This window comes from Abrus precatorius, unplaced genomic scaffold (assembly GCF_003935025.1).
Source record: "Abrus precatorius isolate BTA unplaced genomic scaffold, Abrus_2018 Scaffold5, whole genome shotgun sequence".
Lineage (NCBI taxonomy): Eukaryota > Viridiplantae > Streptophyta > Magnoliopsida > Fabales > Fabaceae > Abrus > Abrus precatorius.
Genome location: NW_020874395.1, coordinates 11,296,735 through 11,368,823, shown reverse-complemented (window position 1 = coordinate 11,368,823; position 72,089 = coordinate 11,296,735). Strand labels below are relative to the sequence as shown.

General features: G+C 29.2%; 5 protein-coding genes across 9 annotated transcripts in view; 2 read left to right on the top strand and 3 right to left on the bottom strand.

Moving 5' to 3' along the window:
- Positions 1-2,012: 2,012 nt before the first annotated feature.
- Positions 2,013-11,808, bottom strand: LOC113866669 (cytochrome P450 71A22-like). The gene is made up of 4 exons (XM_027501478.1): positions 10,750-11,808; positions 9,429-10,022; positions 2,654-2,771; positions 2,013-2,053 (listed from the first exon to the last, which is right to left on the bottom strand). Exons 1-4 carry the CDS (start codon positions 11,674-11,676, stop codon positions 2,013-2,015), a joined length of 1,680 nt encoding a protein of 559 aa, XP_027357279.1. The 5' UTR covers positions 11,677-11,808.
- A 20,882-nt stretch (positions 11,809-32,690) lies between these two features.
- Positions 32,691-36,518, bottom strand: LOC113866668 (cytochrome P450 71A26-like). Its single transcript, XM_027501476.1, has 3 exons — positions 36,040-36,518; positions 33,863-34,199; positions 32,691-33,311 (listed from the first exon to the last, which is right to left on the bottom strand). Exons 1-3 carry the CDS (start codon positions 36,516-36,518, stop codon positions 32,691-32,693), a joined length of 1,437 nt encoding a protein of 478 aa, XP_027357277.1.
- Positions 36,519-41,904: 5,386 nt separating this feature from the next.
- On the bottom strand, positions 41,905-48,746 carry LOC113867238 (protein phosphatase inhibitor 2-like). 3 transcript variants are annotated; one of them, XM_027502406.1, is made up of 5 exons: positions 48,691-48,746; positions 47,025-47,096; positions 44,244-44,356; positions 43,513-43,698; positions 41,905-42,340 (listed from the first exon to the last, which is right to left on the bottom strand). In XM_027502406.1, exons 2-5 carry the CDS (start codon positions 47,027-47,029, stop codon positions 42,102-42,104), a joined length of 543 nt encoding a protein of 180 aa, XP_027358207.1. In that variant the 5' UTR covers positions 47,030-47,096; positions 48,691-48,746; the 3' UTR covers positions 41,905-42,101. The 3 variants fall into 3 exon arrangements, with proteins under 3 accessions (XP_027358207.1, XP_027358208.1, XP_027358205.1); XM_027502407.1 differs by lacking the exon at positions 48,691-48,746 and adding an exon at positions 48,513-48,562 and having other exon boundaries at positions 47,025-47,104; XM_027502404.1 differs by having other exon boundaries at positions 44,244-47,096; positions 48,691-48,724.
- Positions 48,747-55,562: 6,816 nt separating this feature from the next.
- Positions 55,563-58,329, top strand: LOC113867356 (putative FBD-associated F-box protein At5g22720). 3 transcript variants are annotated; one of them, XM_027502633.1, is made up of 4 exons: positions 55,563-55,839; positions 56,165-57,136; positions 57,238-57,438; positions 57,578-58,329. In XM_027502633.1, the coding sequence occupies exons 2-3, from the start codon at positions 56,219-56,221 to the stop codon at positions 57,415-57,417; spliced, it is 1,098 nt and encodes a 365-aa protein (XP_027358434.1). In that variant the 5' UTR covers positions 55,563-55,839; positions 56,165-56,218; the 3' UTR covers positions 57,418-57,438; positions 57,578-58,329. The 3 variants fall into 3 exon arrangements, with proteins under 3 accessions (XP_027358434.1, XP_027358433.1, XP_027358435.1); XM_027502632.1 differs by having other exon boundaries at positions 55,597-55,839; positions 56,182-57,136; positions 57,238-58,329; XM_027502634.1 differs by having other exon boundaries at positions 55,612-55,839; positions 56,171-57,136; positions 57,238-58,329.
- A 13,679-nt stretch (positions 58,330-72,008) lies between these two features.
- Positions 72,009-72,089, top strand: part of LOC113866667 (F-box/FBD/LRR-repeat protein At1g78750-like) — a gene marked incomplete at its 5' end in the record, with an annotated part of 9,906 nt that continues 9,825 nt past the window's right edge. The window contains one exon of the mRNA XM_027501475.1: positions 72,009-72,053. Within this exon, the coding sequence (XP_027357276.1) occupies positions 72,009-72,053 (45 nt within the window). The remainder of the gene's footprint in view (positions 72,054-72,089) is intronic.

Here is a 72,089-nt window from a genome sequence, read left to right as displayed (position 1 = left end):
GAGGCGTCTATTTGGTCTACACATGAAAGAAGGTACTCCTCTAAAAGATCATTTTAATGAACTAAATTCAATCTTGATAAAACTTTGTGACATTGATGTGAAAATTAAAGATGAGGATACTGCCATGATTGTTAGCTTCACTTCCTCCATCATATGAAAGTTTTGTCAATTCTCTGAAATCTAGCCTTTATTCAAGAGAACTTCGGTTTAAGGCATCATCCAATGCAGAAGAAAGGAATGGTGTTGGTTTAACAGTTTTCAACACAGCCAAGAATGGCAAGAAGAAGAAAGAAAAGAATAAGAAGAAAGGCCACCAGAATACAAAAGATGTGAATCCAAGGGATATATGTAACTATTGCAAGAAACCTAGTCATTGGAAGAAATACTGTCCAAGGAAGAAGAATCAAAAATCATCTGCAGCCACTGTTCAAGAAGCTTTCTCATCAGAAAGTAATCTAGTTCTATCCATTGATGACAAGTCACAAGATCCTTCTGATCAATGGATATTAGACTCAGGTTATTCTTATCACATGTGCCTCAATAGAAGTTGGTTCTTGACATATGAAAGGAAATCAAGAGGAAGTGTTTTCATGGAAAATGATATGAAATGCAGAATTAGTGGTATCGGGACAGTTTAGATTAGGATGCATGATGGAGTAATCAAAACTCTCATAGAAGTTAGACATGTACCTGATTTGAGGAGAACCTAGTATCAATGAGGGTACTTGATTCAAAGGGTTTCAAAAGCAATACTGAAGGTGGAGTTATGGATGGAGATCAGAAAAGGGTCCAATGTTGTCATGAAAGGTGTCAAACATAGAAATCTCTACATGCTGCAAGGATCAATTGTTCTAGCTTCAAAATCTGTCTCAGTAGCTGACAAATAAGTACCAGATCACACACTACTCTGGCATATGAGACTTGGCCACATGAGTGAGAAAAGGATGATGATTATTAGCAAACAAAGGCTGTTAGAAAGTCATACTCTAACAAAACTCAAGTTCTATGAACACTGTGTTTTTGGAAAGCAGCACAGGATCAAGTTTCCAAAAGCACAACACACCACTAAGTCCATGTTGGATTATATGCATTCAGATTGCTGAGAACCATCCAGGGTTCCCTTACTTGGTGGTGGTAGGTATTTCCTCTCTATCATTGATGACTATTCAAGGATGATTTGGATATATATCATGAAACACAAGAATCAGGCATTCAAGTTCTTCAAGAAATGGAAAGTGTTGATAAAGAATCATACTGGGAACAAGGTGAAAAAGTTAAGGACAGACAGTAGTCTAGAATATGCTCCACTAAGTTCACAAACTACTGTAAAGAGGAAGGTATTTCAAGGCAATATACAGTTAGAAATACACCTCGGCAGAATGGGATAGCTGAGAGAATGAATAGAACCTTACTTGAAAGAGTAAGGTGCATGCTGTCCAATGCAAGTCTCAGCAGAAACTTCTAGGCTAAAGCAGTAAACACAACTTGCTACTTAATCAACAAGTCACTCCTCACTGCCATAGGTTGTAAAACACCTATTGAGGTATGGTCACACAAACCTACAAATTACTCAAATCTTAAAATTTTTTGTTGCAATGCTTATTATCATGTCAATGAGACAAACTAGAACCTAGATCTAAGAAAGGTCAATTTATGGGTTATGGTGATAAGGTAAAAGGTTATAGAATTTGGTTTCCTATTGAGAAAAAGATCATTCTTAATAGAGATGTTTTGAAGGAATCCCACATGTTTCACCTGGGATTGGAGTTGACAATTTTAGGTAAGGATCAGGATACTGCTAAGACAACTGAAATTGAGGACTCCTTAGGGACTGATTAGGACAAGGATAAGACAATTGAATTTGATGAGGAGACTCAGTTGGAATAATTAGAAAAGAAAACAACAAACTCCTAAGAAACAAAATCATATGCTCAATCTGAGTCTAAGAATATTCAGCGGCCTAAAAGGACAATCAAACTCCCTGTGAGATATGGCTTTGAAGACATGGTTGCCTATGCTTTACATATTGCAGAAAAAGTAGATTCATCAGAACCTACCAATTATAAAGAAGTCATTAATCACAAGGATTCAGACAAATGGATTCTAGCCATGAGAGAAGAAATGAAATTCCTTCTAAAAAATCAAACTTGGAAACTAATTAAACTACCTAAAGGAAAACACATAGTTAATTGTAAGGGGATATACAAGATCAAAGCTAGAATTATAGGTGTTGAGCCAATAAGATATAAAGCACGGCTAGTGGCAAAAGGGTTCAGTCACAAGAAAGGTATTGATTACAATAAGATATTCTCACCAGTTGTAAGACACACGTTCATCAGAATTCTATTAGCTCTTATAGCATGTCAAGATATAGAATTAGAGTAGTTAGATGTTAAAATTGCCTTCTTACATGGAAGACTAGAAGAAGACATCCTAATGTCTCAACCTGAAGGTTTCACCATTGAAGGAAAAGAGGATTATGTGTATCAACTTTCAAGGTCTCTCTATGGGTTGAAGTAATCTCCAAGATAATGGTACAAAAGATTTGACAGTTTTATGATTGACTCAGGATTCAAGAGAAGTCCATGTGACTGTTGTGTCTATCATAATAAGGTGGAGAATGAAATTGTCATATATCTACTTCTCTATGTACATGATATGCTTATAGCTTCCAAAGATATGGCAGCCATATAGAATCTGAAAAAGCTTCTCAGTGGAGAATTTGATATGAAGAACCTAGATTCTACCAAGAAAATCCTAGGTATGGAGATCTACAAAGACATAATTCAGAAAAAGCTATTTTTGTCTCAAAAGGATTACATCAATAAGATTCTAAACAGGTTTGGCATGAGCAATGCCAAGGCCCTAAGCACACCCATATCAAGAAAAGAGAAACTATTAGCTATTTTTTAGTTTCTATCTCAAGAAAATGAAAAATACATGTTTAAGGTTTCCTATGCTAGTGCAATAGGTAGCGTAATTTATGCCATGGTGTGTACAAGGTCAGACCTAGCCCATGCAGTCAATATGGTTAGTAGGTTCCTCAAACAACCTCAAAAGGAGCATTGACAAGCAGTAAAGAGGATCTTCAGGTATTTGAGAGAAACTACTGATGTTAGTCTCATCTATGGAGCTAACACAAACTGTAGCATTGTAGGATTTCTGATGCAAACTATGCTATAAATCTTGATAGAAGAAGGTCAACTACATGGTATGCATTCACTCTAGGAAGCTATCTAGCCAATTGGAAAGCAACTTTGCAGCCATCAGTTGTTCTCTCCACCATAGAAGCAGAATACATGGCCTTAGCAGAGGCATCTAAAGAAGGAATCTAGTTAAAGGGACTGGTCTTTGATCTAAGCATCACTCAAGAGTATACTTTTATCTTTTGTGACAGACCAAGTACATCATGAAAAAACTAAACACATAGATATGAGGTACCATTTCATTCAGACAAAGAAAAGGATTACAGTGCAAAAGATTTACACAACTCATAATCTTGCAGATATGTTCACTAAACCAGTTTCTAAGAGCAAGTTCATGCATTGCCTTGACTTGCTCAATATTGATAAGTGGGGATAATCCTCTGTGATGGGTGACAACACAACATAACTTGAAGGTCCTATGGAGTTCTTCAGCTCAGTGCATGATGGTTCAAGCTCAAGGTGGAGGATTGTTAGTTAATATATCTTAGAACCATCAATAATCATCTTTGATCTCTCATTCTAGATCAAGCTTGTGGGCCTAAGTTAGTTAATTAAAGTTAGTTGATATTTTTTTTATTGAAAAATTTGTTATTTTTAGTTGATGGTGCTACACCTATAAATAACAACCTCTCATCTTTTGTAATGTATTTTTTTTCCTATTTTTTAACTAAATAATAGAAGAGATCACTGTCACCTGTGGATGTAGCTCAACTTGAGTGAACCACGTAAATCCTGCTCATGTTCTTCTTCTTATCTTTTTTTTTCTTTTTCAAACTAGAAGTTGTGATTTAAGTTCTCTCTTAGTTACGTTTTTTATTATGATGATAGCTCACTGCTTTGAGACTTCTTGATCGTATTTTTCTTACCCTCTAATCCTAAGAATATATATATAGGCAGAATTTTCTTACACCAGTGTAAGTCTAAAGCCTTTTATACTCAATCTGAACCTTTCATTTAACTTAAACCCTAAATTCTAAATAAATTATAATCTCTTAGATTTAAGTTAAATGAAAAGTTCAGATTAGGCGTAAGAATTTTTAGACTTACACCGGTATAAAAAGATCATATATATATATATATATATATATATATATATATATATATATATATATAGAGAGAGAGAGAGAGAGAGAGAGAGAGAGAGAAAGAGAGAGCAATGAGTTAACACGTTGATAATAGAGAAATTTTACGATGATACAAAACCCGCAAACAATATGTAGCCTCCTAGCTTTTACCTCTACAAAAACTATTAATGGAGCTCACTAATATAAGGGTAATATCTGGCAATGGTAAGTCTAGTTGGTGCAAACCAATTTTATTTTGGAAATGGTTTCTGCTATACTTTCAAGTGAAGACAAGGTTCCGAAGAAAAGCATATGGAGTTGCTTTATATATAAGGAGATTTTACTGCAAGGAATGCAAGGAACGTAAGGAACGTAAACGTGATAAAGGAGAGTTAAAAGGCACTAAGTTATTTTAAGTTTTTCAAATCAGTCATTTGAAAAGCGAAAAATCATAATTTCTTTCTAATCTTTATTTAAAGAGTGATTTTATTTATAATCACTTTTTAAAGTGACTTTATATTAAAGAGCAGTTGCAATATAATATTATATAATATTCATTTATACAACAATTTTTCTTTATAGTCACTTTAAAAATAAATTATATATTAACCACTCACAAAATAAAATTTTAAAATTTATTTTAATAATTACTAACTTAGAAATAACACACATAATAGCAAATTCTCCTTCAACTTGTAATTAGAAGTACAAAGATCATGGTAATATAGTGATTAACATTCGACATAATGAAAAATTAATAATAATTGTGAACAGTGAAGAACTAACAATAATTTCAGACGATGCTAAGTATGTAAAAAGTGATAATAATGATAGTTGTAGTGTTGTCATTGGTGAAGTGAAAATAATATATGTAATGATAAAAAGTATTTTAGTGATTAATTACGTATTTTTGTTTGTAATTTGAATTTTTAGCAATAGTAATTCATGCTTATAACCATTTAGAGAGTGACTTTTAAAATTGCTTTTTTAAGTTTCCTTAATTTTATATAACATACTTATCAAAACAATTTCAACAAGAAACGAACTAGAATTAGAATTGATCTCTAATATATTTTTTTGGTACAGTAAGGATAATAGAAAGCTGATTAATTCACTTAAAAGTATAAAGCTTGGAAAGGAAGATTTCTTAAATTCGAAGACTCGCTCTATTTATGATGATGCGTAGTATTTTGGTTTCGGTCTAAAAAAGAAAGATTCTATCAAATTTTCGAGTTAGGTGAACCATGTACACCCCTAAAGGTAGTGACGATGCTCAATACTTAAAGGGCAACTATTATGAAAACCCATAGTGGTGGAATGCTCAAAACTTTAGGGTAGATATTCTTACCGTAGCTGGAGGTTGCTTGAAACTTCAAGATAACCCATAGCTAGGGAGTACTCAACTTAATTCATGATACAAATTCTTATCATAATCAAGAGTTAATTAAAACTTCAAAAAAATCCATTTGGGTAATGATAAAATTAACTATATGTTTGAGTGAAGCATCAAAGTTCACTTGCAGTCATAAGTGTTGATCTCTAATTTTCACTTAATATCAAGTAATTGTCTACTAATTAATAAGTATGCTTTGAAGGGTAATGTATAAATTCAATTCAATTTCTCACTTTTCTAAATTTAAATAACCAGATCCATGGTCTCAAAGCACTCTCTTGCTAGTCCAAAGCACACAATAATTTGGAGAGGGCATTACTTGACTGGATTGCATTGATTTCTCTGAAGTATTTAATATTAGCGATTATGTTTTTTATTATGGTTATTATAGCTGAGATATTCTTAGACGGTAATAATTAATAAAAATATTATCAGACATAACACAACCAATCAATTTCTCTTATCCAACCGAAGGTATAATCAAGGGACAAGAGATAAAAACCCGTTTTAGCCTGTCTGAATTCATTTTAATGTTTTCATGGGATTTTCTTTTTTCAATCATGAACTGATAAAATAAATTACATTCATATTTAGGTAAAATGTTAATTTATAAATTTTTAAAATAAACATCGTTGAAATATTTGAAAGCATTTATAAAATTATTTATGATTATCATAAATTCTTTTCAATTTATTTTAATAGTTTGTTTATATAAATTATTAAAATAAACTGTTTTAACCTATTCTAATAAAATTTTGATCAAATTTTTATCTAATAAAAAATATTAAACTAATTATTTATTCAAATACGTCTTATATAACATTGAGTCCAGTTGTACTAGCATAAAGCCTATTTAACATGCACAAATATATATTAAACTGGAAGTTTAGAAACTCAGTCTAACTATAGCTTTCGTCTATGAATAATTATTAAGTGAACTAAAGAATTTATAAGAACACTTTTTTATGGATAATCTACAGGTAATTAAGCGTAAGTTTGATTTTCACATCCCAAAGTCTTAGACTAATATGTTTAAACGTCATTGACAGTTGATATTACACATCCGAGAAGTTAAATATACGCTAATTCATAATAAAATTAAAATTCAATTTTATTAATATTAATGTTCATTTTTTAAAGCCCACTTATTTTTAACTCTTTAACTGACGAGTAAAAATTTCATTAAAATGGATTAAAAGTATCCAAGAAAAGAGAGATTAGAAATGTGACTGAAACTTCTCTTATCCAGTCATAATTAGAGCTAATTTAGGAAATTCATATGCAGCTTGCCACCATTTTTTTTAATAATTCGAAAAGAAAACATTTCTAAATGTATAAAAATGAAAACATGTTTTCAAGTATAATAATGTCTGAGTTAGCAGTATTGTCATTGATATTTAAAAAAAAAATAAACTACTAAAAATTGCCATTTATTAATTTCTTATATTCTTATAATTTTTGCCAAAATTTCATATTCTAGTATTAAAAAAAAAAAAAAAAAACCGTGGACCACTGGCCAACTTAATAATGAGCGGATGTTTTCTATTATTTGTTGGAGTTTAAAATCCGAAGTTCAATCATTTTTTTTAAAATTTATCTTTCAATGTCATGGGTAAGAAAATTTAATTATTACATTTACTATGATTACGTTTTTTGGAAGAGTTATTAAAGTGCAAGGTTCACATGGATATAACACAGAATTAAATAATTAATATGATTGAATATTTATACAAAAATAGATTTTGTTTAACCTTTCTAACTAAATCAACGAAGAGATTTTAGAATCAACGATGCCAATATTTTAACAATATAACTCTTATATCAAAATTGACGTTTAGTTTATTTTTGATTAAATGATTTAATAAATAGCTTGTTAATTTGTCTGAAGGAAGAGAATAATTAAACCATTTTAAATTTTAACGAATAAAATATTTAAATAAATTCTAATAAAAAGATAAAGTCAAACCTTTTGGTTTTTTATACAGTCAGAGAGGCCAGAGGCACTTAAATCCTAATAATGTTTAGCCTCAAGTTGGTCATATGTTGTTGATGACAAAAATGTGATGAACTGAAACAGACTAATCCAATTTTAAACGACTAATCCGTCTTTGAGTTTACTTATAACTAATAAGCATTTTATCAAATGCATGAATTGTTCTAATTTAAATAAAAATATAAATTCAAAGTAATTTAATTTATAAAAAAAAACTATAACCACTTATAATAAATAAATATAGATAAAATTTATGATATCTTTTATAATTAAAAAAGTTTAGTAACTCTCTTATCTTATCATCGTTAATTCTATATCAACAAATTATAACATTTGATCCACAAAGAACATAGACTACCTTCTCAAGTTTATAAATACCATAACAAGTATCATAAATATATATGTAATTTATATTTAGTAAAAAAAGAAAATTTTAAACAAAATTAACAATAAAAAATTATATAAGAAAACATTTGAGAAAAATTGTTTAATATATTTTTAATTTTTATAAAATTTTAAATGCTCTCTATTATTAATTTGCATTGATATAACGTACATTTAAACGTGTAAAAACAGTAATCATTCTTAAATGACGTACAGTATATATGTGAAACGGAGATTTTTTTAATTTTTTTAAAAATTATGATGACTAAAATTAATAAAAAATAAAAATAAATTCAACTATATCTATAAAGATTAAAAAATATTTTTCTATCAAATAAATCTAAAATTTATCTTACTAAAAACCACTTGCTCTTCAAAGAAAGACTAAAAAGTAACAAAAGCAAATTCTTATGAGCGAGATCGTATAAAATTAAAAAGAACACTACTTCCATTCACACACCACATAGCAATAGCAACATTATCCAGCTAGTAGTCTTAACTCTTTCGACGATAAATTCTGTTCCTTGATTTGTTTGCTTATTTAGATAAGAGATAAAGAGTAACATATTTTTTATTATTAATTAAAATTTATTAAAAATAAAAAAAAATATAAACTTCATTCTTAATTTATTAAGTTACTTGAATTTATTTCTAATGAATTTGAACAAATTTTTTAAATGTATTAAAAAAATTTCACCAAATATGTAGTTCAACTTATATAAGTTGTTTTAGTTTAATTTTTAGTCTCAAATTTAAGTCGCACTAAATATAACTATATTAAATATTTAAAATGAAAATTTTTTTACCTTCGCAATTCTAATAAATATAAATTTATTAAATATTCATAACAAAATTTATATATATATATATATATATATATATATATTGTATATTAATTTCTTATTTTATAATTTTTTTATAAATTTTTACTTTTGAATATAATAATATAATATTTATTTAAATAATTTTTATTTATTATAAATAAAAAGAATTATAACATAATATATTAATATAATATTATTATTTTATTTTTAAATTTTAATTCGTTAAATTTTAATTACACTTTATTTTTGTTAAAAAAATTAATCACTTTTAAACTTATTTAAATGCAATAAATATAATAATTTATTAGTAAATAAATTTATTATTTAAAGACGTATATAAATAATATTAATTGAAATTTTTCATATACAGCACTCTAAATTTTTTTAAAGATACTACATAATTTACCTTTTATTAATCTTAACGGCGTACTCAACTTTCTAAAATAAAGAGTGTATTAAAAAAAATTATGAAGAGTGTGTTAACTCTGGTCTTCTGAAATTACAGTAGTATTTAAAAATACATACACTCCCTTATTTCATTTTTATGTTTTTATCTTTATTTGCAAGTGCCACAAGAGGAAATTTTCTGTGAATGGTCAACCCAGTAGTTTCAGACATGTTCAATGCTTGATCTCCCATTGCTCCACTAGGCAATGCCCAATTAAATTGGTGGACAACATTTGCTAGGACCAACTCATTCACAGCCATAGCAAATGTTATGCCAGGACAACCCCTCCTTCCAGCACCAAATGGGATCAATTGAAAATCATGCCCTTTGATATCTATTGAACTATTCAAGAATCTCTCAGGTTGAAACTCTAGAGGTTGGTTCCAATTAGAAGGGTCAATTGAAATTGCCCAAGCATTAACCATAACTTGTGTGCCAGATGCAATGTCATACCCCATTACTTTGGTTTCTTGCATTGATTCCCTTGGAATCAATATGGGTGATGGGGGGTGTAATCTTAGAGTTTCTTTAATCACTGCTTTCAAGTAAGCCATGCCACTCAAATCCTCTTCAGTTATGTGGGTCTTGTTCCCTGCCATGTTTCTCACCTCATCTTGAAGTTTTTGCATCACAGTTGGGTGTCTCAAGAGTTCTGTCATTGCCCACTCTAGAACTGCAAGGGTAGTGTCAGTACCTGCACCAAACATATCCTGAAATAAACAATATATGTCATTGTCACTAGAAATTCTTATCACTAAAACATGTGCACATGGCATGAAAATGTGTCTTATCATATTGATGATATTATTAACCACATATATTTCCCAGATAATGACAATTTAATGGAGCAAGGGTATAGAGGTTCGGGAGAATAGTAAATAATTGTAAAAAAAATATAAATTTGTTAAGAACATCATCCTGAAAACATATATATCAATAAATCAAAATAATTGCAAATATAAGAAAAAACACCTACCATTAAAGCAAGAGTAAAAGTAAATAAATTTAATTAGCAAGGAGGCGATCAAGTTGGTTTTGTTAAGTAGAGCATTTCCTTTCAAGACTACCAATAAACGCAAATTCGTTAGTTACTAGCGAGATGTTATAAAATTAGCAGTTTTCTTAACTCCCTCTCAATTTACTGCTAATTTTGAGTATATTATTTTCAATAACACACACATATATATAAAATTACTAATAATTCATTGGTCTGAAATCTTGTTCACTTCATAATTCATATGGATATGCAATTGCCACGAGAGGAAATCTTCTGCAACAAAAGTTTTCTAGTCATTTGGTTACTCTTTTTTTGGAGTCTGAGAGATTGATTACCTTAATTTTGTCTACGAAAATTTGCTGCAGAAATATTATTGTAATACGGAAAACTAATCATGCATCAATCATAGGCACAAACAATGAAAAGACAAATCTTCTTACCATGATCAAGGCCTTCATGATTGTTCTATCAATCTGAAAATCTGCGGTGTTTCTCTTCTGAATCCGCAGTAAAATATCCACAAAATCATTCTGACCTTCTCCACCAACATCATTGCCTCTCTTCCTAACATGCTCATCAATAACATCATCCAAGAACTCATCAAACATTTTCGCAACTCTCTCTGCTCTTCCATATATTCCATTAACTCTTCCCAACCAATCAAGCCAAGGTATATAATCCCCCAAAACTGAAGCCCCCAACAACTCTTCCAAATGAATCATTGGTTCCCTAAGCGTACTCGCACAATATCTCCTTCCAATAACACTTCTACACACTATATCACTGGTCACATTGGAGAACAACTCAGTTAAGTTCACTGGCATGAAATGGGAACAACTTTGCCTAACTTTTTCTATCATTATAACAACTTCCTCTTCTCTCACTACACCAAAAGATTGAACCTTTTTGGAACTCAACAAATGCAAGACACATAAAGTCTTTACTTGTCTCCAATAGAGGCCATATGGAGCAGATGCTACATCTCTTGAACCATACCAAAAGATATCAAACATCTTACGATGTGGTCTGTTGGAGAAAACATGGTCTTGGGTTTTGAGAATCTCACGTGCTGATTCAGCACTTGAGATCACAAGGACTGGTACCTTACCAAAATGAAGTAGCATTAAGGGGCCATAGGTTTGAGCTAAGGAGTGGAGTGTGCGGTGATGGGACATGCCAAGTTGGTGGAGGTTTCCTAGTATTGGGAGTGTTGGAGGGGATGGGGGTGAGATTTTGTGGGTTGTTGATGATTTTGAACTCCATTTGGATACAAGATTAAGGATTGTGGGTAAGACTAGTATGATGATCAAGGCTGGCATGGATAGGTAGAACCAGAATGAGAGGTCTCCATTCAGAAAATTTGACATTTGGTTTGGTTTGGTTTGAAGACAATGATGATTTGTGATTCTTTGATACTATATAATAAGAAGTATTTTGCTTATATTTCTAACTATAAGTGAAACATCTTAATAATATACATAGAGCTCGTATATATAATATGTTTATGATGCTTAATTGACTCGTTTAGAACCATGTTAGGAACTTGTACAGTAAAACTCATGAAGGGACGTGTAGCTCAGTAGCTGCGTGATAAAATTGGGGACTACATCATTAGAAAAGTGAAAAGTGTATCCAGTGTACGTGGACAACATGTACAGGCATATTGACAGGGATGTCGCATAATTTTAGCTATAATGTGAATCACACATTCCATTTTTTTAAAAAAATGAGGTAGATAATAGAAAAAGAATGAAAATAAAAATGTAATTGATATAAGATTTTATTAACAGGGTTGAGTTTAAACACCAATAAATAAAATTTTGTAATGAAAAAGTATATATTTATTATTATAATTATTTGCTGATCCTGAACCTTAAGAATTGTGGTTGACATTTTCTTATAATAAAATGACTTGAACATGTATTTTTTTTTTTTCTTATTTCAAATTTCAAATATAAATAAATATAAACTAAGGCACAGCAGACAAAGTTATAAGCAATTATTAATTGATTTTGCATTAATTAATGAAATTATTTTTAAAGTATCTTTATTTAATTTAAATTATATTTTTAGTGACTTTTTTTATTTTCAATATATAATTAATAATTTCATGTAACCTTCAAAATGAAAAGAGAAAAAATTAGTTATCAAAATTTAATTCTCTTTCAATAAATTGTTAAATGATTTTTTAATTTTTGCAATTTGTATTTGATATTTAACACAAAAAATTAACCATCAACTAATGATATTTAATGTGAATAAAAATATTAAATCATCTTTAAATAATCTTGAAAGATATATCAGAAAATATAGTATTTAATTAAATTAAGAGTCTATTAAATGAGATTAATTAAATTTTTAATTAATATATTTTAATTATTTTTGTTTATATTTAAGATCGGAAAGATTAGATGCACATAAACCCATTATCGTTGTTTGGAATGGATGCTTATCTATGTTTTCATTAGTCTTTTTCAACGAATATGACAGCAGGTTAATTTACAGATTACATGCATATATATATATATATATATGCTAGCACCTTGTGTGGATCTAACATGAAGCGAAGACTTTTCTTTCTAAAATAATATAAAATTTAAAACGTGGGGATCTACTTCAACAATGCCGATCGTGTAGTGACAAACTATGTGTTGTGTCTCTCATTTTTGTGCCCTACGTGATACGTGGTGTATTTGTTTTAATGCGATACGTATGTCACGTGTCTATATTAATATTAAATTAGTAAAGTATTTCAAATCAATATTACTCGTATAAATTATTTTAAAATTTAAGTTATTCTGATAAAGAAACTTACATTGTGCACTGATATGTTTTAGATGCACATGTCTATGCAAAATATCTCTAATTTTATGTGAAGATAGTTTTGGTACGATAAAAAATAATAGAATTTAAAAATTAAATAAAAATAAGATGTGATATGAGAATAATATATCTGTATTCTTTCCCAAATACCTAGAATGCGTCTCTATATACAGTCTTAATTTGCATCCAAATTCTGCTAATGTTATACATGGACTTCCGTTTAGAAGGATAGAGAAAGATATGTTGTGACACATTTAGATGAGGAAATTTAGACGTTTTGGAAAAATTATGCATAGCAAAGTGCCCAATAAGAAGTTTCATTCAATTATGTCATACACTTTAGGTAAATTAAATTTGGATATTTTTCAACGTGTTTTTTCTTTTTCATGAAGTGGATGACCATGTTGACAATTTTTTTCAATTATAAGATATGGCAGTAAACACAACTTCAATTTAGGTAAATTTGGATATTTTACAAAATAAGTATATTTCATTGCTACAAGTAGATATGAAGATGAATGAATTCTCATTAAGTTTGTTCACATCTTTTGTTACTATTAGTTGTTATAGATTTTATTTAATTATAATTTGCTGATTAAGATTCCTATTATTATACTCAATCTCGATATCGTTACATATTTGGTAATTAATTATGGTTTTGAAAACTATTAGGAGTCAATGAAACTATTAGTAATGTGGTTTTTGTTTGCAGTCAATGATCCAACAAACTGTTTACATTAATTCTTCTCCTTCTCATGGGTCCCATGGGTGTAATTTGTTTCTTGATAATATTTAACAAAATTTGATTAACATTCCTATTATTATACTCAATCTCATTATTAACACATTTGGTAGTCAAATATATTTGTTTTTGTTTTTTGTTTTCCTTAACAGTTGGGTGAAATTGTTAATTGATAATACTAACAAAGTTAAATTAAAGTAATTATACGTAATTTTTTATTTTCTTTTGTAATTTTTCATCTATAAAAAGATAAACATTTCAAATTGATCGAATTATTATTGATCAGTCATTACCTTTAGTAGTCTATGTAATACACGTGTATTTTATTTTAAAATAAATATGAAATATCAAAATAATTATAAAAATTGAAAAATTCGCACGATTATAACATTAGTAAAATATAATACACTACTAGAAATTAAATCAATTATGATATATATATATATATATATATATATATATATATATATATATACACATGAAATAACAAAAATGTAATTTACATATTATATTAAAAATATATAAAAAAAATACATGCATCATATATATTGTAATAAATAAATAAAAATAAAAGACATCTTAATATTAAAAATTAATTTATTATAATTAACTAAAGAAAAGCCTGAAAGATTATTTTAAAAAAGTATGAATTTTTTTTTAAAAATTGAATAGAAACAATGGAATCTGCAATTTCTAATAGCAAAAACATGTTTTTTTTCCATAAAATTAAAGATATATAATTACCGAAAATTTTGATTAAGAGTACCTCAAATAATAAATTAAACATTATGAATTTTATAAATGTAAACTTATATAAGGTAATAAGAATAATTTTATCAATGTAAATATAAATATTAATAAAAAAATTTGAAAATTTATATAAAATAATAAAAAATTGTATGAATATAAAAATAAATATTCATAAAAAATTTTAAATTTATATAAAGTAATAAAAAAAGTTAAATAATATAAAAAAACTAAAACTTTATATAAAGTAATAAAGAAAAAATTAAAAACAACATGAATCTTCAAATTTTAGAATAAAATTTAAAAGAATAAAAAGCAAAATCAGCAAAAGAAAGTGTACTACACACATTATTTTCAAACTATTTTAATTATAAAATATGCACATGATAAATTATAAATAATAACTCTAAATGTTTTACTTCTCTAATAATAAACTCTCATTTATATTTCTCCAGTCTTTTTTATAAGAAACAAAATGGAGCATTTTCTTGGTCCTTATTATAAGAAACAAATGATATATTCAAGATACATTAATTCTTAAAAAAAATTTATACTCTTCTTTTATTAGTATCATTAAATATACAAATTACTAATTATATCATTTAATATCATAAATATTTTTAGAATAAAATTTATATTTATAAAAAACATAACAAAATTAATTATTTTCCTTGATCTTAGTGATTTAGTCTTTTGTTTCTTATAAAAAAGACCACAGAAAATATAAAAGTTGATAAATTATTAAAAGTTAATCAATAGAATAACAGACATTATTATACATGAGTAGGTTTAGCAAGTCTTTTAATTAGTAGCATTTAAAGTTATTTATTAGCTTATTTGACTTGTTTAAATGCTTGCTTAAAAAAATTATTTAATAAAATTAGCTTATTTTAGAAGCTTGTTGCATTAAATAACACATAATTTATTATTATTTTTAAATGTTCCTTGTGTAGTGTTTGATCTTACAGCTGTTGTCATATTATTTTTATTTCTATTTTATCTTTGTTATTTTATCATAATTCTTTTTTTATCCCTTACTTTAAAAAAAAGTCCTTGATTCATGATTTATAAGTATGAAATACTATTTTTTATTTTTTAATATTTTCCTATTTATTTTAATTACTCTACAATTTATTTTTTAATAAATATTTGATTTTATTGATAAAATTAAATTTATAAAGAAAATATAATAAATTTTAAGTAATATTATTTAAAATTTAAGAAATGAATATTTTTAATTCTCAGGAAGTATAAGTTTATTTATTTAAATTAGTGTGTTTTTTAAAATGGTGAAGAAATATATCACAAAATAATAAATTATTATTATAACATCCATTACTATATATAAAAAAAAAAAGTACATGTTAGTGTTTACAAGGAAGATTTAACAAAGTCATCAAATGTCATTTTCTTATGAAAAAATCATTAAAAATATAAAATAAATATATTTATATTATCTCATTTCATATAAAATTGTGAATAAATTAAAAAATGTTATTATAATTTTTAAGAAGATATTTTACTTGAAAAAAACAAGACAAAAGACTCAAGAGGTCATTCCCAACGATCCTACTCCTATCAGAGTTCTTACCTCGGACGACTGGGTCAATCGGTTGAAAGAGCAGGAAAGAGACGAATATTTGCCATAGGAAACTGGCTAAATAAGATGCGACACTCGAACGTAAACAGATAAGTTAAACAATTATCATATATTTATATTAATAAATAAATAAATTCAAGAGTAATTTGAGATTGAATTTTATGTTCTCTTTAGATTTTTTTTTTTAAGTGTGTTTTTATGTAATAATAAAATCAACGTCATTAAGCAAAGCACTAAACAAAAATAGTGGAAGAACAATGAAGCAATATTGAATTGAATGTAAAAATTACATAAATAAATTGAAACGTGAACTAAATTGTAGGAAATAAAATACAAAAATGTAAATTTACAGAAAGATAACGTACAACTCGTAGCAACAATAAATATCAACGACTGTGAATCTCTTGATAGCTGGTGTCTGGTTTAGTACAAAATTTCAGTATACAGGAAATTTTGGGTGCTAGTGTCTCGTGCAAAAGTCATATTTTTTCGTAATGTAAGTTTGGTACTATTTATAGGTAGATGCATCTCAACTGCTCTCCTCCTTTTGTGGATCTCTTGATAACTGCCTTCTACATGTACTTGTTTTCAACTGTTGTTGTCCATTATCCATAACCGCTTGTAATTGTGACTTTTTCATAACTATTTTTTCCCACAATCGGTTATTCATATCTCAAACCTTCAACTGGTAGTAACTATTAGTAACTGTTGCTTTGATAATCACTTTAAACCTTGTAGTTTTTTTTTATATGATTCTTCACTTTTTGAGCTTCATCCTGTCTCTTGGACTTAGAATAATTTTTCCTGTCAATTTCTATCTCGACAAGTTTTTAGGAAAAATCTGTGAGCTCCATCTTATCTCGTGAATTTAGAATAATCTTCCTTCTCAAATTTTGAAAGAATCATATTCCACACTAGCCTACTAAGGCACCTTAGCTACAATAAAGAGAAAGGTTCTTGTATTTGAGGAAGATGGGTCATGAGACACCTTTGGAAATGCCCTTCTTTCTGACCTTCATAGTTCTTCCTTGATTTTAAGACCTGAGGTGCATGTAGGAGAATCTCTTTTTGCTTCATTTTTCTTTCGATCTTCGCTAGAAGGTAGGGACCTACTTCAAATCTTGCAGCTAGCTTTTTATAACTTTATAATAATACCATTGGAAAAATTCAATTCTTGCTTGCTAGACTATTGTGGTCTCACTAAATACTATACTATTTTCTTTAAAAATCCTCATAGACAGGTGATAAGTTTGTAATTAGGCCATCTTTTATAGCTCATATATTCATATTTGACCTTTATTTTATTTGAGTTTTACACTAATTTATATATTAATTGTGCAGTTTGGTATAAAGAGGCCGCAAGTAGATTTTGAGAACATTCTGGGCCCAAATTGATGGAAGATTAGAGCTTCACAGCATTCAGCACGCTCAGACCCATTCAATAAGCACAGGGATGCTTCGAGCCTATGCACGGTTGTACTTAAGGCCTTGCACGACTGTACTCATCTCCGGGAAGCCCAATTATGAAGAGTTTTTAGGGTTTTCAAATCCTATAAAAGGGAAGATCTCAGGCATCGTAAAGGATGGTTTTTACATCTTGGCTTTGGCTCTAGAATACATCTAATCTCGTCTCTGTTGCACGGGATCGTTAGCACATGCTTGGCGAGACTTGGAGCTTCAAGCGATCGTACTTGAAGACCGGAAACACATCTCATACTCTAGTTTGATATTTCTTTCGATTATGGCCTTGTTTATGATTGTTTTAGTTCTTTTCTTTAGCATGAGTAACTAAGACCATAGCTATGGCTTAGTTAATAGATCTATAGGATAAAACGAGACAAAGGATTAGGTGGACCAAACTAATCTTTCTCTTCTAATCGTTATTAAATTAACAAGTTCATAGGTTCCTTAAGCTTTCTTTAAATTGTTGTCTTGCATGACCATTAGGGATGTTAATTTAGAGAAAAGAATATTAATATTGCATGACCATTAGGTTTTAATAGTAGTCGTATGAATGATTGGTAATCACAAAGAAATTGAATTTAGAGTTAAACAGAAAAATAACATAAAGGATTGAATGAGAAAACCCATATGCCCTAAGTTCCTCTTCGATAAGTTTAACCAAGACGTGCATTGTATTCCTTGCTCTTAGTTTTATAATTGATTTTATAAATTCTTGTTTTTAATTAATCTCGTATCTTTGAAGCTTAAACAATTGAATTAGAAAATTCTTAGTAATTAGAAATCAATCCTTGTGGGACAATATTTTGGGAACTTAATTTAAGAACCTTTTATTACTTCTCGATGGGTACATTTGCCCTCCAAACAACAGGGACTCCCGCCGTGACCTGGATAATAAAGTTAGCTAGTGTAAATTTGCTTAAATCTACCAAACAACCTATTGAAATGATCCTATTCATTTAATTCTTGCTATTTTCGCAAAGAAAGTTGAGACATTCAGAACAGAAAGAGAGTTATGGCATTTCTAGGATTAGAATACGATCCTATTGATTCAATATTTATGCTTGGCATGGAACTCTTATTTTGAGTGAAAGGGAGAGCAGTGTCCTGCATCGTATTCACAGGTGGATTTCCCTATACGGGGCGGGGTGTAGAAAGCACTATAAGTTTGTTGACTTCTTACCTTATTCTTTCTCTTACTAGCCTAGCTTGAATATTTCTTGGCTTCATTTTTCCTTTTCTTTTTTATACAAACCAGTGGGCTGTGCATTGACGTTTTGTAAGTAACCAGGTCACATCGGGACTTGCTACAACTACAAACTTAATAGGAAAAACAAACAACTAAAGTATAAGATTGTTATGATAATATTGGTGAAAACCATCAAGCTTTTAGTGCCAAGCTTCCCAACTAAAGGCACTAAGCTGGTGGGGTGCTTGTTGATCATGGATCCGCTCGCATTGCCGACTTTCGTCAAAGTCGTTCAAAACTATACTTTTTATAATTCATTTCACACTTCTGTATTAGTTCCTACTTGTTTAGTTAAATCAGTTCATACGACCTCTGTTGTGAATTCCGCAGTGTTCCCCTTATTGGTTAATGATGATATGTATCGCCTATATGTATTTAAAGACTGTCAATTGTGCCCACTCACCCCACACCATTGCGGTAGGAGGAGGCTTGCCCATCAGCCTACTTTGCCAAGATGTGGCAGGAGTGCAACGACCTAGCCCAAACCTACTTAAACTAAAGGCTTAGCTCGATCTGAAGGAAGAAGAAAGTAGACCTTGTAGAGAAGTGGATAGGCTACCTTTCTTCTTTTGGGCTTGTATATTATAAGTAATAATATATACTTTCCTTGGAGAAATATTAGAATAGGGAATTCACATAATCTATATATCATATAAAATAAAGAAAACTTTTCTCAATACTTTCTTTGTATGTAGGATAGGTTTTGGGTATAGAACCATTTCCAGTGAGGATGGTTCTTTGTCACAGAACCAACATGAGTGCCATCATTGATCAGGTTGTAAGCACTTTTGACAAAAAACTTACCATTACTTTCTAATCCCCATAAAGGTTAATTTGCCATATGATTATGTTTGGGGATATGGGCTTTGTAGATATCATTAGTTTGCTAAGAGGTTATGCTCCCAAGAATGAGAGTGAAGTTCCAGTTCTTTTCATCATCAATAATGTTAGAAACCATAAGGTTGTTGTTGTTGTTAGTGGTACTGGATTTACCACCAATCATTCCAAAGTGAAACCTTGTGGCCACTACCCACATTCCACTTGACTCCTTTAGTGAGGATAGGGCCTGTATCCCTTATATCCTTAAAAATGTGAGATCTAGGCTCTTTCAAATTTCATTCAAAAGGTTACCTTCTTTTGGACTGTCTAATCAAGGAGATCTAGTTATGTCTCATCATCCAAATAGTTGTTTCTATTTTTTACTTTTGGTCTGTTGGAGTTGGTGACTTTAAGCTTCAATGCCCATATGAGAAAGCAGGTTGGTTCCTCGTTTGAGCCCCTTCACTCCTCTAAGACCATTTATTTCCAGACTCGTCCGATCACCTCTTTTAACTCTTCATTTCAAAAGACAAGGGAGACTGTTCTAACGATGTGTCTTCCAATGGTTATAGCTTCTCTTCTTTCTTTCTTGATCTGCTCATCCCTCGATAGCTAAAGTATTGACCTATATAAGCATTTTAACAGGCCTGTACAGATAAATGCATCATTAACTACTTTATAGCCTTAGCATATTTACTTTTGACTAGGTTCAAAAAGACGATGGAAGCAAAAAGGTGCAATCACACTAATCAAGCTAGAATCAGTGTTTTTTCTAGGAATGATAGCCTGGGAATCAGTGTTTTACAGAAATTGCTGCTCAACCAGTCCCTTCCTTCTTAAAGTCATGTATTGTAATTCAAACCTACTCAGAATAAGTCTCCCATAAAGGCAAGTGAAGTTAGCGAGTTGTATGATGGGTAACTATCTCCTACGGTTCAAAGAGGACTTAGTTGTTAGTTAGTACCCCATTTGGGATGGACCTTTCACTCTATTTTATTATATATGCTTAGTGAAAAGAATGTTTTTTCATACACCTAGGACATAGATTTTATATGAACCAATGGATCGTGATAAGTCCTTACTACTAGCAATGACTTCGTCTTTTCCTTCATCTCGACTAGTCTTTCCTTGTTATTGCCATAGCAGTCCTGCTAATGGTAGTCCCTGCCCCTAAAGAGTCAATTTCAATTGTAGTTGTTTTTGTCCTTACTTGAACTAGCTAACTAAACAATACGAAATAGAGGCAAAAGCCGAAGCAGGAAAGAAAGATACATATTATCGATCAGTCAAGCAGGAAAAATAAAAGGTACATAGTTACTATTACTCGACCTCTCGTCTCATAAGAGCTATAAAATTTTACTCCAATGGATTTCTAAAACTATGAAACTCCACGAATTCCTTGGTGGAGTGGATAAGTAAGTATGATGACTCAACCTCAGCAGCAATGCACAAATTTTACTTTCTCATCCTAGCAGTTAAAACATCAATAGATTGGGTAAGTTAAATCAGAATAAGAATCTTAATCTATTGCAAAATCTAAATCTGTGTCGGAATCCGTAAAATAAACATTAGCACGCTTAGAATCTAAAGTTAGCTAGAAAAGAGTACTCCCAGGACTAAGAAAGGAAGACATGTGAGACGAGATGGAAAAAGCACAACTTTAGACAAAGGAGTCAAGGAATCCATAGGGAAAAAGTCTCACGGATAGGGAGTTTCTGTGGTGAAACGGGACTTGGACGAAATTACTTTCTTGAAGAAATTATTTCTAGATCTACAAAGAAATAGACTTGATAAAGTCAGAGCTATTTATCAATCCTTGAGACAGCAATGAATGAAGGTGAAGCTACTCAATGTGCTTGGCTAGCTTGATTGCCATTGGTGGTTATGGCAGGAATGAATGAAGGGTAAGGTTTAAAATGAAATTAGTAGTAGATATACACATCAATTAAATTGAATATCGGATCAATGGTACTGCTTTCTATGCTATGATGTAAAGGATACGTGAGTTTTAGATTCTGGCTCTTAGTCTTCTGAGGGTTGTAGTTTTTATTTGAGCAGGGGTATCCTCAAATAAGAACAAGGTCTGTCCCAGAAATAAGGAAAGGAAGGAGAAGTGAGCATGTGGGTCTCCTTCGCATTTCTATCAATATTGGAATGAGGTTTGAAAGGCTATCATTAATAGGCAAATAAGAAAGCATTCCAATGTGATTAGGGTATTCTACAATTTAAGGTCCAATTTTTTCTTGTCCTTTATAACTGAGAATGGGCATCCATTATTAGATGTTTAGGCACATAGAGATATGCTAGAAAGACAGGATATAGATACTCTATAGGAGAAGGGATTGGATTTGGCACGCCGAAACCCTAAGTCCCTTATTCCCTTTCTTATGATAAAAGAGATTGTTGAGTCCAATTGTGGGTGAAGAAGACGTTTATACTTAAAACTGATCCTTAAGATTGGAATCATTTATCGTTTATCACTTATCTATTCTATGTATTCTTGTGAGGAGAAGCCTCTTTTTCCTACTTTCTAGATCTTTATGACAAATAGATTTGATGATTCCGTTGTCTCTCTTTCCTAGGATTGTTTCATGTGTGTACCCGAATCTAACCTTCAAAACCTGCTTTTCTTAAGCTCAACGCATTACTTGAATTGAAAGCACTTTCAATAGTAAGCTTATTCTATGTCCTCCTTTACTTGACTTATTTGAATTGAACTAGAGCTTTCTTTCTTTATTGACAAACAAACTGAATTTTTAACTAAATTTCTATTGAGACCTTAACAACCTACTAGATGATCATCCTAGAGTTTTCTCTTGTGGGAATGTGACTCAAAATTAGTTAAAGATTATTTTAACCAATAGATAATCACCTACTCTGTTTTTACCACTTTACTCTTGGCATTGTATTTTATTTATTTTTTGTCTTTTACACATGACTATAGTTAGACTTGTATATATGACAACTAGTTAGATATTTTGAAGTGTGATTAATAGGTATGTGTGGTTGAGAGCAAAAGAGAAATAAAAAAGAAAGTGAGATCAGCGTACATCATAAAAAGAGAGTAAAAAGTAAATAAGCTTGGGTTTCTCTTGCAGAAGAGAGATTGGTAAGGTTTTAAGCAAAAAAACTTAGAGAGATCATCAAATCTGTAGCAACCTTGATGCACTTGTATTCATCAGATAGAATAAAAAATAAATTTGCTGCTCTTTCTTGTAGACGTAGGCCAAATTAGGCTGAACCACGTAAATCTTATTTTTTCTTCTCTCTCTCTTTATTTTGTTCTTGATATATTTGTTGATATACAAATAGATTTTTACGGTTAGTGATTTACTAGTTTATAAATTGTTATAACAAGTGGTTGTTTTTTTTTTCTCTGTTATTATCACTTGGATAGGTTGCATGTTGGGTTAGTTTCTTGTTTTGTTTTTCTCTATTTCAGGTTTATAGAGATAAATTATTTCAAAGATCCAAACTAACAAATGGTTCCGTCTGTAGGAACAGAGAAAAAACTTGAAAGATTCAGAATAAAGAGGATGAAAATCACGAAGTATGATATTGAGAAGTTCTCAGGGGAGAATGACTTTGGGTTGTGAAGGATCAAGATGGAAGCAATCTTGATCAAACAAGGTTGTGCTAAAACCATTAAGGGAGAGGAAAAAATGTCAAGTTCTTTAAGCCAGCAAGAAAAATCAGAGATGATAAATAAAGCTAGTAGTGCCATAATCTTATGCCTTTGAGATAAAGCTTAGAGGTTGCAAAGGAAAAGACAACAGTTTCAATGTGGTTGAAGTTGAAATCCTTGTACTTGACTAAGTCTCTAGCCAATCAGCTATGCCTAAAGCAGCAACTCTACACCTTCAAGATGACAGAATCAAGAATGATCACAGAGTAGTTGGCTGAGTTCAACAAGATCCTTGATAATTTGGAGAACATTAAACCGAAACTTGAGGATGAGGATAAAGCTCTTCTGCTCTTAAACTCGCTGCCAAAGTCCTTTGAGTATTTCAAGGATACTATCTTGTATGAAAAAGATCAAGATATTATCTTGGAGGAAATTCAAACTACCATAAGGACTAAGGAACTGCAAAAACTACAGGACTCAAAGTCTGAAAATAACAGAGAAACCTTGAACATCTCAAGAGGAAGAAGTGAAAAGAAGGGCCGAAAGGGAAAGAAGTCCAGATCAAAGTCTAAGGATGGTCAAAAAAAGAAGTTCAAGTGTTTTCACTGCCACAAAACTGAGCATTTTAAGAAGAACTATCCAGAATAGGCAAAGAAGAAACCAAAGGGATCTATAGATTCTACAGACATAGCTGCTGCCTCAGATGGCTATGAAAGTGCAGGAGTTTAAGTGGTCTCTACCTCTAAAATTCAGGAGGGTTAGGCCATGGATTCTGGCTGCTCCTATCCCATGTATCCGAGGAAGGAATATTTTGAAGGAGTGGAGTTGAAGTAAGCCAGAAAAGTGCTTTAGGAGACAATCATCCATGTAAGGTGCAAGACATTGGAACTGTGAGGTTAAAGATGTTTGATGATAGAGAGTACCTTCTAAAAGGTGTAAGGTATATCTCTGAACTTAAAAAAAATCTGATTTCTATTAACATATTTGATGATTTAGGATATTCAACTAAAATTTAACATGGTGTTCTTAAGATTTTTAAAGTATCTTTAGTCATTGCTAAGGTTAACAAACAAAGAAACAATGACCTATTTATCTTAAATGGTTTCACTATAACTGCACATGTCTCCATTGCTAGTAACACACTATCTGATAAAACTAAATTATGGCACTTAAGATTAGGTCATGTCAATGAGAAAGGCTTAATTGAACTTGAGAAACAAAATATGCTAAATGGTGATAAACTTGATAAGCTTGATTTCTGTGATTATTGTGTGATTGGAAAATCCTACAAGGTGAGATTTGGGACTAGTACACGTCTCAACTAGACCATTTGAGTGTGTTCACTAAGATTTATGGGGGCCTTCTAAAGTGAAAACTCATGGTCGAAGTTCATACTTGCTCACCATAATAAATGATTTTTTAATAAGAGTGTGGTTGTATGTTTTAAAAGATAAAACTGAAGCATTTTCAAAATTTAAAGAATGGCACACTCTTGTCAAAAATTAATAGGATGTAAACTGAAAACCTTAAAAACTGACAATGGCTTGGAATTTGTTTCAAAGCAATTTAATGAGTTTTGTAGGAAAGTAGGTATCAAAAGGCACAAAACAGTCCCTCACACTTCACAGCAAAATGGTCTAACAAAAAGAATCAATAGAACGATTCTAGAAAGGGTTAAATGCATGCTTCTAGGTGCAGGTATACCAAAGCCTTTCTGGAGTGAAGCTGCAAACATTGCAGCCTATTTGATTAATAAGTGTCCCTCATTAGCCCTAAGCTATAAAATACCTATGGAGGCTTGGAGTACTAAACCAGCAGACTATTCAAATCTAAAAGTGTTTGGATCATTGGCATTTGCACATATTAAGCAAGAAAAATTTGAAACAAGAGCTATAAGGAGTATTTTTCTTGGATACCCTGAAGGGGTGAAAGGGTGTAAGCTATGGAAGCTGGAACCTAGAGAATCAAGGTGCTTCATAAGCAGGGATGTCACCTTTGATGAAACTAGGATGACAATGCTATCTAAGGACCAGAAAGGAATAAAACCTAGTAATGAAATACTCGATTTGAAGTGGAGTCTTCAGAAGGGTCAGATCAAGCTAGAAGAGAAAATCTTGCAGAATTGACAAAACAAATAGAAACGGGAAATTTAGAGCAAGCTTCAGAATCTGATAACCTCTCTAATTATCAATTAGTTAGAGATAGAGCAAAGAGACAATTTAAATGAACTAGTAGATATGGATTTGCTGACCTAATATGTTACACTTTGAATGCAGCTCAGGATATTCAAGGTTCAGAACCAATAACCTTGAAGAAAGTAAGGGAAAGTGAAGATAGTCAACTATGGTTTCAAGCAATGAATGAAGAAATGGAGTCACTGAAGAAAAATCAGACCTGGATACTAGTGAAGCAACCTAAGAAACAAAAGGTTGTTGAATGTAAGTGGCTATTCAAGAAGAAAAAAGAAAATCCAGGTGTAGAAAAGCCTAAGTATAAAGCTAGATTAGTTGCTAGAGGTTTTACACAGGTTATAGGGATTGACTATAATAAAAAAATTTCACCTGTGATAAAACACTACTCAATAAGGATCCTTCTTAGATTGGTAAATCAGTCTAACTTGAAGCTTGAACAACTTGATGTAAAAACAACATTTCTTCATGACAACTTAGAGGAAACTATCTATATGAAGCAACTTGAAGATTTTGAAGAAGGAAAAGACCAGGTGTGCTTGCTGAAGAGATCTCTCTATGGTTTGAAGCAAAGTCCAAGGATGTGGTATAAAAGATTTGATGAGTTTTTGACAAGTTATGGATTCAGCAAAAGCAACTATGATAGTTGTGTCTACATTTTGAAGAAAACAGGAAATTGCACTCTGTATCTTCTTCTCTATTCCTAATTCAGAATAAGCTTCATTTTGACATTCTCATTGCTAGTGCAAATAAGGGAGAAATAGAAGAGCTGAAGTGCACTCTAAAGATAGAATTTAAAATGAAAGAATTAGGACTTGCTAAGAGGATCCTATGAATAGATATTCAAAGAAATAGGAAAAGAGGAGAGCTTATCTTATCTCAAGGAAATTATCTAAGAAGGGTGATAGAAAGGTTTAGAATACATCAATCTAAATCGGTTTCAACATCACTTGGTCATTACACAAAATTGTCTATTAATCAAGCCCCAAGGTCAATTGAAGAAAGATCTAAAATGAATCAGACTCCTTATGCAAGTGGAGTTGGAAGCATAATGTATGGAATGATTTGTAGTAGACCTGATTTGGCACATGTTGTGAGCATGGTGAATCAGTTCATGAGAGATCTGGGTAGCTGTCATTGGGATGCTTTAAAATGAATTTTAAGATATCTTAATGGGTTACAAAATGCAGGATTAATGTATAAGAAAACAACTAAGGAGGAGGCTATCACTGGCTATGTAAATGCTAATTATGTAGTAAATGTTGATACCAGAAAATCATTAACATGGTATTTGTTCACTCTGTTTGGAATGAAAATTAGCTGAAAGACAACTCACCAATCAGTGGTGGCACTTTCAACTACAGAAGCTGAGTACATTGCTATGACAGAAGGTGTAAAAGAAGCAATCTAGCTTAGAGGGATGATAGGTGAATTAGGAACAGAATAAGCTCAAGTTATGCTCTATTGCGACAATCAAAGTGCAATTCATCTAGCAAACCATCAAGTCTATCATGAAAGGACAAAGCATATAGATGTGAAGCTTCATTTCATTTGGGATGTCATTGAATTTGGGAAAGTGAAGATAGCAAAGGTAGCAACTTAAGACAATCTCGTTGACATGTTCACAAAGTCATTGCCAAGAGTCAAGTTCAAGTATTGATTGGATTTGATAAGCTTTGTTGGTGATTAGAACATATAAGTGGAAGAGGAGCCAAGTGCGGTACAAAAATACTTGAAGATTTAGAGTCAAGGTGGAGAATTGTGATAATGTGACTCAAAATTGGTTAGAGGTTATTTTTAATCAATGGATAATCACCTACTCTGTTTTTACTACTTTACCTTTTCACATTGTATTTTATTTCTTTTCTGTCTTTTACACCTGACTATAGCTGGACTTGTATATATGATAGTTAGTTATACATTTTGAAGTGTGATTAATAGGTGTGTGTGCCTAAGAGCAAAAGAAAAATAAAAAAGAAAGTGAGATCAGCGTTCATCATAAAGAAAAAGTAAAAAGTGAGTAAACTTGGGTTTCTCTTGCAGAAAAGAGGTTGGTAAGGTTTTAAGCAAAAAAAAAAACTAAAGAGATCATCAAATCTGTAGTGTATTCACCAGAAAGAATGAGAAATAAATTTGTTGCTCTTTCTCATGGACATAGGCCAAATTATGCTAAACTACATAAATCTTATGTTTTTCCTCTCTCTCTCTCTCTCTCTTTTTATTCTATTCTTGATATATTTGTTGATATACAAATAGATTTCTGTGGTTAGTGATTTACTGGTTTATAGATTGCTATAGCTAGTGACTATTTTTTTTTCTCTATTATTATTACTTGGATAGGTTGCATGTTGAGTTGGTTTCTTGTTCTGTTTCTCTATTTCAGGTCCATAGAGATAACTATTTCAAAGATATGAATTGACACCTCTAATTAAGTTTTATCAAAAGTCATAGACCATGGCGTGGCGTTAGTTCTAGCTTTCAATTGATTAAGTCTCAATTGATTCTCACTATCGAATCGATTTCTCCCAAGGCTAAAGAAAGCACTGAGCCTGCTCCAAAAATGTTGTGAGAAAAAGGATCTATTGATTTAGGAAAACTATCACTTTTGGTTCATGAAGAAGCGGCCCCTTCGCATCAAGATAGTCAATTGATAGAGGTATTGGGGTCTTCTTCCTCAAATAAGTTATCGGTAAAATGACTCTCATTGGTTGGAAGTACCAAAGACTCCCTAGCTTCCTGAAAACAAAAGTCAGAGCATCTTCTCCTTCAATTGCGCTAACAGCTCAAATAGCAACGATGGTAATGACGATAGCTTTACAACAATTTCTTTAGGGATTCTATTTGAAAATAGTATAATGCCACATCTGACTTAACAACTTCTTCTTCCTTTTCTTCTTCATGTGCAAAAGCCCTTCAACTATATGCAAACATTTTTCTTGCTGTAGAAAGTATAAAGTATCACAAGTAAGGTAGCAAGAAGAAGAGGAGGCTCAACCATTAACAGTTGCATTATAATTGCCTCTGCATCCATCGCTGAAGAAAGAATCTCACTGTTCCATTGTCCCTACTATTTGACATTTCTCGGAGGAATCAATCAGTAAAGGAGGAAAAATTCTATTCGATAGAGGAATCTATTGGTTGTCGATTCTTGTCTCTACAAGTTTTAAAAAAAAATTGTGAGCTACATCTTGTCTCGTAGACTTAGAATAATTTCTCTTATCGATTCCTATTTTGACAAGTTTTGGATGTTTTCAATTTATGACTCAAAAATTTTGAAACTCCTCGAAATGTAACCCTCTTTTTAACAAAAAATGAGGCTCTTCATAGAAATTGTTGAAAAATAGTTCCTTTAACAAGACTTTAGAATTTAGATATTTTCACAGGTTCATGACTCATCAAGGTGTAGGAACCTCATTTAGAAAAAAAGTGAAGAAAAAGTGACGCTATACTTAGAAAAATATGAATTGTACAATAAATTTACATAACCCTTTTATAAATTAGAAAAAAGAGAAGAAAAAGGAAAAAAAAAAAGTGATAAGATAAAAAAGAGATAAAAATATATCATAAAAATAGTATAACTCTTATAATTAGATATACTAATTGAGACGGTTAAAACTAATTAGTTGATTAAGGTGTTAATTATTATAGTTAGATTTCATATATATATATATATATATGAAATTATTCAATTCAATGTTGTTGTTGAGGCGGTAATGCAAGAAAGAATTAATGTTAGAAGTGTACTTCGTAAAGTGAGAAGAAAGGAGTATGACTTCAACTCCAAGTTACGAGTTTGATATAAATTTATGAAAGATAATTCTACGAAGGGATCAAAATTTAAACTACATGTTTAGGATATGTATCTTGAAAGTAGCTTATAATAGGACTTTCAAGAAGATCGATTGTATATGCGAATTGGATTAATGATCACTTCACATGTATTGTTAATTCTCTTTAGAATTGTAACGGATTAGAGTACTATTTGTACCATAAATTTATTCTTAATAAAATGTTGATGTATAGAAAAAAATATATAAACTAAATAATAACTCATTTCATATAAACTCTTATAATTCATCATTAATAATACAAATTTATAAAATTTATCAACTTATTTAATTTAATTTAATATTATACAATATTTATTAGAAAAGACTTATAATATTTAATTTTTTCAAATTTATTAAAATTAAAATTAATTATATAATTTATTTTTAGTTAACTTTTTAAAATTTTATTTTAATTTAATAATTACTATACAATGCCAAAAAATTATTAAATTAAATTTTAAAATGTATATAGAATAAAAAGTAAGAATTAAAGACTATAAACAAGTTTTTAGCGAAAAAAAAAAGACTGTAAACAAGTTTTAATTATAAGTTAGTAACGTTATGAAGACAATTGTGATATTCTATTATAATTTTATATTAGATTCAGTCATTATTTGATAGATAGTTTATTCATAAAAATATTATATCCATCCAAAATAATAAAATAAATTTAATTTATTAAAAAATTTCAATTATATTAGTAATTTATTGTAATAATTTTGGGTTTAACGGTTAAATTTGCCCACGCACATCAAATATTTTATTAATATCAATGCATTGTAAAATTATTTAGATTTACTCGATGCACCGAACTCACTTTATTATTTATAATTGAAAATAAATTAATAATATTTTTAATATTAATAACTAAAATTTTAATATATTAATTTAATATGTTCAATTTACATTAAAATATTTTGTTCAATTAGTATATATTTTATCTATAATTCAAATATACTACTGATAATGAATATATTTTTACTAAGAAATAAAAATAGAAATTCAAAAATAGAAAATCCTTCCAACTATAAATTAATTATATCAATTTATAATAAAAAAATTGAAAATTTACATCATCAATTAAAAATATTATAAATAATTTTTAAACAATTTATCACACTTATAAGTAATTTTTTAATTTTAATAATTTTAAAATTACTAATAAAATAGAGAAAAGTAAATTATCTAGGATGAATTTTGTTTGTCTCTAGTTCTTGTCTCTAAACTCTTTTTCTTTTTTAGGTTAACGGATGAAATATTTTGAGACAAATTAATTGAGTCTACAGTACATTCTTTTTTGTATATTTTTAAATAAGGATATAATTAAATACAAATTGTACTGATACAAAAAATATTTCTCTCTAATATATTAAATATTTTATTTTATTTTATATTTTATCTCTAAATTATTAAATTTGTCTCTGCTCCTTGTGAAACAAAAATACAAATATTTTCATTTCTAATCTTTGTAAATCAACATTTTTCAGTAATAACGTTTGGCTTTTTTTCATTCGGTGTAATCATATTCTTACTGTCCTCTTGAATTAGTTTCAATTTGTTGCAACGAAGTTAACAGGATATTTAGATAAATTTTTCGATAAGTTTTTATAGAAAAAAATTAATATAAAAATAATAATTTTTTTTTATACTTAAAAACAATTTATACTTTTTTTATTATTTTAGAAGTTCCAAAAAGTTTTAAAAAATAAATTATTTTTAACTTACGAAATAAGTTTTATTCATTTTTATAATTTTCTTTTTCTGTAAAATTTTACAAGTTCACCGAACCAAGACATGTATCTCTTGTTTCTTAAGGCAAAGCATCACTATGCTTTGGTTCAGGTGACAGTGAATAAAGCTAAATATAGCTGTTTTTGTGATGACATAATGCTGCCCAAGAGACAAATGCTTTAGCCTGATATTGGAAGGGTGCATGCATGTCTATTTCGTGGACCATTACTTTTAGGTTTAAAATTGCTTAGAGATTCTCAGATGAAAGTCACATGCACACTGGCATAGTGGAATGGTGTGTACACTGTATACTCTTTGGTTCATTTGTCCTTTGGAATCGACGATGGATTGTTTTTGAAGCTTTGTTTAGCTTATACTTGATAAGTGTATTTGGTAAGATTTCTTGCCTTCGCCCTTAATGATTAAGAATTGATTACACGAGCTTTTTGCCTTGAGTGCTTAAACTCTGATATTAATTTTGCAAGGAGTTAATGTATTTATGGGATGGTTAAGCAATGAGTGGATGCTTCTGTATTTTCACCGATTTATTTCTAGCATTATCTATTGTACTTTTTTTTACTGATCTATGTTTTTGTTATTCATCTCAAGCTAGATGCGTTGATATGTATCTTGTAGAGATAATTGAAATGTTTAAAGTTAAGCATTTTATTAACATAAGCTCTAAGAGCTAAAAATAAATATTATTATTAACTATTTATCTTCAGCTTAAGGGCAAACTGAGATTAACAAAATTCAATTAATTAAGATTTTAGTTAATAGTAAATTAAAATAGATAGACCTTTTATGTATTCAAATTCTTTTATAATTTTTTTTTGTTAAGAATACAAATTTAATTTTTATCAATTTTTTTATCATCTCTTTGATCTCTACCATATTTTTCAACAATTATATTTGACGGTGTATATGATTATTTTTTTTAGTTTATATTGTTTTATAGTATATATACATATTTAAAATACTCTTATATATGTCGACACTTTTATTGTATGAAAAATGATTTTTAAACCTTTTATATGTTTGACGTGTGCAAACCATCAGGAATGTATTTTTAAACGAATAAAAATGAAAATTTACGATAAATCTTAATTAAATAAAACGTTATTTTTATAAAATATGAATCTCTAATATGAACTTAAAAATTATTGATGTAGACTTCAACAATTTACCTTTTTCAATTTAATTTTAATTGAGTATATTAATGCGTAATCAATGTAGCAAAAGATCGAGAGCCAAATTTATGATGCAACTGGTTAAATAATTTAACTATCAAATGAAGCAGCAAATTTAGTTTCACTGTTTTAGATAGAATACCACAAATCAAACAGAATATTGTAATTAATGACCCCAACAATAATATAGAATACAACATGATCGTGATGACCAGCTTGATACATCAATATATAGATTATGCTAGGATCAACTTCCCTCTTGGCCATAGATCATTATTCTGATAATACATTTGACCCAAAAGAAAAAACATTACTAAGGATACAGTCCCTTATGTTCCTTCATGTTATTCATTATTGTTAATTATTTGAAGTAACTCACTTCTTATATATACGTGGGGATGCAATTGCCACTAGAGGAAATTTTTTGTGAACGGCCATCCCAGTAGATTCAGAAATGTCCAATGTTTGATCCCCCACTACTCCATGAGGCACAGTCCAATCAAATTGGTGAACAAGGTTTGCCATGACAAGTTCATTCAGAACCGTGGAAAAGGTTATGCCTGGGCAACCCCTTCTTCCTGCCCCAAATGGGATCAATTGGAAATCATGTCCTTTCACATCTATTGAACTGTTCAAGAATCTCTCTGGTTGAAATTCTAGTGGTTGGTCCCAACATGAAGGGTCTCTTGCAATTGCCCAAGCATTAACAAATTTGTGTGTGCCAGATGCAATCTCATAACCCATCACGTTGATATCTTGCACGGATTCCCTTGGAAGTAACAAGGGAACTGGAGGGTGTAAGCGAAAAGCTTCTTTAATCACTGCCTTCAAGTAATGCATGTTACTCAAATCCTCCTCAGTTACTTGTGCTTTATCACCCACCATATTCCTCACCTCATCTTGCAATTTGTGCATCACATTTGGGTGTCTTAACAGTTCTGTCATTGCCCACTCTAGGAATGAGAAGGTAGTTTCAGTACCTGCAGTAAACATATCCTGAAACACAACATGTATGAGGATTTTGCATAGCACATGAACTAATTTTTGCATAAGAAAGTGACGTGTAAAAACATATTATAAAAGAAAATATTAATAATATAATTTTAGCTCCTTTTAGCAATTTTTTCTTTATGAGATAAATTTATGTGACACATTCTAAATAGAAAGTAGGACCCAATAAAATTCGCATCATTTAGTATATCTTAAACAAATTTCATCTAATAATATAGTAAAAAATTGATAAAAAAAAAATATAGTAAAAAGTGTATATTTTATTTATATTGAAGATACAAAATTAATGAATTAAGACTGATTTTTTAGTTTAGTTTCTATGATTATAAGTGTCTGTTTACTTTAATTTTTATATTTTCAAAATATTATTTGTTTTATTTTATTTTTTTTGTTATGTGTTTTATTGATATTAAAGACTATAATAAATAATATTTTGTAAAGTGAAAATTTCACAAGAAAAATTTATTAGCATAAAATCAAGAATCAAAGTAATGGACTTTACCCAAAATTAATATCACATCTCTACTAAATCTTACCATCGTCAAAGCCTTTATGGTTGTTCTATCAATCTGGAAGCCTATGGGGTTTGTCTTTTGGATCCCCAGCAAAATGTCCATAAAATCATTCTGGCCTTCACCATCAACATCATTGTCTCTCTTACTAACATGCTCATCAATAACTTCTTCAAAAAATTCATCAAATTGTTTAGCAACTCTCTCTGCTCTTCCATATACCCCATTAACTCTTCCCAACCAATCAAGCCAAGGTATATAATCCCCCAAAACTGAAACACCCAATAACTCCACCATCTCATTCATAGGCTCCCTCAGCTTACTCCCACCCTCTCCACTATATCTCCTTCCAAGAGCCACTCTACATAGGGATGGCAATGGGTAAAGTATTCGATGGGCACCCGCAAAATTTATCCACAATGGGTAGGGTATTTACCTGCTATACGGGTACGGATATGGGTGTGGGTAAAAACTCGCAAATTTTAATGGGGATAGGTGCGGGTATGGGTATCTAAGTACCCACCCTGCCCCATACCCGCATATATATATATATATATATATATATATATATATATATATATATATATATATATATGCTTGAACTTTATTCTACAATTATGAATTGAATTTTTGTATTATTATATTACTTATGTGAAGTTATATAAGATTAATATAAAAATATATTTAATAATAAAGTAAACCAAAAAATTTATTTTAGTTTATATTTTTAATAGAAAAATTTATTTACTATTTTATATCATCTAATTAGGCTAACACAATTTAATTATTACATTGTTAATATGAGATTGACTTTTTTTAAAAATATTATTTATATATGACACACATAAAATATTTTTTACACAAATATTTTTGTTAATAAAATCATATTGATGTTTAAATCATAAAGTGAATGATAAATAATAAATATATTATAAATATTTTATAAATTTTACAATCACCTACTATTACCGTAAACTTATTATTTATTAATAATATTTAAATTTTATTTTTATATTTTTAATTAAAAATAATATTTTTCTATGCAACATATGTATTACAAGCACAACTATAATCTATTGAATCTAAATAATATTATTCTTACTATTTATTCACATTCAAAGAAGTTTTTGAAAAGATATAAATATAAAAAATTATTGTTAATTTTTATTTGTTAATTTTTTTAAGATAAAAAAGTATAATTTTTTTAATATACACGTATATTTCTTTATTATAAAATTTTGTTGTAACTATTTATCTTTTATTCAAATTCTTTTTTTTAAATTTATATACATTATAAATATTTAATTCATTAAAATAATTTTTTAAAAATTTATATTTTTGATAAAATACTTTCGTATAGTATGAGTTAAAAAATACTAGTATTAATATATATATATATATATATATATATTAATTATATTATATTATTTTAATTAAATCTATTATTTTTCTTACAATTTCAAATTCAAAAGTTAAAAAAAATATTTTATGTATCAACTTTCTATTGTTAGTATTGAACTTCTCTACTCTAACTCTATTCTAATTCTCAATGTTTGTCTCACTAAAATTTAATAACTATGAAATGTTATTCATTAGAGTTAGTTGTTAATGCCGTCCCAAGAGGTTACTAAGTGATCCCACACGAAGGGACAATCATTGTACAGATCTATTTCGTTGTCGTTCTGATATTACCAATCAATCAAATCTCACACAAGATAGGATTATCACTGACAAATAACTTGTGTGTTTAGTTTTGCTTATTGTTTATAAGAATTTTAGTTTAGAAAATTATTATATTAAGATACATTTAACATTTATGATCTTTAAATATTTGTTTTTTTATCTATATTTGTACCTTGTTCGACAACTACATATTGAATTTTGTATTATTATGCTATTTATGTGAAATTATATAAACATATTTTTCTTTATAAATATTTTTTTCTCAAACAAGCGCGGGTAATGGGTACAAGACGGGTATGCGGGTACCCAGAGGGTACAGGTACAGGGATTAATGTTCATACCCACACGGGTATGGGGCCGGGTATGAGTATTTTTTTAAAACGCGGGGGTATGGAGATGGGTACTGTGGTACCCTACCCATACTCTACCCATTGTCATCCCTGACTCTACACGGTATGTCATTGGTGAGTATAGATAACAAATCACTTAAGTTCACTGGTACCAAAGAACAACAACACTGCCTAATTTTTCCCGTCATTGTGGCAATTTCCTCCTCTCGCACTGCACTAAAAGATTGAACTTTTTTCATACTCAAAATATGCTTGACGCAAATACTCCTCTTTTGCCTCCAATATTCGCCATAAGGAGTACATCCCACATCGGAAGAACCATAAAAGAAAATATCAAACATTTTACGATGTGGCCTACTGCAGAAAGCAAGGTCATGGGTTTTCATAACCTCACATGCCGCCTCAGAATTTGAAACCACAAACACTGGCACCTTACCAAAATGCAGCAACATCATGGGACCATAGGTTTGAGCAAAGGATTGGAGAGTGCGGTGTTTGAGTGGGCCAAGTTGATGGAGGTTTCCTAATATTGGAAGCTTTGGAGGAGATGGTGGTGAGTTTTTTATGGATTTTGAAGAATTGGGTTTGCTCCATTTCGTTAAAAGATTGAAGAAAATACTTAGAAGTATCAGAATGAAAATAACCATTGGGTAGAAGAACCAGCATGAAGAGTTTTCATGCACAAAAGTTGACATTGAATTTCGGTTGTGGATGATGAATTAATAAGGCTACAATGTAATTTTTTTCTTGATTTAATATCGAATCTAATTCGGGTATTTATAAGCGTTAATGTCATCATTAGCTATGTGTTTGTAAAGAACAGGTTCAGGTTCCATGATTTTACGCATATGCAAAACAGTTTCCACTAATCACTAAAATTGAGTGTTATTTGTAACATTGTATATAATAATTATTTTTATCTCTCACGGCTCACGTGATTCTTATTTTCTGTTTACGTGTGTCCTAAAAATTTGCTTTAAAACATAAAAAGACAGTTAGAGGACTATTGCTTAAAAATACTTTTCGAGCTGAGTAAAATATGTATGTAGCTTTTTTTTTATTAATATATATATAGTAAGATATTTTCACGTCTAAAAATTTTTATATTTAATTTAAATTCTTTATTTAATTTATATTTAATAATAAATAAAGTAATAAACTATAATCTATTAGATATAAATTAAATAAAAGACTCAAATTAAGTATAAAATTTTTAAAATTTACTAATGTAAGAATATATATATATATATATATATATATATATATATATATAAAACTAGCTTGTAATGGTACTAATTAATATACACAATTAGTCTGAATGCATGGGATCAAATATGTTGTCAAGTTACAAAAGAGAGGCAAAAAAAATTAGGAGTTATGGATTATTTTATAATAATATTTCTTATTTCTTTTCAACGTATTATCTATTTTACTCTACAGTTTTTCTCCTTTTTTATTTTCACAGTTATAAAAATTATAAGAATTTATCGTACAAAAAATAATTTATCAAAATTAATTAATTTGTAGGGTCTACATAAATAGTGACGAATCCTATTATAATTATTCATGTTCTTCCCTGACACGTGAAGGGACATCTAATTGCTTTTTCCAAATATAGTAATTATTCATCATCTTAATATTTCATCATTTCATGTCAAATTTTGAGGAAAGAGAATAAAATTTAACACTTGCATAAAAAAAATTAACACAAAAGAAAAATAGAAAGAGAGAAAGTAATAAAGTAACTAGTGATATAAAAAGTAAAAACTAGAAATAAACGGGTATAAAGTGAGTATAAAACTAACAATCAATATGCAAATATTTACAGTAGGGAAATATGAAATTAAAGTTCATATTTTATAAGGGTTGAGAAGGTAAAGCTAAAGTCCTCCTTTTATACTCTTAAAAAATTTATTTATTTTTGGTAATATTTTTTATATAAAAAAAGTTAATTGTTATTTTGTTAAATAATGTTGGATTGTTACAAGAAATTAAGATTTAGGAATTTTTAGTTTCCTATAAAAAATAAAGATCTTATCCCTATGTTTTATCATTCTCTTCGTATCTTGAAATTAAAATATAATTAGTTTATTATGAGTGTGTATATATATATATATATATATATATATATACAACATCCTTTCTGAACTTTCCCAGAAAAAAGGGTCTCATCCACGTTTGTCTCATGAGTTAACATCGTTCACCTCTCTTCTCTTCGATTCATTTCATTTATGCTCGTTTAAATGTATATAATAATTATTGAATAATTAATTCTAATAACTCTAATTACTATCAGCTTTTATCGATTGATGTTTCTTAAAATTTAAATTAATAAAAAAAGTATTTCTTCAAGTTCAAATTATGTCACTTTTACAGTTATGATTTAAAACTATCTAAGACTTTGAGGGTTTCAGAACAGTTTCGATATTGAAGAATCAAGAACATATATATTATTTAAAATTGTTTTATTTTTTACTTTTATTTTATAAAATCACGGAATAATTAATAATTTGTTTTCATAATTAATACTTGCTTGAAAGAGGATAACAAAAGTGAGATATTAATTAATATAACAAAAGTACAATACGAAGTTGTTTTAATAAATTTTAGAATATCAATTATTTTTTAAATTATTGTGCTAAATCTTAAGTGTCAAAAAATATATACATTACTTTAAGTGATAGATAACTTAAATATATAGAGTTCTTAAGCTCAACAATGTCTAAAAAAAATCAATAAATTGACTTTATTTTATTAAAAATGAAATATCAAACAAATTTAGTTATGATAATTTGAAAGATAATTTGGTACTTCAGAAAGTTAAAAAGATAAATTTAATTTAAATAAAACCATAGTTACTTCAATAAATTTCTTTTTTGTTTAAAAGATTATATCATACAATTAACATAAGAACAAATAATTTTGATAGAGTGAAACAAAGTTGACTCCACTGAAAATTAGTAAAGTATAAAAGTTTAATTATAGTAATAATCTAATGTTTAAAAATGATTATAATATATTAAAGGATAAAAAAATAAATATTGAGTAAAATTCTCTCTATAACACTTTTATAAAAACACTTTTGCAATATATATCCATAGAAAATACTATAACTTCCTTCGTCCTGTAGTAGAATAGAATAGAGAGAAAGAAAGAAAGACATGCATCCAAGTTTTCAAAACTCACTGCTTCCTCTTTGCTAAATAGGATAAGAGTATGTTAATTACTTTACATGTAATAATATTAAGTTAAAATATTTATAATCAACATTTAACTAAGTAAGGTTAGAAAAATATTAGTAACTCACTCTATATCCTATTCTTTATAACATATTTTTAATTATTAGTTAAAATTTATTAAAAATAACAAAAATTATGTGATTCTTTTTTACTTCTAATTTATTTTTATTATTTTGTATATTTGTACTTTTTAATAAATTTTAGTCAATAACTAAATTTTTTTTTAAAATAGTATGTTAAATAGTATTTTTTTAGTACTCCTCACAAAAGCTATAATTAAAGACTAATTTTTTACTTACTTAATTTATTAAGATCTAAATTTTAAAAAATATTTAAAAAATAATTCAAAATGCAATAACATTTCTAAGAATTAAAATTTTAAGTTTTTATTTTAAAGTATTAAATATTATATGCTAAATAAGATAAAAGTCTATTACATATATAACATGTTACCATATTGAGCCAAATTTCGTAAGTTAACTTGGCACTTAACAAATAAAAACTGATAAGAGTAACTAATTTTTTGTATGCTTAATTTATTAGGAACTAAAATTTTATAAAAATTATTTTAGGGACAATTTTAAACTTTGTAACTTTTATAAGGATCAAAAGGTTTATTAAACCTTAAAAAAAATATGCGAATCTCACATCTAATTTAATAGTTTTTATTTATATTTTTTTAATAAATTTTAATTAATAAAAAATAATATATTTGAGTGTGTAATTTTGAATTAGATATGTTAATAAACTAATTGTATCTAAATAAATTATTGCAAAATCTGAATAAAAATAAATAAATTTAAAAATGGATAAATTAAAAATTAAAATAACTAAAAATTTTATTACGTACGTTGAGTTAAATTTGGATATGATTTCAAACATCACTCCAATCCAATTCAAATTGAACATATATTTACATGTAATGTTTTTATGAAAGTAATATACTATTCACATTAATCAAGTATTTATAAATTTAATATACCATTTATTTTTTAATAATCCAACTCTCTGAATTACATATTTTTATAGGTTTATTAATTTAATTAGATTTTTTTTGTTATTTATTATTATATAACCTTAATGTGAAATAATAAGTATTATAAGATAAGAAATAACAAGTCTGCAGAACAGTAGTAATTTGTTGAACTTATATATAAATATGAAATTTTATTTTAAAAAATTTGAGATTACTTAACTAGTGTAAATAGCTTAGATGATGTTGGGACTAGGAGTAAGATATTTAATATTTTGGATAAGTTTTTTATTATTATATTTATTGTGTATTTGATGTTTTTATTTAACGTTTATATATTGTTCCTTTTAAAAATTAAAGAAAATTAATAGTTAATCCAATATAAATTATAATATATAGAATTACATTAGATTGGATTTGAGATTATATCTAAATTGAACTACAATTCATATTTATGATTACATTGAACAATTTTTTGATTAAAAACTCATCCAAACTGACTACAAAATTTTCGAGGCCTGTGTTTGTACTGTGGGCTAAGATAGGAACGCAAGCAACCCACATATTACAACTTGAAAAAAACACTTTGATGACCCCAAAAAAAAAATTGAGCCTTATTAATTGGTCAATAATTTTAAATAAAAATATTAATCTTAACTCTTGAATTTAAGTTGAAGATAATAATAATAATAATAATAATAATATTATTATTATTATTATTATTATTTTATTGAATAAAAAAATCTTTATTACACTTTGCATCTTTAATGTTATACTTTCTTAAATCCATACATATATGAACAAATATATTGATGAGAGAGTGAAGTATTGATGAGAGTAAGGAAAAATATCATAGGTACAGAAAATGTTTAGGTAAAGAAAAAATTAAACAAATTAAAAAATTTAACCATTTTATTAGATCCAATTGTTAAACTTCCTAATTACTCCTTATTAGTGACTTTTTTACTGTTAAATTACTTAAATAGTATAAATACTTTATATGGATAAAAAATTGGAGCAGAGATAATATTTTCAGACCATAACCAAAGGCTTTATAATTGTTCTATCAATCTGAAAACCTGTGGTGCTTGTCTTCTGACTCCACAGCAAAATATCCATAAAATCATTGTCCTTCACCAACATCATGCCCTTTCTTATACGCGTACTATTTTAATATATTCTCATTTGTTAGATAAAATTTATTAAAATTATAAAAATACAAGCAAAAATAATTAAATTAAAACATTTTTTATAATTTTTAATAAATTATAACTAATAATAAAGACCGCATTTAATAATAAATTTTAACTAAAAAGTAAGTTTGTTAATCATGCAGTTGACTCACCACTGTGCTGCAGTAATCCAGATCAGACCATCGAGTGAATAAAGAAAAGATAATTGGTTATTTGTTTTAATCCCTAGAAATGTTAAGAATAGACTTAAATAAAAAGAAAGAGTAGAGTTAAAATAATTTACCTACAACTCCTTCTAAAGGATTACAGGATATGATTGCATCAAATAAGCCTTTATGAAATAAATATTCTGCTACTTGTAAACCTTCAAGCACTGCCTTATTTAATGTTTGTTCAATTACTCTGCTACCTACGAAAGCAATGTAATCATTAAGCTTCGCATTAGGTCCCCCCATATGCCAAAACTTGCCAAAACTAGCTCTTACCCCACTAACGTTAAGTTTCATTAGGTCCCAACATGCCAAAACTAGCTCTTACCCCACTGATGCAATATAGTTCCAGTTGGGATATATCCACCCTATAAGCATCCAACATTAATTACTTATAAAAGCCACGAGCAGATTCCCCAAAAATGCACAACAGAAACCAATTTGCCATGGGACAAGAGTGTAAATGGATCATGCCAGTTTACGTTAATAGACATGGTGAAGAAATAAAAACTATTTACACACTAATGATACAATAATACAGTGAATCATTTAGTTTTTTCCAACCCAGAAAATAAAACTAATGAAAAGACAAGGGGTTTTTCTTGTAGATCACGATCTAAGAACCATTAGATGGAGGCATGCGGGACTTTTTTCCCTCAATGTCCATCTGTCTTACACTATCACTCAGTGAAGATTCACATTTCTCCTCTCCCTTGACAGCTTCAGAATTGTTATCGTCGTCGCTTTCATCCTCGAGAAGAGAACCCTTCTGTCGCAGCTCTTTGACTTTGAGATATTCATCATAGTGGGCCTTTCTGTGCTCTTTGAAACTTAAGTTCCTATCTGTTTCAGAATCTAATAGTGTTTCCAACCCAGGAAAAGTCAGGTTAGGCTGCTAAAAGAATAGGTAATCTATCAAAACAGCAACAAGCTTAAATCACTTAATTACTCATGATGTGAAATGGCAAAAACAGTTTGATGTTCCTCGAAATAGAATAACTTCCCTTAACCAGAGACAGAAATTGCAGGATTCCAATACCTTTTCTTTTTCCCAATCAAAATTATCAAAACTCATTATCATACAGTTTACTGAATTTGAGAACAGTAAAACGATTGGTTACTGCAGCAACAGTCTCCAAGCCTGACATTTTGCTCGGGCCCACACAAAACAAATACTTATCAAGACTGTTAAACATTATAGGCTGTATAAATCAATTTACGTATTGGTCACCACTGTTGTTAATTAAAGAAAGGACAGAACTGACTCGTTCATATGCAAGCATTTCTCAAGGCTGTCTTCCGCAACAACATACGGTTAATCCATTTTCAGTTAATATATAATTTGATCCTTGATAGTGACAACTTGTGCAGCTTTAATTCCTGAAAGCTGTCATCTATACAAAATAGTCCTGTGAGGGATGAAATTGTTTACAGGTTCACAACTTGAAGGGGTAAACTTGTTTGCAAGCCGACATTGGAGACCAATTTACACAGACGTACACTTCCAAGATCTACAGCAATACAAGTTACCACTTCCAAGGAACAGGTATATTATAAATCATTCGTATTTTTATAACTATTATGTACATATTGATATAACTTCTGGTTTAGAAAGTGGGAAATTTCACAGCATTAAGTAGTAACTTTCTATTCTTGTTTATGATACTAAAACAACACAAATTGAAAACTAGTGCAATGTCAACCAAATCCCTTTATGGCTATTTTCACTATGCCTGTCAGAAGTTGAAACCCTTAATTCCATTATTATCTACAGAGGCATTCCATAATACGTGTCAGAGCAAAAGTAAACACCTCTCCACCTTATAATCCTTACATGTTAAAATCAATTTATGCCAATTAAGGTAATATTATATAATTGTTCAAATATTACAATTATTTGGATCAGAAATCAATCATTAAAACTAAAATTCTCATATAAAGGAGAAGCACAAGATCATAATAAAAGCAATAAATGATAATGGTCTATGTGAAAAAGAGCAAATGAATGTCAAATAAGAGTGTAATACCATCATCATCTTGCTCCATTGCTTCTGGCTCATCCTCAGATGATGTCCAACCACCAGATTGTCCAGTGCCTCTTTTGCTACTCGATGTTGCATCATTCAGAGCAGTCCAAATTGCTTCAGCATGCACTGTGTGATTTTCATCATCAATACATGCATCAAAACTTCCTCGTACAGGGGACAGAGAACCTAAAAAATTAGGTTATTTCAGAAGAGTTGCTGGACACGCAATGTCTTTAAAATTATAGCAAAAGAGCAGGCCTGAGAATAAAACTTCAAATCAACATCTCCATGCACTCTATCAACAAATTTAGATTAGCATATCTATTTACATTTACAACTGAAACTATGAAATGAATTTTTTACAAAACACTACTTACCCAGTACAAAAAGAATAAGGGAGGTCAGAGGGGGTTAGAAGAGTTTATAGAAAAACTTCCATAAGCTCTTTTCAGATTATTACAATAAGCTTCTCAGTATAGCTTATTAGAATAAGCTCTTTCTAACTTATTTCAAGAAATTTTATGGTCAAATTTATAGCATAAGGCCTCATATAAAAAGTTAATAGAATAAATACTAAATTAAGTTGTGATCCCAAAGGCACCCAAGAGCAATATTATAGTATAAACTTAATAGAAAATACTCTTAAAAATAAAATCAGGAGATTATTGGAATAAATAACCATATCCATAGATGCAGACTTAATTAACAGAAGTTTAAGTGATTTTACATACTGTCATCATCAACCATGGGATGATATGGAGTCTTAGGCTCAGTAATTTTCTGCCGCACAGGTTTGTTTGCCTCAATTTCTCCAATATTAGCCTCATCCCACCTTACACGTCCCCTACAATGTGATACCATATGCAAGATTCATAATCTTAAGAATGGGTAATATTACCTTAAAAGTAGGATAGTATACAAATCAAAAAGATCATGGGAAGCAATTCCATTTTCAACCAGTAAGCACACATTTATTGAACAGGTGAAGCAATGTTCATTTAAAATTTCTACCACATTAGAAAATTTGAAAACACAAGTTCCAGCTCCTTTTCTAATTTAATTCAATGTCTATTGGACACAAATAAGTTTATCTACCACCCCCTTTACTTTTTTGCCTTTGTCTAGCCTTCCTGTTTGAGCAAGTAAACTGACCACAGCTATTGGGAAATTTCCTTTGGGTAGAAAGGGAGTCATTTAGGCGATGGAGATATGAATAATGGTTGTACTGATTCATCTGCAGGACATACTTTCCCCTATCTCATTTGATCATATATAACATTGGTAATGTCGATCATATGTTCAATTGCATTCCCTTCCTTCAAAGGCTCTCAATTTTGCATCATATTTTTCAGGTACAAGTTTTTTTGTCAGTGATATTATCACAACCCTACAACTAATAGCTTTAGCCTTTAAAGGGTGTTATCTGAGTCCTCTATAATCAAGTGGTCAACAGTTTGTTCCCCACTGCTCCATTCCTTTTAATGAAGTTGAATTTGAAGACAAGGTGAAATGGACCAGTTGTTTGACCAAGCTTCAAGCCAAAGGGCCACTGAGAACCAATTGCCCTATTATAATTCCAACACGAGACTCCAGAACTCACAGTATTCATGCACAAACAGTTAAACTCAAGAAGATTAAATGAAACATAAAGGATATGTAGCTAGTACAAAATGGCACTTGGCATCAACTTTTGTGTTTGCAAATGTTTATGAGTGAATCATAGAAGCTCTAGAACTAATACCATTAGTTTCTGTAGTTGGCTATTTTGCACTGTATAAAAATATCATTGGGCCATGGGAAACAACCCCAAATTAACAGAATGCTCCACAGATTCAAATCAGAAAAGCTTGAAGAACTGAAAATCTAGTAAGGTTTGCAATGTTTCAAATAGTACGGTATACAAGGTTGGTTACAAATCTAAGAATACATAAGTTTATAAATTATTTTTTCTCATCTAAGTCCCACAAATGTGCTTTCTGTGTAAATTCCTCTGAGGGACATTCAATATTCAATAAGATATGGGAATTTGGAAAGAAATAGTGTCTTGATGTGTTACTGTTCACATTCCATTCTTTCTCTATATGGATGTTATCAATTGGTAATTTCTCTTGGCCTTCCATACTCTTTCCCTCACCATCAGATTATCCTTAAAAAAAAAACCAAGGAAGCCTCTCAGCATACCAATGCTTTCCCATTTGAGTAGTTGCAACTACCATAACTATGTAATTCAACAATATGGGTGTGATCCTCCTGCAGCCATTTTAGTAGTTACTTTATACCAACAATCTGAGACACTGGCTCAGAAATACATTAGAAACATCTTATTGCAGATATTGCTTTTAAACAGTATCACTGTGATGATGAACAGACACCCAATACGATACAATTCTCAAAATAGTAACCTTACAGTTACTTGAGGACCAGGAGGCTGGAGGTCTCCCCTCTAATGAATTTCCAAAATGCAAGCCCCTCTCCTGATTCCCCCCCAGTTTTTAAAAAACAAGTTCCCTTCGAGTTAGTATCCTAACTAAGCCCATGTTCAGTAATTCCTTTTTTCAGGAAAATAATTGCTTTTTCTTTTAGAAGCTCTCAGAGAGCTGCCAAAAAGAAAGCAATTATTTCTCCAATATAGGCTGGACCAAACATACATTAAGTGTAGTTAATATTCTGTTATGTTGGATAATGCCCATTTGATTCCCCGCTGTCCAACCTGTTCCTCCTGTAGACCTTATTTATTGGAGGTACCACCAAAATCATGCAAAGCATCAAAACAGCATGGTTATTAATCATCAAATATGTGAGATACTGTTCACAAAGAAACACCTTTTCCCTTCTATTCAAAAATAATTTGCACTAAAACCCCAACAGACTATGGACACCGCATGACCTCCCTAGCAGCATATCAGTCTGAGCTTTACAATCAAAAAATGATTATTTCTATCCTTACCTTTCACTTTCTATTTGTGCTAAATTGACCAGGAAAGATTTTTCAACCATTATACAACCTCTATCTAACTTTGCATAGTCTTCATGACAATGAACCAAAAGAGTTGCAGTCTCTTCCAATTTCATAAATAATGCCCCTGGGGAATCAAGGCATCCTAAAGATCATCATCTCCCTCATATAGGCATAGGACAAGGATAAGACCCAAAAGAAGCTATAACCTACCCTTCTTGCTTTTCATTTATGATTTATTGCCTCAAATATATCCAGGCTTCATTTTGTATCACAAAAATGAATTGAGACGTACCAAAATACAAGAATGAGCCTGTGACTTTGTTTTAGTGAAATTTGTATTTTTTCTACATGTCAGACAGTACAATTATCTTTTTAAAACTTTCATGTTGACATCTAGGGCAAACATTATTCCCAAGGAAGAGATTCCCCAGTTTATCTCATTATAACAAACAAATATATAATAAGCATGACCATTCAACCTTCAATCATATTAAAAACAATTCCTAAATTATATAAGCAAACTATTAAAAAGAAGATTTTTTGCTTGCATTACTTCATTCTGGCAGACGGATTAGCTCTTCAAACACCAAAAGTATGCAAGGAAATCCTCAAGTCGCTGGATCAACTGGGAAAAAGCATAAGAGGTTTATGCAGTAAGTTACTAAGCTTCCATAGACAAATATTTAAAGAAAAATTTAAAAGGAGAAATAGAGAAAAGTGTGAAAACTCTAAGTGGAAACAAATCCTATTAAGTTGAAAGAATGCCAAACAAACCAGAAAACAGTAATAAAATGAAAAAATGTGAACACTGAACAATGAATTTGACGAAGAAGCAAAGGGAAACACACCACAAAAAAGAATCTAAACAAAAATGCTTGTCTTCTCAACTAATATTCATCCTTAATCAAATAGGATTATTTTATGCGTATGTCATGACATACAAAGTTGATTGACTACAACATAAATAAGAATGAGATTACATTTGATTGCATAGGCTGTTAAGATTTAAACAAATAATAATACAAGCAAATTAGAATCTCAAACTGCTTGATATAAATGCTGAAACTAAACTCTGAAGATGAAAGGTGCCATGAAACATCCATTCAAAACTCCTTCTATAGGAAAGTAACACTGTATCCTTGTTTCTAACTCCCAATAATTAGTATGGTCTTACTATAGCATATATAATAACTAAATGAATATGCTCCTTTGGACAATTCAACAGCTTATATGAGCATAAAACTCTACTGAATCCATCTGAAGCACAAAAAAATATCAGAGTCCTTTCCCCAAACATGACTTTTTAATTTTTAACACACAGTCTGAAAGTCATACTTCACAGTCACAACTTTGAAGTTGTAATTCACAATTATGACTTCTTTTTTTCTTGGTTAAATCTAGAACAAGTCCTTAACAACCGTAACCAATAAAGCGTAAAAATAAATAATTATTAAAATTGTAAACACATTATTTTATATTTTTACATACTAAAATAATGTCATCTTTGAGAGTACGACTTTCAAAGCGAAGTCGCAATTCACATTCTCGACTAAGCCTAAATCGGAATGTTGTTCAAATCTACGCTATAATGATAATTTGAAAATCAGATTGCACAAGAATGGTAAAACAACCAAACTACAGATTTTACTACCATAGACTTAGCGAACAGTCAAACCCTAAGCCTTGGGGAAAATACGCAAGTGATCAGTCCATTGAAAGCTCTACTAATCACAAAATTTAACATGGAAATACAAATACAACCATAAATAAACAATTATCATTATACAGTAAAAAGAAAATACGAAACATGAGAATTGTAAATCGATAAAGGCGAACAACAAAATAACTAGAACCGTTCAAGCATATAAAACAACGCCAATTCCATTTACAAAGGCAAATCCAAAACCATGATTCTGATGAACTTCAAACAAAATAGAAATTCACAAATTAAAACCGTAACACTTCACCGTCGAAATGGAGAACGATTCATCACTAATAAACATTATTAATTGTTGATCGACAGAAAACGAATCCCTGAAAACAAAACCTTAAACTCTCGTTCGAAATTAATCAAGTTGAGAGCATCGGAGTCTATACAAGCCAACATCAGAAAAAGAAAACGAGAAGAGAAAAAGAAAATCCATTTCCTCGGGAAACAAACAGCCAAAGGAAGAAAATGAAAAAAACAAAAAAAAAGGAAGTGAGAAACAGAGTTGTACCTTTGTGAAAAGGAATCGCTGTGTTAAACTGCGAGCAATGCAATTGCTTCAACAGAACCGTGTTTTTGTAGCACTGAATGCTTTACTCCGTTCATATCATTGTACTTCCAATATTGTCCCTCAATTATTTTGTTTTTCCCAAATTACAGCAGCACACGTTATTTATTTATTTATTTTGTCAAACATAAAGGTTAAGGAAACATTCTCATTCGTTGAAGTTGTCTTTAGATTTAAGCACAAGTTAAATAATTGGTTCTTTGACAGTCTTATAAAATAAAATATATATAATAAATAATGTCGTAAAAAAATACTATGAGGATTTATTGCTATACCTTTGTGCTGGGTTGGTTTAAACATGAAGGGTCTAATATTTATAGTTAAATAATTCTAAAAGTAATATTAATTATTTACATTTATTATTTAACAATAAATATTATTAATTAACATATAAATATGTTAAGAGTAAATATTTTTTATTTTAAGAAAATAATTTTATCATCTTATTATAATATATTTTTTAATTAGTAAATATTTTATTGTGTGACTTCTGTAATGCTTCAAATTTTTGTAATATTGATTACTATATATATATATATATATATATATATATGTGTGTGTGTGTGTGTGTGTGTGAATAGATGTTGGAATGTGTACTTGAGTGCATGATGAGTTTGATATGATAATGATGAATATTGAATGGTAATGAGAATATATGTATATATTTGTAAAATATGATGTGGATGTTGATTGTGCATCGAGATTGATTTTTCTAAACTGTTTGAAATTGGCTAAATGTATGTTGTAGGGTATTCTCGCTGTAGGAGAAGGCCCTGAGTGAAAGGCATGAAACTGTGTCATCCTCGTTGTAGCAAGAAATGTCTTGCTATAGCAAGAGGGTCCTGGAAGAAAGGCGTAAAATTGTCGTCTTCTCGCTGTAGTGAGAGGTCCCTTGATGCAGTGAGAGAGCGCAGTGAGGGGTGCATTTCTAGATGCAGTCTCGTTGTAGTGAGAAGGTCTCGCTGTAGTGAAAGGGTTTTGCTGTAGCGAGATTCTGCAGAAATTAGGATGCAGTTTCCTTTGAAATTTTTGTTGTAGCGACAAAGGGCGTCGCTGCAGCGAAAGATACCTCGCTCCAGCAAAAGTGTCTCGCTGTAGCGAGAGTGTTACGACTAGAGGGATATTTGAAGGGGGTTAGGATTTGGAAAATTCATTTTACATTCCTCTCTTCAAAATCTCTTCGATTCTCTCGATTCAAAACCTTATTTTACCGATCAAATTGCTTCTAAAGTCATGCAGGAGCTAGATCAAAGGTTGAAATTGTGTTGGGAACGCTTGGAAGTAAGTTTAATAGTTAAGGTTTCGGTTCCTCATCCCTATTCTCTATTTTCTCAGTTTCCCTTGGTTCTCATGGGATTCTTTCATGTAATTAGGACGAAATTCGTGTGGAGGGCACTTTCTTAGTTGATTTCGTGTGTGAGTCTTCAATCTAAGGTAAGGAGAAACTCTACCCTATCTCATTGTGTTTGAATGTCATGTAATTTGTTATGCATTGTTATGTGGATGGTTTGGAAATGTGTGTGTTCGGTAGAATTGATTGATTATAGTGAAATTATGGTAGAAAGATCGTGTTGAACTTAGTACTATCGATATTGAGAAATATTGGGTATGATAAAATGAATGGTTGCAGGGATATATGATAAAAACTGTATGATAGAACCTTATGTGGTGGAATATAGGCATATGTGTTGTGTGCTGTGAAATAATGTGGGCCTGTGTGCCGTGTGCGAATATGAAGACTATATGTGGCTGAAATGTGTATGAAAAGGTATCATAAATGCGGTTGTGAATATGCTATGAATAATTCAGTGATACACTAGAAGAGTGGAAGATGGGGATGGTAAAAATACCTTGGGGAAGAGAGAGTGGTGGTGACACCAACAGTGAGCGTGGGTGCACCACCGAATGCACATTCTCCTCCTAACTAGACTTCTGACTAACACCTTTGCCAAGGAGCTCGTGACCGCACACGTTGTATCCGTGAGACGGGAGCTATCTGGCAACCATCCATGGCGTGAAACTGTGATCACAGTGCTACAGTGAGCGTAGCTACATGCAGTGAGTGCACGTGTGTGTAAAATATTGTTGGTGTAATGAGTGCATCAATTGTGAACTGAAATGGAATGAGTGAAAAGTGTTGTTTGTGATTGATTATACTTGTGTAAAATGTGTTAGAAATTATGTAAAGTGTGTGATGTAAGTCTTTATGTTTACTTGTGTCAAATAATATAGAGTACTCACTTTTACATTTGTTTTCTAGGTGACCAAGACGATCAGTACTAAACTCAGTGAAGGAATATATAATACTGCTATAAAATTTAGATTTTATTTTAAAAATATGATGTATTTAAATTAGTCATGTAGCAGTTACTTGATCAAAACTTATAAACCTTTATTATATTTAAATACTTTATCGAAATTATGAGTTGGGAAAGTTTGTTTAAAATGAAAATTTTATTATTTTTATTTTATGAAATTTGTTATTTTGAAATTAAATTTAAAGTGTTAAAACTTTTATTTGTTATTATTCTTAATTAAAATATATGTTTTTAACTATTTAATATTGGAAATATTATAATAAAGCAAATATATATATATAAATTGTTATAAACGTTATTTATTTATTACAAGCATATATTTATGGAACAATATCAATAATTTATGTTATTTCAACATGAATTATTTTTTAAATTTAAAATTAATAAAAAACTGTTTAACACTAATAATATCTTAATAATTAATATTAACAGAGTAATTTTAATATCAATTGAAAAAATACTCAATAAAATTAATTATAATAGTTAGTAAGAAATTTTGTATCTTATAAATATTTTAAAAAATTTAAAATAATTATAATTTTTCATATCATTTTAATTAATATAAAAAATATTTTAAAATTTGCGTTGAGCTTTGGTAGGATATGATGGGTATTAGAATAAAATGTGTAACTTGTATAAAAAAAAAAAGATTCCATTTAAAAATAAAAGTTAAAATAGGTCAACTTGATGATTACCCGATCAGGACTTACGGGGCGAACTTAAGATTCATAACCTATCGTGAAAATTAAGAAAGCTTCAACGTGAATAAAATTTAGAAAGCAACTTTAATTGAAAAGTGTTAGGTGTTATGATTTAAAAGAATCTAATTTCTAACACGTTTTCAAGACACTTTTAATTAAATTAAATTTCTTTAAAACTATCATATTATGAAAAAATTTAATTTAAAAATAAAAAAATAAAACCAAAATAATTTTATAATTTTTAATAAATTTTAGTTAATAATTAAAAATATATTATTAATATTATTATATAATTTAAATTTCATATTTTAAATACAAAGTAGAAAGTCAAATATTAATTATACTCTTAAATTTTAAATATTAAATTTTAAAAATTATATTTTAAAAAAAATTTAAAATTTTTTTAAAAATAAAATAAAAATAAAACTTATGTTAATAAAAAAAATTATTTTAAAAGAACTATTTTTAAAAATAAAAAACGAGCACGCTATTAGTTTCTTGTATTTTAAAAATATCCACATTTGTTTTTTTTTTTTTTGTCAATTATTTTAGTCATTCAAGTTATACATTGTCAATATACAGTAATAAAATGTTAACATATATAATTAATTATGTGATAAAAAACGATCGTATATGATGAGGTATATGTTTTATCTTATTTTAATGCTTAAGCTTAAAATCTTTTATCTACAAATATTTATTTTTCTTCATTCTTCCTTAGCATTACTATCATAAAAAAATTATCATCGCTATCACTATCAGCTAATATGAAAAACTATCATTGTTTATTGGCAAATATACTAGTTAAAAAGTAATAAATGGTTTTAATTAAGTTTTTGAATTATCGTCTATAAGGATTATTTCTAATTACTAAAAATTTCTTAATTCAATTGTTTAAGCTTAAAGGATACAAAATTAAATAAGGATTCAACTAACAAATCAATTATAAATAAAATTTAAAGCAAGTAACATAACACATTTTTTAGTTGAACTTATAGGAGAAAAACTTAAAATATATGGGTTTACTTATTTAATTATTTATGTTATTCTTCTATTTAACTCTAAATATGATATTTTTGTGATTATCAATCATCCATACAAATATTATTAATACCCAGTAGTTATGTAATATTAATATTTTTATTTAAATTAATATTCACAGTGATCATGCAAAATATTAAGTAAAGAAAATATAAAATATTTATAAACTTGTTAATTTAATAACAATTGAAAAATAAATATTTATTTAGTTCTTTGTCTCGTTTTATTCTAGAGATCTATTAACTAATCTTGGTACGATCACTTACAATATAATTAATTAAGATTATGTTACAAATGACAAATTTATAATATACAATTATACATAATAAGACAAACACTAATCACAGATGGAAATCAAGTTAGGCTTCTCACCAGTGAGCTGATTGTTAGGGTTTAGGTATGCTAACTGTTGCAAAGCCATATTTTCTAATTAATTTAGGTCCAAAATCTACCTAAAACCCAAATTTTGTCGTTCATATTAATCTGTATAATAATCATAGAAATTAGTGCAAAACTCAAGTAAAATAATGACCATTCATTAATATATAAGTTATAAAAACATGTCAAAATACAAATTTATCAACCATTATTATCAAAAACTACTATTATCATCTACCAACCTTTACCCAGGGCTTTTATGCTTGCATCAATTATTCACAATAGGAGGTAACAGAAAGTGACACCAATTTATGCAAACCATTAGCAACTCCCATGACCTAAAACCCTCTTTCACTCACATTTTGGAGATCCATTTGTACATAGACCATTAACAACTTCTATTTACTTGTTAATTTGCTCAAGTGAATCAAAACTAGATGGTTAATGATATACCTTTGAAACTTATTTGTGTGCAAATTTGCTTTGCAAATTTTTATTCGTTTAAGTGAATTAAATTGGATAATCTTGTTCCTGCATAAAGTGGAGAGGATCTATATTCCAAATTTAATGCCTACTACCCATAAGATTTGACTCCTTTCCAATTTATGCAAGAACAAAACTATCCAATTTCAATTCATTTAAGTAAATGTTCACACAAATGAGTTTCGAAGGTATATCATTGATATTCTAGTTTTGATTTGCTTAAGCAAATTGACATGTAGATAGAGGTTGTTAATGGTTTGCATAGATGTTCACACAAATGAGTCTCCAAAATGTGAGTGAAAAAGGGTTTTGGGTCATAGGAGTTGCTAATGGTCTAAAAAATTAGTGCCACTTTATGTTACCTTGTGTAGGGGGTAAATGATGCAAGCATAGAAACCATGAGTAAAGGTTGCACAAACCTAAGGTAGATGTGCCTTCACAAGTGTTGTTTTGTCTCTAATGGTGAATTAGTAACATTTGGCAAAGTGGAAGATCTCTTGAGAGCTTACAGATAAAGAAGTGCAAGAACATCACTTAGTGTGGAATTATTGGTGCCCTTTCAAACATCAAAACATAGTTGAAATCTCTCACTCTTATGAAGAGAAGTGCATGAGAGTTAAAGATAGTAATATGGAAGCCATTATACCTTTTTTTTATGAGTCTCGTTAATCCTTAACCATTCAAAATTGTATGAATTTAGTAATACTTGTCTTGTGATGATTGAAAAATTATGTTAATTTGTTTAAGCCAAATCTATTTGTATAGATATTTATTTAAATTTATTTCAATTCACTTAAGTAAATCAAAACTAAATAGTTATGTTACTACATAATTTAGAAAGGATCCATTGATCCATAAAACTACTAAAACTTATGTTTAAAGTGTCTCTCAATAATGTGATTAATTATAATATAGTAAAAGATTTTATATTTCAAAAAATTTTAAAATTAATTAGTAACTAGTGTAATGCATAATTATTTTATTTTAAAATTTATATATACATTATATAATTAAATTAAAATAATAATTTAATATTAATAATTATAGTACTTAGTAAGAGATTTTGTATCTTAAAAAAATTTAAAGATTAGTTAATAGCTCATGTAATGCATAATTATTTAGTTTTAAAATTTATATATACAATATATAATAAAATTAAAATATTAATTTTATTTAAAAATTATTTTAATTTAATTCTACAATTACAAATAATATATATTAAAATAATAAAGATTTAATGACGACAATAATAATAATAATTTAATAAAATTATAATAATTTTAAAAGTATTATGAATTTTATAGAACAAAGATATTTATAAAATTTTTGAAAATTTATATAAGATATTGTAAATATAAATTCAGTGATTGATAGAAAATATTAAATTTTACATAAAATAATAAAAAATTAAATAAAATTATTTATTTCTAAAATTTAGAATAAAATTAAAATTATTGTAAAGAAGGAGAGTATAAGGTGTTAGAAAAAAACTTCAATTGATATGAGGAAGGTGTTATATTTAAATGGTAAACTTTTATTAGATATATTGTTTAATAATAAATTATGAGTTTGTTCGCAAAAAAATTCTCTACCACAATTTTTTCTTTTATTTTTTAGATTATTTATTTCATAAGGAATCATATTTTCTTCAATGAGATTAAAAAAATCAATTATCATTCTCAACCATATTCTTATCAGTAGATTACCTTATCGCTTGTTTTAAGTATATATTTAAAATTTAAAAAGTAAGTATATAATTAAAAAATGTTAAAATATTCGTAAATATAAATTTAACTCAAAAAATATAATTAATAATATTAAAATAAACATAAATTTTATATCTATTCAAACGTGGATCTACATAGGCTAACTAGAAGATTCGTTTGAAAAGAACATATCTAAATCGACGTGCACCCTCTCCTAAAGGCACACTGTATCTTTCATAAAGGTCGAAGCGAAAACGGGTGTCCGCACAATCACGTTAAGCATATGTCTAGAAGAATAAAGTCAGATCAAACAGTGTTGCACTAAGATACTGTTCTAACGATTCAAAGCTTCAGAAAAACGCTTCTAGGACTTAAGCGGAAGCTTCTAGTGCCCCCGAGTTAGAGGTGGAGTTTGTTTGATTTGCAAATCTGTTGAATGAATTGGATCCACAACCACCCCACAAGGTATTTTTCATATCATTCACAATGAAAATTCATCAATGACTTAGGAAAATATGGCTTTGTACCATTCTTGTGTTATGTTGTTTAGTAACTTTAGTTTTTCTCTGAGTGCTATTTAACATCATGACCAATTTGGGCAGAAGGTCAAACCCAAAATTTTATATATTATTGGGTATGATGAAAATGGAAACTTGTTTTGGGTTTCACTTCTAAAAGGATTTTCTTCTATTAAATCTTCCTACTAGAAGATGTTATCTTTTCTATTAAAAGAATGATTTTTTGTGACTGTGAACAGTGAATTTATGATGTGTTTGTTTGAATCTCTTAGATCAAGTGTGACTGTAGGAAAAGGGACATTGGGAAAGTTGAATTGAAGAGAAGGATGCAGAATGGAGAAGATAGAAAAGAGGATATGGACAGGCTCAGTGAATTGCCTGACTTAGTTTTGCTTCATTTAATGAAGTTTATGAACATGAAACATGCTGTTCAAACTTGTGTCTTGTCTACAAGATGGAGGGAACTTTGGAAATGTCTCACTAATTTGGCATTTAATTCCTCAGACTTTACCAATCTTGCCCATTTCAGCAAATTTGTATCTTGGGTTCTGTCTAATCGGGACGCCTCAATTTCCTTGCATAGTGTAGATTTGAGGCGTAAAGGATGCATCGAACACGATCTTCTGGATAGGATTATGGAATATGCTGTGTCACATGATGTTCAGCAGCTGACAATTGAAGTTAATTTAAATGTTAAACTTGGTTTCAAGTTGTACCCTTGCATTTTTTCGTGCGAGTCTTTGAAATTTCTTAAGCTTTCAATTTGGGCTGTTCCTTGGATGACTGAACTTCCAAATTCCCTGCAATTGCCAGCATTGACAAGCTTGCATCTTGAGCATGTCACATTTACTGCAAATGACAGTGATTGTGCTGAGCCCTTTTCATCTTGTCACATGTTGAATACTTTGGTCCTTGACCGTTGTAATTTACACCACAATACAAAATTCCTCTGCATTTCTAATTCCAACCTTTCTAGTTTGACTATAGGCAACACCATTCAAGAAGCGACTTTCAAAATTGTGCTTTCTACTCCAAATCTAAGATCTCTTTCGGTGATGCGTGATCCTATCCACCAACTCTCTACATGCAATCTTTCTGTTCTTGAACAAGTAAATATTGATGTTGAAGCCTATTTTCATACTCATTTTGAGAAGACACATTTAGCCCTAATTACTTTGCTGCAACTGCTTGCTGATTATGTAAAGATACTGATACTCTCTTCAAGCACCCTTAAGATTCTAAATGTAAGTTTCTTTATTTTGTTTTCTCCTTTTTATTTTTTCATATTGCTCATTGGATATCCCTTATGACAAATTTCTTGCCAATATTCACTCTCATTGTGTAGGTTCTCTCAACTCCAGGTTCAATGATAACTCAAATTCCTTGCTTTGTTCAGTTGAAATCAGTGAAATTAATAATGAAACCTTCTTCAAATATATCTGATGAGGGAGTAAGCCGAATAGTAGATTACTTACTTCAAAAATCCCCAGGGGCCAAAGTTGATATTATAAATTGCTTAGAGTGATATACACATATAACACTTCAGGTAGAGATTTTTATGTATTCCTTCTCTTCCTAATACACTCTTAGTCTCTTCTCATAGTCACAGAAAATTGTAGGCTGCTTTATTATGAGCTCCTTGTTTATCCCCTTATAGACATTTCCTTGTTATTTGGCTTTGGCAGACGAAAATTTTAAGGAACTATCACTCTGGGGAACATTGTGTTTGAAACATACTCGTTCTTACTCTTGAAGTTGTTCCGGTTTTCCTTATGCCAAGACTAAGGATAGGGAAAATTAAGTGACTATTAAAGTATTGTTTTAACCCCTGAGAGTTTATGGATGGATGAGGCAAATGTTTAAATTGCTTTGAGTATTGGCAGATTACAGGGATTGCGTCAGGAAATGAAGCTTTCATTTGGGTGCTTGCTAAATGACAACAAATACTATTGATTGGAAACTGATCTTAGAAAGTTTTTGTTATAATTATGGTAATTTTGATGATCCTTGAAGAACAGAAGTGCAGAAGAAGAAAAAGGCACCTACTAGATTGAAGACTCTGAAGTCTATGTATGTTGGTGTCATATGCCGCATATCATTTGTCAAGTTTCAATTCATGAAGATGGATCAAATAGTATTTTTTCAGTGATTAAGGCTAAGAATCACTTTTGGGCACCATTATGTTCAATTTCACATCTGAATATTTTATGTTTAGTTTTAGGGCAGATCTAGATACAGTTATTTTGGGAAGCATTTCAGAATGATCTATAGGGAGTTTTTCAAAATAGACAAAAAATAAAGGAAATTTGTTTTAATATTTAAGCAAACGTAATAAAATCCTTACAGTTTCAAGGGTTATGTGTTGCAATTTTGTTATTAGAAAGTTGGTAACTTATAGTAGTTGGGTAAGCATTACAAGATTCAACTATGATCAGTGGCCAGCGAGTTAAGCTAATATAAACCTTTAGAGGGTGTTTTATTTGTTGTATATTTTTTTATTTTTGGCTAATATATTTTCACTAATAATTATATAGATGCTCCCTTTTTCACTTGTTTCCTGTTTTGAGGAATTTTGCAAGCAATTTCTGAGAATAACAAAATTTTCACCATTTCTTTTCCTTCACCCATAACTTCGGCAGTAAATATTTTAAGTGTTTTCATATTTTAGTTGCTGAAAATAACCAGTTTAACTGAGGATATTGACGCTTAAAGTGAAGTTTGATGTCTCAAAACATGGAAGGAATCTATCCAAGTTTCTCATGCTCTCTTGATTTTAAGAAAAATCTTTAATCTAAATATATTATTTCATAATCTCTGCTTAAATTAGCTCCAATTTATATTAGAACTGGACAATTTTATTCCATTTTTATTTAAGCAAAGAATTTTTTAGAAAAATTATGAGAAAAGGGAAAAAAAAAGAGACTGAAAATTATGTGGGAGGAGAGGAAAGAAAATGAAGAGGAAGTAAAAAGTTTTATTTTTATTTAAGAAATATATATCTGTTTAAATGAAAATAAAATTAAATATCTAATTTTTAGGTGAATTAAAACAGATTTATTTTTGTATAATCTTATACTCTAACTTTAACTAAGTTTTTAGTGAACTAAGTATTAAAATATTTCTTGCGAGAACACCACCATTTAAAGATTATTAAAATATTGTGAGTTATTATATTCTTCATTCTATTTAACTTATTTTCTGAAGTTTCAACTATTCTTGATATTTTGGTATAGATAATTTAATTCTATTTAATTTTAATAAAACTAGTTCTGAATTATTGAATATAATTAATATTTGTACATAAATTAATTTAAAATTTGATTACCTTTAATTCTTAAAGTTGAATTTAAATATTTAAAAATAATAATTTTATTAAAAATTAAATATTTATTACACTTTTATATTTCTAAATGTAAATATTAACCAATTTTTTTTATAAAAAACTATTTCTATATATTTGAATCAAGTCTTAAAAGTTAAGACTAATAATTTAAACTACCTATTTCAATTAAAGCTTTTTAAAATAAAAGTTAAGTTTTCAAGTTTAAATCAAATAAGCTTTAAATGTATAATAACACATAGATAATATATATATATATATATATATATATATATATAATATACATTGTTTAAGTTTATTTACGTTTAATTTGTAACGTGAGAAAATGGTACATAAAGAAAGAAATAATTTTTTTAACTTGTACAAAATAATAAGTTATATATAATAATTTTTTATTAAAAATTATATAATTCAATGTAATTTAATACATTAACAATTAAATGCTATAATTTTGTATAAAAATTTATTATATATTTTGTGCAATATTATACAGTATAATGTTGCACAGGTTTAAAAAAAATCCTTTAAGAGAAAATATATAAGTTTTCTATGCATTGTAGGAGAAAAAACACAGATTGCTTGAAACATGGTACAACAGTTTTTAAAAGAAAAGGAAAAGCCAAAATGTCCATTTATATAATGTAGGGCTACACTTATTCAAAACCAAGAAAAAAAATTCTTCTTGTGAAGAAGATTCAAGTTTCACTTGTTAATTCATACCATTTATTTGAATTTGTTAATAAATTGAATCATTGAATCAAACAATCCATAAAGTAATTGTCTTATAAAGTAACATATTATTCATTATTAAATAAAAAATATTAAAAAAACATTAATTTAGAAGTGAGAAAGAACAAGACTTATATAATTTTTATAGTTTTTAATAACTTTTAGAAGAATGTTAAGGAAAGTGTGTTAGATAATGTAGGGTTAAAATTCATCTTATCCTTTGTAATGTTATTTTACTATGTCAAAAATGAGCTTTTGGAGCGCTAATTTAGATAAGGGTCAATAGAAACGACTTTATAACAATACATTTGAATCGCTCTGTAACAATATATTTAGAGAGCGATTAATAGAGAACCATTCTTAGAAGTCTATTAACTATTTTCTAAGAGCGATTAGCATTGAACCACTCTTAAATCTATATTTTTAAGAGCAGATTTCTATTAACTGCTATCTAAAGTCATACATTAGAGAGCGTGTCTGTTCGGTGAGCAAGTGCCGACAAGAAGTAATAAATGTTTCTTAAATTAAGTTCCTGAATTATCGTCACACAAATTTTTTTCAATTACTAAAAATTTCTTAATTCAATTCTTTGAGTCTAAATGATGTGAAATTATGTAAAAATAAGAATTTAATTATGAAACTAATTAGAACTAAAAATAAATAACACAGCAAACATTTTGGTTAAACTTATCGGAGAGTAACTTAAGACATATGGGTTCTCTCATTTGATCCCTTATACAATTTTTCTGTTTAATTCTCAATTTGATTTCCTTGTGATTACTAATCATTTGTACAATTACAATTAATATCCAATGATTATGCAATATTTTTTTTTTCTAAACTAACATCTACAATGGTCATGCAAGATCTAAGAATAAAGATTGATTTGATTTGATAATTTAATAACAATTAGAAGAGAAAGATTGATTTGATCCACTTAATCCTTTGTCTCGTTTTATCCTATAGATTCATTAACTAATCAAGGTACGATCGCCTAACAATATAATTAATTAGGATTATAATTATGCCCAATAGAATAAAAGCTAATCACGAATAAAAACTAAATATAGATTCAAACTTTAAAATTTCATAAGTTCATGAATAATAGTTCACATAGTCCTAATTATAGACTTAGTTACTCATGCTAAAGGAAAGAATTGAAACAATCATACACAAAGCCATAGAGAAAAATAAACTAGAATAAAATGAGTTCTTAATCTTCAAGTACGGTCACTCGAAACTCCAAGTCTCGCCAAAAGTATGTCAAAAATTATGTGCAAGAGAGACAAGATGAGATGTGTATCAAAGAGCCAAAGACAAGTTATAAAATTTGGTGTCAGAGGTCTCTCTTTAATAGGGTTTGAAAATCCTAATAGTTCTTCATTAATTGGGCTAGCTGCAGATGAACAGGTGTATCAAAAAGTCAAAGACAAGCTGTAAAACTTGGTGTCAGTGGTCTTTCTTTAATAGAGTTTAAAAATCCTAAAGTTCTTCATCAATTGAGCTAACCGCAGATAAGCATGGTTGTGCAAGGCCGTAAGCATAGTCGTGCATGAGCTCGAAGCACTCTCATGCTTGCTAAAAGGGTTTGTACATGTTAACTGCTCGAAGCTCTAATTTTTCATCAGTTTGGGCCCAAAAATCACTTGTGACCTTTTTATACTAAATTGTACAATTAACATATAAATCAATGTAAAACCTAATTAAAATAAATCTCAAACATATATATGGGCAGTAAAAGAGAATCTAAATACAGACTTATCAGTGTGACATATTGGAGAGCAGTTAATAAATAATCATTCTCTAAAGTTTTTAACTTTTATAAATGAAGTACGCTCAACTCATGAATCTCTTTGTCTTGTTAACAAAGTTGGTCTCTTTTACCTTTGTAAGTTCTTTTTATTTTTTTTGCGTTAAAAAAGTTGGTGTCTTTGGTCTCTTTCACATCTGTAGGTTCTCTTCGTTTTTTATGCTCTATTCATCTTTTTTACGCCAATAAATTGGTCTTTGTAGATAACTTTTTCATAGTTCTCTCCATTATTTCTTTATTTCTTTCTTTTTCTCTTTGTTAACGGTGAATCATCATATTAATTAGTTTTATTTTTCTCTGTTTACTTGTGTTTGGTTTATGCAGATGTGGACTGTTTGATTAACACAACATGTAAACTCAAATTCAATTTTAATTTGTGATAAAAATGAAGAAATTTTGAATGTTAGAACTATAAATTAAAATTTAAACATAATAATATATTAATTTTAGTTTGTAACAGAAAACTTATAAAGAAATTAATTTTAAATTTCAAATTCACAGTTTACACTCATACTTTGGAGAGCGGTTGTATAAACCATTTTTCAAGTGACATCCACTTTATAAGAGAGATTCCACGTGGAACCATTTTTTTAAATGCAACACATTGTATAGTGCAAAATTTTTGAGCAGTTCTAAATATTCTTTAATTTAAAACAGAACTGTTGTCACATCTCCTTTCTAGCATAGTATTTCTTTTTTAATGACATTTCCCAATAACATTTGTAACATCCCCGATTTCAGTCTGCATGGCAGGGATTGTTGGCTATTAATTAGTAATTCCTTGCCTGATTTTCTGTACTCCATTTTAGTTCTTGTTACAAATCGAGATGTTTCTTAATAACAGAGTAAGAAAATATTATTTGACTTATAATTTTCATGGTTGATTGCCCAATCATATTATGTTCCTTGTTTGCATAGTTGTTCCTTCTAGGAGACGGCTAATTATTTTCATGTATGCATAACTGTAAAATCGTGTGATGAACTAACTGAGCAACCCTAGGAAAGTATGATAAACTTTAGTCTTTATTTAAGTTTAATTGGTTATGTGGTATTGTTATCTTATTGAGGGATTTCAAAAAAAAAAAAAATTTCATGTGACCCTTACCCTCCCTAATCCTTTACCCAAATTGCCCAATTGACTTTTGTCCAGTATGCGTGAGTTCTTCCAAATTACTATACATCCCAGGTTCATTATACAATGAGGCATTATGGCACCATAGTCCACGTGTAAGTGAGGGAAATTGGAGAGGTACATTGATGACTTTCGAACACTCTCCTTCTTAAATAGAGTAACTAAAAGTGTTTAATGCATGTGTGGAAGAGAGGGAATCGGTTTTAAATGGCTGGGATCCTGACCATAATAATTGCACTTAATGCAATACTTGAATTCCTTGTTACCCTAAATACATGCAGCCGCCACCCTTGAACCATTTCATTTTGATTGGCCATTATTTGGAAATTTCTCATTTGTAATGCAACCGAAAATGGAACCCTAAAATTGTTGTTTCATTGATACATGTTTAAAACTAAACTAGATTTGCATGAACCCCTTCGTGTTCCCCACTCCCACTCGCACCAATAAACCCTTAGGGTGAAATGCTTTTATTAAATTAGGGTTAAGTGTGGGAGAACTCAAAAGGCACCTTAAATTCTCTAAATTTCCCTAGTTACCTAAGTAAGTTATGGCACACATAATGATTCCTTATGAATATTCCCTTTGCAGCTGAAAAATTTAAAACCCCCTTTCTTCCCATTAAATGCAAAATTCCGTTTCCATATGTGGCTGACCTTTCACCTAAATTCAGCATTTAAATTGCCTCTCACCTGAATTAATTACCATGGGGACGCGAAGAGACACCTGCCCCTTCTCTTCCTCAAATAACCTAGACCGCGACCAGCATTTAAAAGGGCAAGCCAATCAATGTAAAAACGTTCCCTGGAACATTTATTCTCCCTCAAACCGTGCCCAGTATTAATGCCGTGCTCCTTTCATTTATTGGTTATAATTATTATTTTGTGGAGACTCTTGCACTTGTATGGCGTGGAGGAGGCGTCACTTTTCCCTAGCCACCCAAAGGACTCAATGTTTCACATGCAGGGAATGCTGAGGGTTTGAATTTATTTGTTCCCCATAGAAACTTGAAACTGTCACCTGCCCACTCAGGGATAACGAGACAGCGTGAGAAGTTACCTGGCACAATTAGAACCCTGAAATCATGCCAACCATTAATTCTTTCCTTAATTACTTTTCATTAATTTCATATTCTCGTTTCTTGTTTTATGGCATTTATTATTCATTATGGGGGGGCTTTTCATCCGCCCGCCATTGGGAGAGGAGGCGCCACCATTGCCACGAGACAGGCTAGGAGCCGCAACCTTTCATGTGAATAAGAATATAGAAAGTTTAAAACTCCTTTTCCTTCCATCAGAAAAAAAAAAAATTTAAGCGACTGCTTTGCCTTAATTGCATGGCTTCGCGGAAACCAACTCACCAATCACGGTTATGTTCTTCTAATGATTGATTGCTGGATAAGTGTGGAACATTAAATGTTGCTTCTTTTCCACTCCGAGCATTTAATGCTTTAATGGGACGTTTCACTTACACTGGCGCACTAAGGAGCGTGATCGTTCCAAGGAGGAGGCAAAAAGTTGCACCTCTTCACTTAACCTAACCCTAAAACTTCTCTTGTGTAGCTCCTGACCGCCAGCCCCTTTTGAGAGATGAGAAGACCTGAACCTTACACTCATAATATAAAAGAACTTCCCTTTTCCCCACGCGCCTTTTTCCCTCTCTTTCATTCCAAAAACGCTCAACATCATCACTCCTTCTCTCTCTCTCTCTCGACACTTTTCACATTCACACAAAACTTTCTATTCTCTTCCTCTAATGAGTAACACGTTCCACCACTAACCTCTCAAGGAGCTTCCAACACTGAGGAGCCTTTGACACTGTCTGCCCCTCTCTTCCAAACGATTGTATCGCCATTCAGGACTCAAATCGTAACCAAACTTCCACAAGCGACAAGGCCAAGTCTTTCTCTTTTTTCAAACCGAACAAGGTTAGGGGAGTTCTTGATTGTGTGTGAATGAATGTGTATGTCCAAATGTGTGTGGTTGAGTATGACAAATATTGTTCATCTTGCTTTCGTTTTCATTGATTGTTAAAGGTTGCATGCAAACATTTCTCTCTTCATCTTTTAAATTCCTTGTTCGATAGATATCCAGAAAAATAATAATATAATGTAACTCGAATGAATGTGAATGAGTGAGAACATTGTCTGCACGTTAATAATACCAAAAACCTTGCATGATCCTTGTTTGTTAGTAGTGGTTATTGAATGAAAATGATAACTTTGGGTGATTTTATTCTTGCATGATCAATTTTCGTGATACAATATTTCATCTATTCTCGGCTCTTGTGCCCATCTCGTTTTCGAAATCTTTTAACATGAAATCATTCTTTTCTCCCCACCTATATTTTTTATTTATTTGTTTTAGCTGAGAACCAGGGGACTCTATTTCGATTGTAAATGAAAATTTGTTTTAGTAATAAACCATGGATGTTGTCGGTTGTTACCTTGAAAATCTGTGTTTGCATGTGGGGTTAAGTCACGGTTATGTTATAAAATTTCTTAACGCCTGTGCCGATAATGTGTTTCTGGGTTTTTGGATATCTTGTTGAAGTTGTTACAATTATCTCCATCTTCCTCTTTTTTTTTTTTACTCTTACCCGAGTGCATGTGCTTACTCCTTCTGAATGCGTGACCTCTTTTAAGTGTGCCCTGATTTTACTTTATCATTAGTATTATATGGATATTCACACGTGTGATGGGGGGAAATGGAGAGTCAAGGACACAGTTTGGCACCGCTGGGGAATGTGAGTGTCCAGGTTCGGGGGAAGAACCTTGGGGGTAGTGGAGGGAGGTTGCCCAATGGCGCGAAATAGCTCACTGCGGCCAGGACACGTCGTCATCAAAGCCTCTACTAATCCTAACGCGGGCAAGCATTGCCGAGGATCGTGGCAGAACCCATTCCTGAGGAATCAAAGTGGTAATACCAAGGAATAACCCTGAAGTATTGTGATCGATGTGTGCTTGTAGGGAATGAGGGTCTCCGATCGCCTTGACTGGAGGAACGATAGAAATTGAGGAAGTAGCAGTATTCTAAGTTATATTGTGTGAGCTATATCATTAATAATTTTCTGTGAATTTACTTGTGCTTTTGATTGTCTGGTAGGTAATAAATTGAGACTAGGTGTTTATTGAAATTCTAATTTTGTAATATTATCAATTCATTTTAACTATCTCTCTGATTTGTTTTCTGAATGACATTGCCTTGGAACTTACCCTTTCTGTTTCTGTTTTGGTGTCGCATTTCGTTTTGTTATTGTCGTTGTATTGCATGATTGTTTGGCAGATGGACCCACTCCAAGCGAGGATCTGGGGAGAGGACTCCGGAGGGAAGGAGGGATGGATCTACGACCCAGCAACGCGCCGCCTGATGTACCAGGGGATGATCTTTATGTCCATGGGACCTCTTGCTGAAGGCGAATGGAAGCCAAACTGGATCGACCACATTTTTGCTGAAATCTTTGTACCCCTACCACCTGAACGAAGTATTATTATTCACACACCTCCCTCGTCTCCATCGTCTCAAGAACCTCCTGCTAAACGACTTAAAACTTTTGTGGATAAAGGTAAGACTATTATTGACCTCAACCCTGAACCTACCTCCTGCCCTAGCCCTGCTCCTGCACCTAAACCTGAGTGGAAAGACATCGGAGTGGTTGAGTCTTCTGTCAAGCCAGCGCCCCGTTGTTCTCTTGACATCCAGGTACCCCCTTCCGAGGAAGTTGGACCTTCCACCCGACACCCTTCACCACCACCGCCTACTTCCCGGTCACCACCACCCGCCATTGGATGGATCGACAGCGACCCGGACGACCTGCCACCCTCTCCTCGCCCTCAGCCTGTGGACGACTCATCCGATTCTGATGGAACGGAATTCGATCCTAGTGAGGATTCCCTTCCATTAGAGTTTTATTTGTAGATAATTATTTTGCCTTGTCATGAATGAACACTGCTCATAAACTTTCTTTTTGGGCTTTTTTTTTTTTTTTGAAATACCAAACTGTGGAGTATTTGTTTTATGGTAGTTTTACCTTTGATCGTTTGGACAAAAGATTTATATAATCGTACCTTTCTTTTTATTTACATGTCTCTCGTTATGATTTCAGAATTTTATTCCGCGTGATATGTGATGTTAAGCGCTTATCGTCATCTTTTCATGATATTATTCTGAGAATGTAGTGTAATAACGAAAATTTCAACATACCGATTAAATATTAGACTAATATGATATGCATGTTTAGGTGATGAACAATTTGAATGAAGGATCAAAAGATGAAGTATACTTTCCTATGAGATAAGTTGAGAATTTTTGTGTAGTTTCACATTAATATCGGTCGAATGACCCCTTGTTCATGTTTCGATGGATACACTATTTTTATAAAAGTCTTAAAGCATAACTCTTAGAGGGCAGGATCTTAATAGTAATTTAGGTGTTACAACGTTGAGACCAAAAGTCAAACTTAAAATTTTATTTATTATTAGAATAGTTGATAGAATAGTTTGTCAAACTATTTTTTTATATGTAAACATATCTATTTTTTTAAAAAAATACATGAGCTTTTAATTTATATAATCTTTGAAATTAATATTTATTTAAAAAAATAGTCCCTTACAAATTTTTGCCTCATTTATTAAAAAAATTATATAGTACAAATTTTCACTTTACAAAAAATAATGAAGAGAAAAATTAACGTTTGTAAACAACTTTTAATTTTTATGTAGTTATATATTATTATGCAAAAAGATTGTTAAATATGTGAATAATTAATTTTATTCAAGTCTCTGTTAGATGGACGATAGAGTAGTCATGCATAGTGGATAAAAACGGATACAATGGTTATAAAAAAAGAATTAAAAAGATAAGAGAAGTTTTATAAAATAATAAATAAATAAAGAAATAAAAAAATAAGGTAAAGACCATTTAGATTGAATGTAACTCTAAAAAAGAAATTAGTCTTTTTCTGAATGTTCAACGATCATTTTATCCTCTCTTTAACTTGTAAAATTAGAAAGATTATAAAATCTATCAATTTTATTATATTTGCTCATACTTATAGAGAGACAAGTTAATGTGGTGATTGTCTCTTAACTTATTCATTTCTAGATACTAGTAGTATTTGGTTTTCTAAGCAAGGAAAAAGGAGGAGAAAAAAGAAGATAAAAAACAAAAAAAATATAGAGAGAAAACGAAAATGGAAGGGGAAAAAAATTGTTGAAATAAAAATAAAGCATGAAGGGAGAAGTTGAAAAATTAAAGAAAAAAAATATTGAGAGAAAAGGTAAAAAATAAAGAACAAAGTAGTAGACATCGAGTAAAGGAAAATAAGTAAATGTCTCTTTTCATTCTTGATTATTCAAAAAATTATTATAAAAATTTTACTTGTTCTTCTCATGTCTCTAATATACTTAAAATGTTTATAACAAATACTTCATAATATATGAAAAATATAAAATAAGTAAAATCAAGAATATGAAAGTTAATCCCATTAAAATTGAGTGAGTGAACAACACCATCAACTCTAGAACTTCCATGATAGTCACCTTCATATCTCCTTTTCTTTGTCCCTCTTTTTAACTACAAATCTTGTTGCTGCAATTTGATTCTCCATGACAGCAATATTTGAAGTTTTGTTGACATCACTGCACATGTATTCTTCAAACTTTACCTCGCTTACTACTCCCTCCCGCCCATTGCTTTTGTTTTTCTTTTAAACCAATTTGGTTTGATTCAAGCCCAATAATAAAATGTCCAAAGTTTTTATTTTATTTTACTTGTTTTATTTTTGTTTTGTTGACCATACCATGATACTAGGCCCAGTTTGAACGTGAAGACTTGCATTAAAAATAATACATAAAGTAAATTTTGTCTTTTTTTTATTTCTCTGTCTAAAAAAAAGGGAAGATGTCAATCTAAACATAAATAATAAAATAAGTCATGCTTCTTATTTTTAATAAATTAAATAACTAAGTATTTAATCAGTTAAAATTATTCTTTATTTTATCATATAATATTTTATAATACTGACTTGTAATTTATATTACTTTTTATATATAACTTACATTATCATAAATTCTTTTAATATCAAATTTTAAATTAAAATATATATTCAGATACTATTCACAAATTAAAACATAAGAGAATCCAAAATTATACTCATCCTCGCTTTTTTGTTATTAGTTTGATTAGAGAGTTATTGAAAGAGATTAAATTTATTAAATTCTCATATATTTTTAGATAGGCTAACCAATTTTGATTGGCTAAAATTTGAGCATGAGAATGAATTATCTATTCTGTATTTTGAAGAGTCTCTCCCTTTCCTAATGCCTTTTCTAAGACTGGATTTTCTTGATTCTTTGTATCCTAGGTTTGTAGTGTAAGTTTTTGTTTTATTTTAGACTTTTAAGCTCCGTTTAATAGTAATATATATATATATATATATATATATATATATATATACTATTTTTAACTATTATATTCTTTTTATAATAATTTATAATATGAATGTGTTATTTTTCTTCTTCTTTAGAGTTGTTTATCATATGATAACATGTTTAGTCACATTGTATTGTATCTTAAAAGTTATAATTTATTTTTAAAAAATAATTTTAAAATAAATTTTCTTAAAATCTTATAAATTTTAAATTAATAAACTACTTTCACAATATTTTAAATAAAATTACATATCTTTGAGTTCTTTATTACATATGAGATACGTACGAGCAAAAATATTCATTAAGTTAAAATAAATTTTTTTAAAGTATCAATTAATATTTTAGTGAATAAATTTTCTTTCTTTTAAGGTTTAATTTTAGATAAATTTAATGGATGTTGTACAAGGTTAATGCTTTTCCTATACATAAATTATTCTCAAAATTTATTTTAATTTCAAATATTTTTTTATAAAAAAATTTAATATTTTTTTAATAAACTATAATGACAATTTTTCTTTTTCAAAAAAATATTTTTGTTTTTTAAAAAAATTTTTAAAATTTTTGCTATCCTATTATGACAATTTACCTTTAACATTATTTGATAGCAAGAGTTAATTAAGTAGTCATTATTAAGAATGTGTGTTTTATAAATTTCAAACTAAATAATATAAATTTCTAATAGTCAATCATATTTATCTCTAATTAATTATATTTATCATTAGTTTAAGTATAATTCCTTTAATTTTTATTTCATTGATCAATCAAAATATATTCTCTTAAATGTTTTTCTATTTTATTATTAAATATAATTAATTAATTAATTAAACTAAAACTATTTCATTTTATTAATTCAACTACTTAATGTGTAATATTTTTATTTTTACATGTTATAAATCGTCAAGACATGTATACTTACGTTACTTTAAGTTTCATACAATACATTAACATTTTAAAAATTAAAATGTATTTTATTTTAATTCAATAGATGCCACTTTATTAACAAAAATGTATTATTTTAAATATTTTTTTCTTTAATTATGAATAGTACCAGTTTATTTTAATTAAAAAATATTTATATTTTTAAATTATTAGATAACTAATCAAAATATATTCTATAAGATATTTCTCCCTTTAATTACTATATAATTGATTTAATGATTCATTAACCAAATTAAAATCATATTCATACAACAATTTGTAATGTTATCATACAACTTTTTTATTATACGTTTTAAATTGTTGAGACTTTTGTACACCAATTTATTGGATCTCATAAAGTACAAACTTATTAAATTATATTTTAAATTTATCTTAGTTAAATAATTATCTTTATTAACTAATATAAATATTTTTTTTCTTTAAATATTTCTTCTTTCATTTAATACAACTCACTTTTATATTTTTAAAATTTTAAAACATATTTATAACTTTATAATTTAAATAACTAAATATTTAATTTTTTATAAATTAAAATACATTATCTTAATTACTATACTATTTTATAAGGATTTACAATATAGACGTATGATTTTCTTTCGCCTTTATAATGTTTATAGTAAAATGTATAGTTGTGCTATCTTATATCCTAAAAAATATAATTTTTAAGAAGAGAAAACTAACCTTAAAACAAATTCTTTTAAAATCTTATGAATTTTAAATTAACAAACTAATTCCATAATTTTTTATAGATAAAACTAAGTGACTTTAAGTTTCCGGTGTACTGAAAATACGAGAAAAAATATACTTGTCAAGTCAAAACAAATTTTAAACTAAATTTTTCTCTTTTCTAAAAATATCAATTAATATTTTGATAAATAGATTTTCTTCTTTTCAAAGTAAAAATAGCAAAATTTATTATTTAGAGGTTAAACAAATATTTTTAAACATACAATAAATTTACTTAATTAATTTAAGGTAACATTTATTTAACGTACATTAAATATGCTAATATTTTATTTAAATGTAAATAACTCTCAATTTTTTTTAAATCATACTATTTAAAAAATATTTAAAGTTTTTTTAATAAACATTTATGATAATTCTTTTGATTTTTTAAAAAATATTTTATTTCTAATAGATATTTTTTAAAATATTTCTATATTACAAAAAAAAAAAATCAATTAAAGTAACAAATTAAATAAGCATTAAATGTTATCTCAAAGTCAAATATAACTTTAATTTATAATTTATAACTTATTTCACCGTTCTCTCATTTAATAATCACTATTATGAAAAGGATAAAATAATAATATTTTAGTAAATAAAATTTAAATACTAAATAAATGAATAATTTTTAATAATGTATTAAAAAAGTGTATTCAAAAGTATAATATTAGTATTTCTCTTTTGTAATGTATGCTCACAAACATATATTTAAAAAATAATAAAAATATACATAAAATACTTAAAATTATAAAAAAAATATGATTTTATTAATTTCAGGAGGATTAGCAATTATAATATTAAAAATTTATTAAAAATAATAATACTTTTATAACTTTAATATAATGATTTTTTATAATAAAATAAAATTTGTATTTTTTTCTATTTTCCTTCACACATATTTTTGAAAAATTTAACCAAATATGCTTTGCATTTTACTTTCATGAACCCTAACCATTATTCAAATAATCTATTTTGAGTTGAGTTTTTTATAATAATTTTGTATATTAATTTTAGTAACGCTTTTCTTTTATATTTTAATTAGAAGTACGAGTCAAATTTTTTTATAAAGAAAAAAAAGTTTCAAGTTGCAT

Coding starts and splice junctions, on each gene's coding strand:
- LOC113867238 (XM_027502404.1), bottom strand. CDS start 44,373: ATGGTATCACATTGTAGGGGACGTGTAAGGTGGGATGAGGCTAATATT. Junction 43,699..44,243: donor TCCCATGGTTGATGATGACA/GTATGTAAAATC, acceptor CTAATTTTTTAG/GTTCTCTGTCCCCTGTACGA. Junction 42,341..43,512: donor AATGGAGCAAGATGATGATG/GTATTACACTCT, acceptor AAACACTATTAG/ATTCTGAAACAGATAGGAAC.
- LOC113867356 (XM_027502632.1), top strand. CDS start 55,811: ATGAATTGGATCCACAACCACCCCACAAG. Junction 55,840..56,181: donor ATCCACAACCACCCCACAAG/GTATTTTTCATA, acceptor GTGTGACTGTAG/GAAAAGGGACATTGGGAAAG. Junction 57,137..57,237: donor GCACCCTTAAGATTCTAAAT/GTAAGTTTCTTT, acceptor CTCATTGTGTAG/GTTCTCTCAACTCCAGGTTC.
- LOC113866669 (XM_027501478.1), bottom strand. CDS start 11,676: ATGTCAAATTTTCTGAATGGAGACCTCTCATTCTGGTTCTACCTATCC. Junction 10,023..10,749: donor TCATGAAGGCCTTGATCATG/GTAAGAAGATTT, acceptor TGTTTATTTCAG/GATATGTTTGGTGCAGGTAC. Junction 2,054..2,653: donor GGAAGCTATAAGCATATCAT/GTACATAGAGAA, acceptor TATAATTGGTAG/GTTCTGATGAATCTACTTTT.
- LOC113866668 (XM_027501476.1), bottom strand. CDS start 36,518: ATGGTTATTTTCATTCTGATACTTCTAAGTATTTTCTTCAATCTTTTA. Junction 34,200..36,039: donor ATGACGGGAAAAATTAGGCA/GTGTTGTTGTTC, acceptor ATCCCTATGTAG/AGTGGCTCTTGGAAGGAGAT. Junction 33,312..33,862: donor CCATAAAGGCTTTGACGATG/GTAAGATTTAGT, acceptor GTTGTGTTTCAG/GATATGTTTACTGCAGGTAC.